Source organism: Lissotriton vulgaris, chromosome 3_1 (assembly GCF_964263255.1).
Source record: "Lissotriton vulgaris chromosome 3_1, aLisVul1.2, whole genome shotgun sequence".
Lineage (NCBI taxonomy): Eukaryota > Metazoa > Chordata > Amphibia > Caudata > Salamandridae > Lissotriton > Lissotriton vulgaris.
Window position 1 is genome coordinate 1,867,905,539 of NC_141689.1, and position 72,089 is coordinate 1,867,977,627.

Genomic DNA, 72,089 nt, shown 5'->3' on the forward strand with positions numbered 1-72,089 from the left:
AGGCATAATCTAATATGACTCTGTAGATATTTACAATCTGTTGAAAAGAAAAATATGACATATTATAGACAACTACCAACATAGCACATAGCAATTACATTAACTAAACAATATAACCACTAGTTCACATCTCTCTTTGTGTGTCTCATATCACTCTCTGCCTGCACCATCTCCGTCTTTCCATGCCTCATCTCACTCTCTCCTTCCACCATCTCTCTGTTTGTGTGTGTGTCTCATCTCACTTTCTGTGTCTAAAACAATTTACCATACTAAATGTTTTTTGTTGAAATGTCTGGCTTTAAGTTTTTTGACAAGGAACACACTGATTGTGTATGTGAATTAAGGAATTATATGTTCATCTTTTTCCATAATGTTAGCTGTGTGTGCTAACAATTTGTATCTTTTAGCTTACAGGGTAGACTTCTTTTTAAAGTGTTTATCATGCTTAAATTCAATGCTGGTACAGAGATAGTGCTAATAGTTTAATTTGGCTTGTAAATATGCTCCTTTTTTAGACGTGCCTTGTGCAATCTTTAACATGGGTGGAAGCAGTGAATGTATGGAGAGGGATAGGAATAGCAGATAGAAACCATATGAAATGGTGCGAGAGATGCGTAAAGGATTTTACTAATGGCATCAATTGAGATACAACATACAAAAAAGAGGGGCATATTTACAAGCCTCTTGCGCAATGTTTAACATGGATGCAAGCAGAAAACGCATGCAAAGTGATAAAACTGGCACACAGACAAGAATATACATTTCGCAAGGGGTTTGTAAATATGCCAATGAAACCATTTGTCTGGAACCTATGATCACAAGTGGCAGTAATCTCGCATGAGAAAGATTACAATCAAAAGCAAAAACTGAAAGATTGCTCATGGTCGAGGAGAGTGCGAGCATGGAACTCCAAAAGGGCCGTTAGGCTGGAGTCGAAGTTCGTGGTCTAGTGTTTCTGGCTGACATCATCAGCCGAGTTCAGGTGGAGCGCGCGCTGTTAGAATACTGCGCACTTCACCTGAGAGTTTACCGAGTTAGGAACGTGTTTAGTGTCACCCGTGTAAATTATAGTAAAAGGAAGCCTTGTTTAGTGTCAGCGTTCTCTTCGCTTGTCATGGAGTGAACGAAGTAAAGACTACAGATTACCAGACGTTTGTGAGTAATTCTCGCGCTCGTTATTTAGTCATTGTTTAGACGCCCGTGGTTAAACGTCAGCGGCTCGTCTTTAAGTCATAGATTCCTGCATAGTTGCCTGGAGGAATTAGAGCATCCTTAGTTAACGTTCAATGTTCAAGGAACTTCCCGAAATAAATTCCGAGTCAGTCTCACTCGGAGTTGGAAGACGACGAAAACGACACCCCAGCAATAGAAGTCAGAAGAGTTTACCGAGTAGTTGGAAAAGTCTGCAAACAAGAAGAAACGATAAGTACAAGTATTCAAAATGAGAGAGTAAAGTATGTCGATTAATACTTACTTTAAAAGACTGATGTGAATAAATAAGAATTGCCTGATGTTAGCTGGAGAGAAGTAAAATTCTGCACATCTGAAAAGAAAGAAAAGACAATGAGTAGTTAAAAAGAAAAGAGAAGATAATTACTGATACACAGTATTAAAATACAGTAAGTCAGAAATACCAAGAATATAATAGATAAAACCAAGCAAGAATTAGGACAGATTAATAATGACACTTTTGAAATAAATCTTTCAGATAAACAAGAAGGTTGCAAGGACAAGAAAGGTCTAGGATAAGAGAAGGAGGACAGAACTTAAGTGAGTAAAGAGTCTAGAGGAACTAGGTGACCAGAGTTATAGTTAATAACGCATTAACAAAGAAGAAACACATTTTGTATTCCAGGAAAAATAAAAAGAGATCTGTCAATCCTGCCTAGAAGAGAAGTTTAGAAGAGAGAGCAAGACTCTTGGGAATAAATGGTATGTGAGAGTACAGGAGGGGAACCTGGGGGTTAGGAAGAGTAGGTTTAGAGTTAGATTAATTGTGCTTCTATTTTCCAGGGTCCTAGTAAAAAGAGGTCTGCAGGTCGGACTGACGAGAGGAACCAGCCAAGAAAGTCTCTTCTCTTGTTGTTTATTATTTTATCCAATTCCCTCTTCCCTGTTGGGTAACAATTCAGAGGCTAGTACATAATTGGCTCTGGGTAGTTGCTCGAGAGGGATTCGGTAGCCGGCATCTCTGTTCCTGTGCAGCTCCAAAGAAGTATCCTTTTTTAGTGAATCTGACACCATTACACTATCTCTATACCAGCATTATTGTTAAACATTGGGCGAGGGGCTTGTAAATATGCCAATGAAACCATTACACTATCTCTATAACAGCATTAATGTTAAACATTGCGCAAAGGGCTCGTAAATATGCCAATGAAACCATTACACTATCTCTATACCAGCATTAATGTTAAACATTGCGCAAGGGGCTTGTAAATATTCCAATGAAACTATTACACTATCTCTATAGCAACATTAATGTAAAACATTGCGCAAGGGGCTTATAAATATGCCAATGAAACCATTACACTATCTCTATACCAGCATTAATGTCAAACATTGTGCAAGGGGCTTGTAAATATGCCAATGAAACCATTACACTATCTCAATACCAGCATCAATGTCAAACATTGCGCAAGGGCCTTGTAAATATGCCAATGAAACCATTACACTCTCTGTATACCAGCAATAATGTTAAACATTGCACAAGGGGCTTGTAAATATGCCAATGAAACCATTACACTATCTCTATACCAGCATTATTGTCAAACATTGTGCAAGGGAGGAGGAGCCAAGACGGCGGCCAAAATGGCCGCATAGAAGCCCGGCTCCGCAGCTCGCCCTCACCTCCGGAACCATCCTGGCAGTGATCCTGCACCCCAGCCACGGCCCAGGGCTGCGGAATCGTGGCGGAGCCCGACCGCGTTACTCTGATCTTCTTGCGGCCTCTGACGGCCGAATAAGACCACTTGCAAGTTTTTGGCCTTTCCTCCAGCGCGAGCCGGGACCTCACGTAGCGAAGCAGCCGCCCCTCACAGCGTCAACACCGGCCTCCATTGGTCATTGATACCCAGTGACCCGAGTGGTGAAACCGAAACCGCTCTCCTGCAATCCTGTAATTTTCGCCGCAATGCAGCACTGACTACCGCGGCGTTAACATTCTGCTGGCCCCGGCAACCTCGAGAAGATGATCGGACAGCAGATTGGCTTGCCTGACCGGACTCTGCTTGCACCGTGGTGAGAAGCGTGTAGCGCTGCGCATTTGAAGGAGCTTGCGTGTGCCTCATTTCTGTTTCTTCACACACCGTGATTTGCTGATGTTGCCGTGACACCGGTAAGACCGACTTTCTTTGGCGTGTGTGGCTTGAGGTCCTTGGGCGTTGGAGGTGCAAACATGGCGCCCAAGCTAGTGGATGTTTGGCTGACCCTCCGAGACTGGCGCACTGAGTTGCAAGATCTGCGGGCGGCTGCGCATATTTCGCACCTTACCATCTCTCCTGCAGTGGAAGACTTGGATACGGTACCGTGTACTGTGGACTGCGAGCCCGAATGCTCCCCGGTTATTATAGCTGAGGTCTCCCAGGCGTGCAGGAAGCGTGTTGGAGGGTCCGGGGAGCACAACAACAAGATCAGTGGCTTTGTTTATCCTTTTTCCTTCCTATTGCCAGCCCACCTGCCTGAATGCCAACACCCTGCCTTTGTGTGTAATGTGATTCTGACTCGGGGGGACCCTCCTGGACTATTCCTTTGGTTCTTGGCTCGAACTGAGATTGCCCCTCCGGGTACTGCGGATTTGCTGCTCCCACCTGTGTGTAACTGGGACTCGTTTTTGACCTTTTTCCGTACTGGCCAGGGCTGACTTTTGCTCACTCATGTCGACTATTTGTGAATTGGATGCTGAAGCGGATTATGGACTGCACTGGTGACCGTGGGTGGCTGGGGTGATTGTATAATGGCGCCCGCGTACTATTTAAGTGGGCCCTTGCTTCAGGGGTTGGGGGTGCACAAGGGGCTGGTGCTATGGCCCTCCTCCGTTTCTCCCTCTTTTGGGGTTTCTTGGGGTGACAGGCATGCCTAATGGGGGGGGGGGGGGGCCGTGGCCTTCCGCTGGTATGCAGGGTGGGGGATGGGATGTGTTGTTTGTAACTCTGTGTCTCCATGGCCTTCTATCTTCTTCTCCTTTTCTATTTTTCTTTCTTTTACTCTTCTTTTTCTTATATATCTTGGGTCGGACGGGGGGTCAGGGGGTGGTTCTTTCCGGGATGATTTTTGCGCCTTGCGTGTATGTCTTTATCGCATGGTTTATTGATTCTATGGCTAAGATATCGATTTTAATGCATAGTCACTGAATGATTACATATCCTGCTTTTCCTTCCTTTCTATACTTCTGTCGGAGGGCGCATATCCTATCACGAATTGTTTCACGTAATATGTGCTTTTTTGTAGGTCGTCTGATCCTTTCATTGTTGCTATAGAATGAACCCTCTTACATCCTATTATACCATAGACAAGCTAGATTGCAACTCCTGAGGAGATATATTGATTGGGCGGGCGGGCGCTAACTGGGGCGACATGCACTTCCACGCTTGTGTGTCTTGCTTGTAATGACTTACGCCAGTATTTTGATAACGCTGTTTCACTTGTGGATATCCTGCTATGTGGCTCGCCCTCTCAGCTACCCGGTCTGACTTTAGGACGATTCGCCAAAATTATAAAATGAAACCCTCTTTATCCTTTTCCTGTGGTTCCTTGCCAGTACATTGTAGTGTTTTTACTTCAGTCATCTATTGCAGAGCAAGGTCACTTGGAATGTTTTACAGTGTCATAGCGGCCGGCCCGCAGTGGTTGTAGGCAGACGCTGTGTACTATGTTTACGATAAATAAAGGTTTTTAAAAAATAAAAAAAAAAAACATTGTGCAAGGGGCTTGTAAATATGCCAATGAAACCATTACACTATCTCTATACCAGCATTAATGTCAAACATTGCGCAAGGGGCTTGTAAATATGCCAATGAAACCATTACACTATCTCTATACCAGCATTAATGTCAAACATTGCGCAAGGGGCTTGTAAATATGCCAATGAAACCATTACACTATCTCTATACCAGCATTAATGCCAAACATTGTGCAAGGGGCTTGTACATATGCCAATGAAACCATTACACTATCTCTATCCCAGCATTAATGTCAAACATTGCGCAAGGGGCTTGTAAATATGCCAATAAACCATTACACTATCTCTATACCAGCATTAATGTCAAACATTGCGCAAGAGGCTTGTAAATATGCCAATGAAACCATTACACTATCTGCATACCAGCATTAATGTCAAACATTGCGCAAGGGGCTTGTAAATATGCCAATGAAACCATTACACTATCTCTATACCAGCATTAATGTTAAACATTGCGCAAGGGGCTTGTAAATATGTCAATGAAACCATTACACTATCTCTATACCAGCATTAATGTCAAACATTGCACAAGGGCCTTGTAAATATGCCTCTCTTTTTTGTATATTCTATCTCAATTTATACCATTAGAAAAACCCTTTAAGCATCTCTCACGACATTTCACATTCTTGTCTGTGAGGCAATTTTATTTCTCTGCATGCATTTTCTGCTTGCACCCATGTCAAACATTGCGCAAGGGGCTTGTAATTATGCCCCTCTTTATCTTATATTCCATCTCAATTGATGCCATTAGTGAAATCTTTTATGCATCTTCCACACCATTTCATAAGGTTTTCTATCTGCCATTCCTATCCCTCTCCATACATTCACTGTTTCCACCCATGTTAAAGGTTGCGCAAGGCGCTTGTAATAAAGGAGCATATTTACAAGTCCAATGAAACCATTACACTATCTCTATACCAGCATTGAATCCAAGCATGAAAACAATTTAAAAATAAGTCTACCCTATAAACTAATAGATCAAACTGTAAGCACACACAGGAAAAAGATGAAAATATAATTCCTTAATTCACATACACACACAGTGTGACCCTTGTGAAAAATATTATAGCCACACATTTCAGCAAAAATCATTTGACATGGTAAATTGATTTAGACACAGAACACAGCCTGTTTCAATATACACTACATTACATAGCTGAAACCTAACTCATTTCAAAATGTCATTTCTGATATGCACCATTCAGTTAACATTATGGAAAAATGTGAAAATATAATACCTTAATTCACACAGACACTCACTGTGATCCTTGTCAAAAATCTTTAAGCCACACATTTTATCAAAAAACATTTAGCATGGTAAATCATTTTACACACAGAGCACAACCCATTTAAATGAGCACTGCACTACAATGCAGAAACCTGACTCATTTTCAAAATACAACAGTAATGAAGCCCAATATGCTTGTTATGCTTCCCAATACTTCAAACAGCTCTCTCTCTATATTACTCACCTTTAAAATCTCTTTTGAAAATGTAGAACAGTGTGAAACACACAACAAATTTTCTTAAGCACAATCCCTGAACTGCAGCTCAGACACTGGAAACAGAAATGGCAGTTTCCCACTCATCCTTCTCACCTATTTCTGCTCCTAACCAATGAAATGTCTTCCCACACTATTTCAAAACTAAACTAACATTTCAATTGGTTCTACATTTCCACACTTTCAAACTCACATAATATTCACCCATCCCCCTACTGCTCATTCAACCTGTTACCATGGTAACTCCCACCTAAGGAGGAACAGAGTTTAAAAGTTCATCATACTATGTTGCAAATGAATCCATCAAGGTTGTTAGAGATTTCAATATAACAGCTAATCATGTACAATGTTCCTTTCATTGACCTTTTCCGAACCATTAGAAGTGCTTCTTTTAAAAAACAAAACTATGCACCCTAATATGCTCTTTTGCATTTTCAGAAAGCACCAATCATTTCTTAAGCTTCAAGTGCAGTGAATGTCCTCCTCTTTTTTTTTATAAACTGCAAGCTTTCCAACCGCCATTTCATTTACAGGCCTCATCTGAGTACAATAAGATCTGCCTTGAACATGCTTTTAGTATGGTTTGTAGGACACAGCTTTGTATTCTGGTCTAAAAGTTATGCAACAAACAGAGGAATTTTAAACTTTGATTTACCAAATGTGGATATTTTATGGATTGGCCAGAGAGGATTGAGATGTCACCAATTGATACCATTGGTGAAATCCTTCATGCATCTCCCACATCCTGACCTCATAATTTTGCACTGTGGTGGAAATGACTTATGCACTTTGACTGGGGTTGGTCTGGAAATGCTATTGAAGGACATCTTTGGACAATTGATGTCACTTTTTCCTCAAACTGCCTTTGTCTATTCCAATATATGCCAAAGGCAAAAATGGAATTGGTCCAATCAATTTTGTCCGCAGAATGAGAAAGCAAGGAAACATGTAAATAAATCTGTCTCTGCATACATGAGATACTATGGAATGGGTTGTATATACCACAACAACTTGCGTTACAACATGCAAGGCATCTATAGGACAGATGGTGTACATTTCACCGATGAAGGGAACAAAGTCTTTCTCTGTAACATCAGACTCTGCATTAGTACTTACTTGTAGGTACCAAAAAAAACACAATGAACACAACGGCTCTTTTTAGAGCCAACTAACATTTAAACACTCAAATATGATTTTTAACTTAATTTTTTTTATACATTTTTACCGAGGTCCGCGCACCGAGCACTCACTGAGCACTCCCCGTGCGCGGACCTGTCGTGTTTTCTGGTATTTTTTAAAAACGAAATATTATTTTTAACCTTAGGAGTCCTTGAAGAACCCCCTGAGAAGACCTAAGGGGTCAGGGACACTCTATCCTACCCCTTTCCCACATTTTTAAGTTATATTTTTCACTCTCTTCTGAAACCACAAAATGGCGGCGAAAGGGTTCACGCACTGTGCATTCACTGAGCACTTAGGGTGAGCGGACCTATCGTGTTTTCTGGTATTTTTTTTAAAAAATAAACATTATTTTTAACCTTAGAAGTCCTTGAAGAACCCCCTGAGAAGACCTAAGTGGTCAGGGACACTCTACCCTACCCCCTTCCCACGTTTTTAAGTTATATTTTTCACTCTCTTCTGAAACCACAAAATGGCGGCGAAAGGGTTCGGCCACCGTGCATTCACCGAGCACTCACGGTGCGCAGACCTATTGGAATTTTTTTTTTTTAAAATAAAACTAAATGGAAATGGACATCATCTCCTCTGTAGATACCTTGAAGGTTGTAATGCAAGTTATTATGGTATATTGAATCCGTACTGTAGTCTTTCAGGAAAGCAGAAACAGATTTGTTCACATGATTCCTTCCTTTCTCAATATGTGGTCAGAATTGGCGTAGGAGGTCATGAGTTCCTACTCTGGTGAAACACACTTGCTATTCTATATACTTACTTATGTTGTAAACTAGTGAATCAGAGACAGTCAGTGAAAGAAAGGATGCAGGACATGAAGAACACAAAATTGTATCACTTTGCTACTACCTCATAAATTACATTTAAATAAGTATAAAAAATAAAACAAATGTTTCATTAATAAATTAAAATTTATTTATCAGAATTTTCAAAATCTAAAAGAACTTGTAGCATTTCTTCATCAGGAATTTCATCCGTCAAAGTGTGTGAAAATGATTTGTCTAACTCAACAATGTCTACACACTCCATTAATTCCATGTCTAGTGTTTCATCCAAAAAATCTGCCATGGTATCTCCTTCATGTTCTTCATGATTTGTTTCATCTATAGGATCAATATCCACCACAGAATAAGTTGCTGATATTTCAAAGAAGACGTTGGTAGGCTCCTCATTTTCAGTCATCATTTTATGTTAGTGTACTATTAAAAGAAAGAGAAACATCGCTTAGGAAGAGTGAGATAGGGCAGAGAAAAACTATTAAATTCTATTAGAAGAGTCACTACTGTGTAAATCTCACACCAGAAATTGAACACCAAAATTTCCTCACAAAACTACCTCAGACACTATAGTCACAAAATGGCCGTGCTTCCCTGGAAAGTGTATAGTATTGAGCAAGAATTAGAAATATAAAGCACTGCATCTGATATTGCCCTACTCAATCCATAAGGATAACAGAAAAACATTAAATAAATAACAGAAAACATGTTTCCTTTTAACTTAAAGTGAACAACAGAGTTCTCCTTACAAATTAACAACTCACCTTCTAGAAAACTGTTGAACAGTAAATTCTGCCTCAATTTCACACCTCAGAAGTATACCACAAACACTAAAATCTCAAAATGGGTGTGTTTCCCTCTCATTTCTCATACATATTCAGATACCCAGCCAATCAAATGTTATCACCCACAAAATCAAAACCAAAGTAACATTTTAATTGGTTCAAATTATCAACACATTCAAACTCACATAATCTTCAACCTACCCCCAATGCTCTCTACCAATTACCATACTAACTCTCCACAAAACCTAAACCCAAAGGTGAAAGAGTCATCACTCAATGTTGCACTCCACTACATCTAAACACTGAAACTTGTTATTTTAATGTATTTCTTTTTTGTCTTTTTGAGCCGCGGTCCGCGTACAGTGCGTGGACCCCGCGATTTGTAAAAAAATATATATATTTTTTCAACCTTCGGGGTCCTTTACAGACCCCATGACAAAACCTAGGGGGCTCAGGAATCTCTACTTTGCCTCCTTGTCAACTATTACACTTCTGTTTACAACCACTATCATCTGCCACAAAAACAAGATGGTGGACAACACTTCCTCATTTTGACTGACTGGAATGTTGACAGACGTCCAACAGCCAATCAGAATTCCGCGCGCGCGCACGCTGAGGTCCGCGCACGTGCGAGGACAGTGCAAGGACGGATCATGCCCGTGCGCACACCGTGTCCCGTCCATAGATATATAATTTGAAAAAAGTAGATTTTCTCAACAATTACTGGAGGGATTGTCACCAACTATACAGAAGGCACTTCTGCATACCAGGCTCTACCATTTTGCCAAGTTTGCAGTAATTCCATTCAGCTGTTCGGGCTGTAGCTGTGTCTAAAGGTCCTATGGAAAATTGCATTGGACTCAATTTCACATTCAATTTTCTCAAAAACTACTGGAGGGATTTACACCAAACATACAAAAGGCACTGCTCCATACCAGTTCCTACCATTTTGCCAAATCTGGTGTAATTCCGTTCAGCCGTTCGAGCTGTAGCCTTGTCAGAATGTCCCTATGGTAATTAACATGGGGAAAACACGTTTTGGGACCCCCCTGTTTTCTCGGCCCCCGCTTGACAAATCCCCCCAAAACTTTCAGGGAAGGAGCGGAGCGCAACAAGGCAAATTTAAAGAAAATTACAGGCAGATCCCTCAATCGGCGCCAAAGTTATTCCCAATGGTCCTAACTATATATACCTACTGGCTATCGCCAGTAGGTAATTCTAGATGTTGTATTGGATGTTTTCTTGTCGACCAGGGACACGTTAAGGAGCTCACGTTTCGCAAGTTGGCTGCCTGTCATCTGGTGTCTGTTTCTCGTCAAGGTATTGGCATCAGGCAGACCACCAACAGCGAAGCAGGATAAGCATGGGACGTTGCTTCACGGCAATCCGTGACTTCACGGATGGTGCCGGTACACTGTTACCAGCCCACAACCTGGCGGACCTGTCAGCTGCAGGTTGAAGCGGATTGCAGGGACTTGAGAGGCTCTTAAATTTTGTATGGACTGTTGTGAGTTGGTCCAGCCCTGCACACGCCACAAACACTAGGACTGAACCTTGGTTTCCCCTTGTCACACTAACCCTGGTTTGGAGTATGCTGGGAGTTGTAGTGTGAGTAGTTCTACGCTGCAACAGATGATCACATGGTTTGGGGAGGCGTGCACTCACCAATCAGGAGTGCTGCAGAGAATCATATTCAGCTGGGCGCACAAACTTTCAGCTGGGCAGAGGCGTCTGAGGAAGGCTCACGCCGAAATGCATCACGCTGTATCTGCTAAATAATAAAGAACCTCGACACAAGTCCCCGTTTGTGGCTCCTTCCTTTGGCAATTCTGGAGGTTGTATTGGATATATATATATATATATTCACTGAAAAAACCATAGGTTATAGACCATATATAGTTAGGGATTAGCATTTACAAAACCTTATTTTACTCGCACAAAACCATTGAAATTCGCATATATAGTTAGTTGCGCTAACTATATATCGCGCACCCGCAATCCACTGCTGATGATGTCACATATTACATCATTCATGACATGGTCAGTGACATCACTGATGACATCACTGATGACATTACTGATGACATCTCAAATGACATCACTGATGACATCACTGATGACATCTCATTTGACATTACTGATCACATCACTGATGACATCATTCATGTGATTATACGATGAACCTCTTCAGACTCTGATATAACCTTAGATACACTCAGTGTAAACAGACACTCACAGACTGTCACTCATCCATGGAGTTACTCACACACCTAGTCAGTCATGCAAAGAATCAATCACACCTCCATTTCCTCAACTATACAGTTATACACACCTTACTTATTCGAACATATACTAACACATATTTACTCTTTTATACAATCCCTGATACAAGTTCACAATGATCCATACAGCCACTCACACATTCACTGGCTCTTATGCACAGTAATTTATATATGTGAACTCTCACATGTACTGTGTTTTACATATGTACTTACTTTGACATGTAGCACTGAGATATCTATTCACTCACCAATACACTCGTACACAGTCAACCACCCATACAGCTGTTTCCACATGCAGTTTTGAACCCATAGATCTAGTGAATCAACTGTTCACACATGTATGCACAGAGTCACACACCTCCCAGCCACCCCCACACACACACTCACTCTCCCATACAAATACTTGGACAACCAATCAATAACCCATACAGTTACTCATATAGCTACTGATCAACACATGCAGCAGTTTATAGAACAACAGATATAATGATGCACAAATTAAGACAGTTTAGTCACTAACCCATGCACTCAGTGAGACACATTTAATCACTCTCTCATACAGTCAGTCATGCACCTACTAAATCCTTCATCCAGACACTCATTCTTCAATATGTAAGACATATTTTAACTTTACAGAAACAGACAGTCACTGGATGTTGTCATCAGTGATGTCATCAGTGATGTCATTTGAGATGTCATCAGTAATGTCATCAGTGATGTCATCAGTGATGTCACTGACCATGTCATGAATGATGTAATATGTGACATCATCAGCAGTGGATTGCGGGTGCGTGATATATAGTTAGCGCAACTAACTATATATACGAATTTCAATGGTTTTATGCGAGTAAAATAAGGTTTTGTAAATGCTAATCCCTAACTATATATGGTCTATAACCTATGGTTTTTTCAGTGAATTTTCAAGGTTTTGTAAATGCTAATTCCTAACTATATATGGTCTATAACCAATGGTTTTTTCAATGAATTTTCAAGGTTTTGTAAATGCAAATTCCTAACTATATATGGTCTATAACCTATGGTTTTTTCAGTGAATTTCATTGGTTTTTTAAAAGCTAATATCTATAGTTGTAAAATATATTCTTTATTACGTGACGTATCACGTAGCCACGTGAGACGCCTCATGACGCGTCGCATAAACGTGACGTATCGTCTCTGCAGCGCAAACAAAACCCATAACGTAAGCGCGCCAGAGCACGCTTACAGATATATATATTTTTTTTAACCTTAATTAGACAAAATCCACACGTGCACATATCTTGAGGCCTTGCAAAGGCACATCAAACAAACAGTCCCTACAATTTTGCCAAGTTTGGTGGAAATCTATTCCTTTAACTTTAATTTTAGTGTTTCTCTTGGTTTTTCCCTTGTTACGCTTACCGGAACGCTACCCGGTACGCGAACCGGACGCTCCAAAAACACAAGATGGCGGACTCCCGTTACGCTGCCAGTTAGCTGCCCGGTTCGCGTACCGGGAAGCGCCTCTACCGCGAAAAATCGCAATTTTTTTTTTTGCCCCGCGGGGCACTTTAATAGCCCCCTCATCAATCCTAGGGGGTCAGGAGGGGTCTACCTTACCCCCTTTCCTTCATTTACACCTTTTTTTTTCGACCTCTTGTCTCTCGATCCTACTGAGAGACAAGATGGCGGCTAGGATTTTTTCTCTATGGGAGTTTTGAAAATTCTATGTCTAATAACTTTGGCGCTTGTGGACGGAATTGGCTGAAATTTTCAGGAAAATGGCACATTTTGTTTCTGAGCAGCCCCTGAAAATTTGTGGGGGGTTCGTCAAGGGGGGGCCGAGAAAAAAGGGGGGTCCCAAAACACGTTTTTCCCATGTTAATTTCCATAGGGCGGTTGGCCTCACTTTTAGCTCGAACGGCTGAATGGATTTGCATGAAACTTGGTAAAATTGTAGGGACTGATAGCCTGCTGTGCCTTTGCTAGGTCTCAATATATGTGCTCCAGTGGATTTTTAGAAATTAACGTTTTAAAAAATATATATATCTGTGACAGCGTCCCGGTTAGCGCCCCGGTTCGCTTACCTGACGCGTAACGGAACTTCGCGAAGCGAAGCTGATTGGCTCTTTGGTGTCTGTCAACATTCTAAACAGTCCGGAGCGGCCGTCATCTTGTCTCTCGGTAGGATCGAGAGACAAGAGGAGGAGAAAAACGAAGGGGGAATTTAATGACAGGGGGCAAGGTAGACCCCTCTTGACCCCCTAGGAATGATGTTGGTGTTATTAAAGGGTCCCGTGGGGCGATTTTTCGCAGTAGAAGCGCTTCCCGGTACGCTCACCGGGTCGCTCACCGGTAGCGTAACGGGAGTTCGCCATTTTGTGTTTCGTTTTAATTAAATCACAAGATGGATGAAAAACAATGTGGGAAATGGGTATAAGGGGGCACGGGAGACGTATCCTGACCCCCTAGGTTTTCTGAGGGTGGCTGAGGCGGCTCATATATGTTGATACATGTCTTCCAGCGGCTGCGCGTGAGCGGAATTTTTTTTTTGCTGCGTGACGTCTGTTAACGTTCGATTCGAAGGAAATCAGGAAGTGTTGACCGCCATTTTGTCACTGCGAGTAAATATATTGTTCATTTCAAAGCGTTGGAACATAGAAAAGGGAGAAGGTAGAGATTGTCTTGCTGCGTAGTTTTTCTCAGGGTGTACAGTAAGGCCCCGGTTGTTGTTATACTCACGGTGGGGTCTTTGAACACTTTAGCAAATGATGATCCAAGCTGAGGCAAAGGAGGGTGTCAGTCGGGGGGGAGCAATGGTGATTCTCACTGTAAGATAGGTAGTGCGGACCCTTGTCCCCCCTTTTGTAATCTGTAATGCCTATCTTCTCCCCACTGATTGGTAATTGGTTCTACCCGGACCATTTATTAGAGGTAGCTCGTCCGGCCCCACCGGAGGGCACCCCTAATAAAGAGGACATATATATAAAATACAGATTAGCCACGGTACCTTCCTAGCAAATTATTGCAAAACGAAAGGAATCGAACAAAATCAGTAGGCCACTGATAGGATCCTTTCTGACCCTGCTAAAACAAGAAACACCAGGAAATAGCCCTCCGCAAAAGTATGAAACCAGGGGGAGGAGACAAGCTCGCGGTCGGGATGGCCACAAGGTAGTTCGGCTCCGCCGCCCTCGCTGCCTAAGCATGCCTGCCCTACCACCCACCCCGCCCAATAACCGACAAACCCTATACAAATGAAAGTCTACTGATACCCACTATCGGCGTCACCAGATTGGACTAGATCACGCACAATTGGACTATGTCTTTTTCTGGTTATACAGTAACATCTTTGTGCTTGTTGCTACATTACAAATATATAGCACTCCAACAAAGTAGTAGGATTATAACACTTTAATAACTTATAAATATATACAACGCTCCAACAAAGTAAACACGTTAAAAAAAAACATTTTAAACAACTATTTACATGGCAGCCTGCTGCAACATCCATCTCAAAGCATTCACCGTCCGCTTGACACTGTCCCTGCCCCCCCCCTCCCCGGAGTAGCAACAATGGGCTGCTTTGGGCTGTCTTTTAGTTGGCTTTTGGCTATAAAAAGCCTACAAAATCCGTCGGCCTGTGAGGCGGCGTCAGTAGCGGACCGTTGTGCGAATAGGCCGAAGGCAGCACAACGCGCCGAGATCCGGACGGCACCGAGGTGGTGTCCAGCAAGTTGCCGCACTGGTCTGGCCATCCTACAATGCTGCGCCGAAAGAGGGCGTGGGGCGCCCCGGGGGGGAGGCGGCGCGAACGGGCCTCCCCCGCCTCCCCAGGTGGAGGCTTCTCAGCTGCAGTGGGGTGCCCCTTGGCATCCAACTGAGTTGCGCCCGCTCTTGCGGCACAGTGCCTTATCCGCCATCCAGCTGAGTTGCGCCCGCTCTTGCGGCACAGTGCCTCACCCGCCATCCAGCTGAGTTGCGCCCGCTCTTGCGGCTACAGCGTCTCGCCCACCATCCAGCTGAATTGCGCCCACTCTTGCGGTGCAGCGATAGGCGGCTGCCAAAGGACTCTCAAAATGGCGGCCGGCATTTCGTATTTGGGCCTGGTCCACTAAAATGGCCCTGGGACACCTTGGAACTCGGACGCTTGCCTGCTAGGGCATGGGCCCCATTCCCGAAAGCGTCCCCTCAGCCTTGAAGATTCTACAAAAGTCACCGGGCTCCCGACTCCCGCAGGCTTCCGGTGGGGAGCGGCTGTCATGATTGCTTGCGGAATGGCCACGACGGAGCCACGAGATGGTGGTGCTCTCATGCTGATGCCAGCTTCAGTCTGAAACATCCAGAAACACTGTAGACTACCAATTCGATCAGTTCCGGTGGAGCCCCAACGTGACCCGATAGGGAAGAACTTGCCCTCCCCTCTTTTGACTGATGGTTCTTGTTGCCTATCTCTTCTGTTGTCATTTAACGGAACCATGTCATGAATGATGTAATATGTGACATGCTCAGCAGTGGATTGCGGGTGCGCGATATATAGTTAGTGCAACTAACTATATATGCGAATTTCAATGGTTTTGTGCGAGTAAAATAAGGTTTTGTAAATGCTAATCCCTAACTATATATGGTCTATAACCTATGGTTTTTTCAGTGAATTTTCAAGGTTTTGTAAATGCTAATCCCTAACTATATATGGTCTATAACCTATGGTTTTTTCAGTGAATATATATATATATATATATATATATATATATATATATATATATATATATATATATATATATATATATATATATATATATATATATATATATATACTGTGCTGAAAAATTCACTAATTTGCTGCTATTTTCCTTGATTTGGTTAGAGCCTAAAATCTCTACTTTCTTGCTAAACCCTGGAAGTTTTGGAACACTTCCTCAGTGCCCTTGGCTTTTTATCATGTTTACATTTAAACTGTGCTGCAAAGCGCACCATTTGGTAATCGTTTTAAAAAATGTTCAGAGTGCGAACCTCCTGCCCCCAAGTACCAAGGAGGAAGTCAGCCTCACTGCCTTAACTAGATTAGATCTCAACAAAATGAAAGACAGCAGCTGGCAGTGCTGGATTACCAAATAGGCAAAGAAGGCACCAGCCTATGGGCCCACTCCTTTTAGAGGCCCTGTGGCAACTGATAAAAATAATACTGATTTGTCTTGAAAGAAAATTACAATCCAGCTTTCTTAAATATTGTTTACAAAAGATAGAAACAAATGAATCAACTGAAAGAAACAAAAACTTTACGTTAAAAACGATAGTGAAAATACTGTATTAATGTAATGTACCCATTAAAAACGTACAGTACATAATTCAGAGACAACAGATTCACATAACAGTTTGCCTCTTAAAAGCTCTTCTTCTGACAGCTATCAGTTTTTGAAAAAAAAATCCAGTGCATTGGGTATTAGGAGATCATTTGCGAAGGGGCCCGAAATTTCGACTGCCTAGGGGCCTCTACAGAGCTCAATCCGGCAGTGGCAGCTGCTACTGATACAAGGTGCAATTAGTTGAAGATATTTTAACGTCATGAGCGGAGCCTCAGCAATCAAAATTCGTAGTATTGAAAATTAAATTAAATTATTCTTAAGCTAGCTGGATCAGACAAATCGCTTTCTCTACACATTTTGATAAAGCGAATAAATAATTAAAGAGAAAATATGCATTTAAGTCATATTGTTGACAATTACGTTGATCTGAATAAACTCATAAAACCAGGTAAGCTCGTGACAGTCACAGCTTATCCATACAAGCTATGCAAATGAGCTGTGCGATAAGTATAAATGAAATAACACTCAGCTGAGGAATTACTAAGCGATAAGGCAATCTATTTAATGAGATGTTGCCATGACATAAAAATAATGAAACTTTATAAGCAGAGACTGGATTCAATGTCAACATTATTTCAAGGCACACCGTCTTGTCTCCCTTTGTTTAATTAGCTAGATATGAAAATGGAGCAAGTGAGTCAGCATCAGACAAACAGAGGGTGGAAAGCTGGCCTCATTTATCAACACTACAGAAACAGAATCCGAGTGCGGACCCATTAATAAAGTTTAAAGGTACTAGTTTTTCAAACTGGTTCACACACAGAGCTCGTCTATATTAATCTGCTGCAGGTGTCTGGAAAGAGTTACGTTTCTTAAAAATGATATGTGTTTGCTCAGTCCAGCAGGCCTAACCCATAATTGGAAACAAATGCGGTCGAAAATATTCTATCATTTTCGTACAAATTGGGACCCTTTAAAGGCCATGTTTTCACAGGAGTTACACTAAAAATGAATTAAATATGGGATCTTCGTTTCTATGTGGATATTAACGACGTGTCTAGTGCAGGATAGGGATCACCGGATGGATGGCTTAGTGTGCTCTTTGGTAAAACAAAGGAGGGGCTCGTGATTTAGAGTAGGTGATAGAACTGCTTGCCCTCCGAGGAAGAGCTGCCCCTTCTACGTGTGCTGCATGAGAAGGCTCGAGGCAGAACACGGTTCTCTTGTGGTGCGCACATGGAGTGCCCAGTGCTGGTGAAAGGAAACCACAAGTGCACGTCTTTTCCCTCTGCACCCCTGGTGAACTAAAAAGTTGGTAGGGTCTGGTAAATTTACACATTGATTTCATGTTAACAAGAACTCAGTGCTCCAGTGGCAGATTTTATATAAACAACATAATTCACCTTAAGCGCTCTGTGAGTGGTAGTTCCGTCCAGCTTCAGTTGATCCGATTCAAGCACACCTAAATCAATGAATTATAGTGAGGGAAGTGGAGAACCAGTCCTATTCTGAGAAAGCCCCTTTCCCCAATCACCCTTTTGGTGCAGGGTATTGCCATCATACGGTCAATGGAGGGTAAACAGTAGCGGCCCGTGGTGGGAGTGCTGCCAGGCACTGACGTGGGGCGGGGGAGGGGCAGGATGGTGGTAGTAAACTACGGATTACGGCCGATAAGAGGTAAGTAAACATATAAATAAATAAAATTAATTTCGTTGTGCGCACTGCATCGATGCATTCCAACATAATAGAAACACTCTGAAATAAACTAGAACGGGGGAGGCCTTGCTAAGTTTGGAATTGCTCTCTCAAGGGAAACAAGGTAACTGTAAGGCTGTTTCTACAACAACAAATAAATACTTCTAGACAGGTATTATACCAAATACCATCAATGAATCCTAAGGCCAGATCTAGTAAGCCTCACCTTTAATTTTTCTGAGCAACAGCTGGATGGGCGCCAGCAGACTGTCCTTGAGATCTACCTATGCTCAAGTGTCAGTGAAATTCTAAGCTTGAAACAAGATGGCTTCACACGGGTCGTCGCTGTTCCCAAACAAAGGTGTTTGGACAAAAGATTGGATACAAATCATCATGAAACAAAAATATTGGGCCAAGAATATCACAATGGTAAAGATATCGTCAACAGGAATATCAAAGTTAAAAATATCATTTTGAGTGTTGTTTTTAATATCGTAAAAAAATTTAAATTTAGAAAATATCATTCTACATGATATCATTTGTAAATGTTAATTGTACGTACATTTGATTCTATATGTGTATTCATTTATTGTATTTGTGTGTTTTAGTACGATCACTTATTAGTTATGAAATTGTTGAAATTTGTGTTTTTAGTTGTACTAATGTATATACATAAATGGTGTATAGTTTTTTTTGAGAGGCGGATTTCGTATTCTAAAAAGTGGATATTTTAATGTAAATTTAATGTTTATCATTTTAATAATATGAACATTATTATTGTAATTTTATAAATGTACATTCATTATTTTTATAAATACTATTTTGTAATGGAAAATATGTTTATTTATTATAATACATTGAAAACATATTTTATTGCAAATATTACAATACATATATACAAATATATCCACATTAAATTCAATAAAGTAATTTAATATTTTACAAAAACATTTACATTTTATACATTTTCAGCAAAAACATGATATATAAATTAACATTTTTATGATGAAAATTATGTCATTGTAAAAATATGTTTTTATTTTTATTTTAAGAATTGGTTTTGTATATTCTTTTCCTTTTATGAATGTTAATTTTGGATTCTAATTTATTTTTTATTTTATAGTTCAAATCTAGGATCATAGCAAATCAATAAAAAATGGAATAATTACTAATAGTGAAAAAAATATTCTTTCATATGTCAATGTTCACATATGAATGTATAGGTTTGAAGTTTTGGATAGTGTGCATTTTAAGTACATCGGTCCCGATTCACAGAATGAACTTAAGACTCAATCCTAAACTTACTACTGTTTTGGTATTCACAGAATGAACTTACTACTTTTGGCATTCACAGAATGCACTTACTACTTTTGGTATTCACAGAATGAACTTACTCATTTCGGTATTCACAGAAGTTAGGACTACTAACTTTAGGACTCCTAAATGCCTTCTGTGAATTCCGAAAGTTTTAAAATTAGGATTTTTCTCAATTTAGTAGTAGTAAAGTTAGGACTATTAACTTTAGGACGCCTAAATGCCTTCTGTGAATACCGAAAATCTTAAAATTAGGATTTTTCTCAATTTACTAGTAGTAAAGTTAGGAGTCCTAACTTTACTACTACTAAATTGAGAAAAATCCAAATTTTAGGACTTTCGGTATTCACAGAAGGCATTTAGGAGTCCTAAAGTTAGGAGTCCTAACTTTACTACTACTAAATTGAGAAAAATCCTAATTTAAAGACTTTCGGTATTCACAGAAGGCATTTAGGAGTCCTAAAGTTAATAGTCCTAACTTTACTCCTACTAAATTGAGAAAAATCGTAATTTTAGGACTTTCGGTATTCACAGAAGGCATTTAGGAGTCCTAAAGTTAGGAGTCCTAACTTTTGCTACTACTAAATTGAAAAAAATCCTAATTTTAAGACTTTTGGTATTTACAGAAGGCATTTAGGAGTCCTAAAGTTAGGAGTCCTAACTTCTGTGAATACCGAAATGAGTAAGTTCATTCTGTGAATACCAAAAGTAGTAAGTGCATTCTGTGAATGCCAAAAGTAGTAAGTTCATTCTGTGAATAAAAAAAGTAGTAAATGCAATCTGTGAATAACAAAACAGTAGTAATTTTAGGATTGAGTCTTAAGTCCATTCTGTGAATCGGACCCAACGTAGCTTATTTTATAGATCAAAAGTTATGTGTGAGTATGGAGTAATAGTAAACGTCACATTTTTAGTGTCCGCCAGCTTCAGCCAATGGGTATAGGTTGGAGTGGGACTAGTAAATGTCACCCTGTTAGGTCCATTACCTTTCCCTAATTATGTTAGGTTGGAGTGGGAATACTACATGTAACCCCTTTAGTGTCCAACACCTTTGCAAGATTGGTATTGATTGGAGTGGAATTACTTTAAGTGTCCAACAACTTTGACAAATTGATGTAGATTAGAGTGGGACTAGTAAATGTCACTCTTTAAGTGTACAATGCCTTTCCCAAATTGTTTTAGATTGGAGTGGGGATAGTAAATGTAATCCCTTTATTGCCCATCACCTTCTCCAAATTGGTATAGATTGGAATGGGAATAGTAAGTGTCACTCTTTTAGTGTCCAAAGACCTTCCACAAATTTGTATAGCCTGGAGTGGAGAGAGTACATTTCAACCTTTTGGTGCCCAAAACCTCCACCAAATTGTTTTAGATTGGAGAGGAAATAGTAAATGTCACTCATTAGTGTCCAAAACTTTCTCCAACTTGGTATAGAATGGCGTGGAAATAGTGAATGTCACCCCTTTAGTTTCAAACACCTACCCTAAATTGGTTTAAGTTGAAGAGGGAACTGTAATTGTCACCACTTTAGTGTCCAACAGTTTGTTAAAAATGGTTTAAGTTGGCGTTTGACTACTTAATTTCATAATTTTATAATTTCAGTGTGAAATCCCTTGTATTTGTATGCCATATAAATAGGTTGTGTTATTTAATCAGTATTGTTGATGTTTTGAATTATAATAAAAAATTATTAACTGTATGTCTGTATGCCTGTAATAATAGTATTAATAACTACATATTTTCATAGAATAAAGACGTTACACATTTGTTTAATTTTATTTATGTTTTCAAAGCTTATTTAATCTAAATTTTTTAATTTTTTAACATAGTCAACTTGAAAATAAACATTTATATATAGATAAATAAATCAAAGATTTCTAAATACATTTGTATTATTCAATTAAAAATGTAAGTCATATTTAAATAATATTGAATGTTGTACATTTTAAGCTATTTTATTTAACCATTTCTTACATTTTATTATATACATATTTTTGACATCATTTTATCATACGTTTTTCCAGTATATATTATATAATTGTACATATTTCATACTATTACTTAACGTGTACTTTACAATTTGTTTACTTTTTTACAAAAAAATTCCAATGTTTTACGTGCTTAATATATTTTTTACATTTGTTAATATATTTATTAAATTTTTTATATTTTTTCCATTCATTCCTATAGTGAGATAGTCTTTTTTTTGTTTGGTTTAGTGGCCATTTTGTTTTTACCACATGTTAGACCCGTCGTTCATAAGTTGGTCTTCCCCCAAACCTTTTGCCTGCTTACCTCCTCTTTTTTTCTGCTGGCCTTAGGAATCTGAGCACTTTACCACTGCTGAGCTGTGCTAAAGTGCATGTGCTTCTCCCCTAAACTTGGTAAAATTGGTGTATACCCAATTGGCATATTTAGTTTACTTTTAACTCCCTTGTAAAGTGGTATACCATATACAGAGGGACTGTAACCTATATGCTACTAGTAGGTCTGCAGCACTGGTTGTGACATTCAAACAAGTAGCCTTTCAAACCTATCTCAGGCCTGCCATTGCAGGGCCTGTGTGTAAAGTTTACTACCATGCAGCCTCGGCATTTGAAACTACTTTCAAAGCCTTAAACCCCTTTTTATTACACATACGTCACCCCTAAGATAGGCCCTAGGTAGCCCATAGGGCAGGGTGCTGTTTAACCCCTTCCACGCTCATGACGAGCTGGGCTCGTCATGGTGTAGCCTCCTCGTACACTGATGACGAGCCCAGCTCGTCATAAGACAAGTAAAATAGCAATTCCCAGCACAGGAGGGAAATTGCCTTAGCAGCCATGGAGTTAATTAAAAAGTGGGTTGTTAGGTTGTGCATGTCCTAGTAGTGACAAACATCCAAATTCATTTTTACTACTGGGAGGCCTACTCCTATCATAGGTTAGCACTGGGAATTCCTTAATACACTTTTAAACTGTAATTCCTGGTTAGAATTTAATAGCTGCATCATGTTTTATATCTTTAGAATGGTAATGACAAATCCTCTTTACTGCTAAAGTTGGATTTAACAATATTGTTTTAGAAATTCCACTTTTAGAAAGTGGCCATTTCTCTGCTCTTACTGCTGTTTGTGCCTGCAGTCGGTCTCCAATACAGTTCTGGGGTTGGTGACAGCTATACTTTGTGCATTCTCTCTAGACAGCCCAAAACACAGAAAGGCTAGATGTGTTTGAGTACTCATCTGCATTCATCTGTATTCTGATAGCTCTTCCTGGGCAGGAAGGGTGGGGTTGCTGACACTTACACCTGAATAGGAAGTGTTCTGTTTCCCACACAAAGGGCTGATTTCTGCCTACTGATTGTCTGGAACCAGGGCTTTATGGTTTAAATGGTTTACATTTTTATGGTTAAAATTGTGTGCACTTTAAAGACTCTTCTTTAAAGATTCATTCCAAACTTGGGGTGATTAATGATTGTGTAACTTAATTTGACCTTCAACTCGAGCACCTGCTTTACTTTATCTATTAGTGCTTCCTGTTGAAACTCTTTGTAGCTATTTTAGAATGGCGCTGGCAGCTTGCAAGCGCCATTCTAAGTGGGGCTGAGGGCAGAAGGGCACAAAAGTGGGACAGAGGGCAGAAGGGGACAAAAAATGAGTGGGGCAGAGGGCAGAAGGGCACAGAAACGAGTGGTACATAGGGCAGAAGGGCATAAAAAACAAGAGGGTGGCAGTGAATAAACCAGGCGAAAAAAAAAAACCCTGCGAACACGCAAAGCGCCCCACGAACACCCGCGAACACGCAAAAATATAAAAATCCACGAATTCGCGAATTTTGCGGATTGGGAATTCGCAAATCTGCAAATTCGCGGATCGCGAATTTAGCAAAATTCACCCATGCTTATGAAGAACCCAGACAGGAACAACGACTATTACAAATCCTGCCACTCTACTGGCCTTCTGCTCTGGAAGAACTGATTTTCTGCTCTGAAGTGCTACTTGTTGCCAGCTGCTTGCTACCCTCTGCCATGCTGAGGAAAAGTACCGGACTTATCTCACTTGAACCCAGAGTGACACCAAGGGCTAGCTGGCTTGCAGTCTGTTTTGAAGTCTCAGGGTTAGCAAAAACTTCCTACAATGCTGCACCAGCACCTGGACTCTGCCAAGTAGTGTCGCTCCTGTCCTGGACCCTTGGACGTGCCTGTTTATGTGCTGATCCAGCAGAATCCACACATCAATGACTATGCATTGATCAGAACTGATGCATTGCACTTTCATGCCGACATAGGTGCTCTTGACGACACCGCCCAAACCCATTACGTTCTATTAGGGTTTTGTGTATAAACACTACAAGAGGGATCCCAAGTGTACAAATAGAACACCACTGCCCACCGGAAGAAAGTTTCCAGGGGTGGCTAGTGTAGTGCTGGGGGAGGAGTTTGTCCCACTTAATAGAGTGAGTTTAGTGGGGTTACCCTAGGGTCCCTGGGTAACAATGAGATGGTTCCTAAGACCATTGTACCCTCAAATGCTATAAAGTATAGGGAATGGCTCACCATCAGTGGACAAGGTGTTAAGGCACTGAGAGATAAAGGTGCCAGCATAACTATGGTAAGAAGCCATCTGGTGCCCCAGAGCAGGTCATTCCCCATGCATTCACCAGGATGTGGTGACCTATAACAGAGAGGGTCACTATCCAGTGGCCCTTGTTCCATTTGAGTGTGTGGGGGTCAGGTCTTCTGAAGGTTGCTCTGAGCATTGCCTTGCCATGCCTGTGGACTGTTTCCTTGGTAAAGACCTTGAGCACACTGCCTGGAAGGAAGTGGAGCTCAAGGCGCATGTGGAGATGTTGGGGTTACCTGAGTGAATCTGTGCTACCATATGGTGCATGGCTGCCCAGGATGGAATGGGATGTGGAAAAACAGCCACTGAGTGTATTCTTACTGAGGTGGATGGGTCACCTGTGATGGGAGCCTAGGAGCCCACTGAGGATTGCTCTGTTCCCCTTGGTGACCTGCCTGAGGTTGCTGGATGACATGCGGAAGGTGGATCCACCAAGATCTGGAGGGCACATATGGACAGTCCAACCCTTGTGAGACTGAGCCAACAGGCTGGAGCCCAAACAACAGGTGATGCCTCTGGGAGTTATCACATTTGCTGGGAGGGCAACCTCCTTTGCAGTGAGACTAAAGCTCCTGTGTATGGTACAACAAGGGCCCTGGTGGTCCCCCAATGCTTCAAGGCCTTCCTATTGGAGCTGGCTTACAACATTCCCTTGGCAGAATGCCTAGGCCAAGACAAGACCTTTGCAAGGCTTGTTTCCCATTTTTATTGGCCTAGGATCACTTCCTTGAATGCGTTCTGTAGGACTTGGTGACCTGCCAGGCCAGCTAAAAGATAGGAAAGAGGCTTAAAACCCCCTTAGTCCCTTGCCTGTCATGGGCACACCCTTTGAGCAGGTGGGCATCCACATTGTTAGGTCCAAAGATCCCCAGACGGCATCAGGCAACAGGCTTAATCTAGTTCTGGTGGATCATGCCACTAGGTACCGAGAGGCGAGCCCTCTGAGGACCATGACTATACCTGCAGTGAAAAAGGCACTAATGGAATTTCTACCCAAGTGGGTTTCCCAGAGGAAGTTGCGTCTGACAATCACCGTGGAAGGGGTGTGGAGTAACCTACAAGAACTCCTCCCCTTACCATCCACATACAAATAGGCTGTTGAGAGGTTCAACAAGACCCTGCTGGGCATGATTGGAGGTCCACCAGAGGCCCTGAGGAGTTCATGGGACATCCTATTACCATGCCTGTTGTTTGCCTACAGGGGGGTACCACAGAAGGGAGTGGACTTCAGACCATTTAAGTTTTTTTACAGCTAACCCGTTAGAGGACCTCTGAGTTTGCTGAAAGAAGGGTGCGAGCAAGTTCCCAGGAAATTCCACAGATATGGTGAGCTACATGCTGTCCTTCAGAAGCTAAATGGCTAAGTTGTGGTAGCAAGCTTCAGACACTTTTTAAGCCAGTAAATCTGTAATGAAAGAGTAGTATGACCACAATTGTACCACTGTGGAATTGTAGCCTGAACAGAAAGTGTGAGTTGTGGAACCTGTGGAACCCAGGGTCCTTCTCAGTTGCCTAGCTGGATGACACCTCTTTCGCCTTCAGGAAGTGCTTCAGGCTCTGCAACGGGCAATCCTGACTATCAAGGCCACTAAGTGCCAGATAGGGCAGGGGTCGGTGATATACTTGGGTAACTGGTAGGCAGGGGTAAGGTGCAGCTCCTCCTGGCCAAGATAGAGAGTATCATGCCTTGGAGCCCCAAAAGACCCAGAAGGAGGTCAGAGCCTGCTGACCTTACTGGGTACTACAGGATGTTTGTCAAGGGATATGGCATCATTGTTGATGCCTTGACAGAGCTGAGCTGAATCAGCCCTGAAATGTGATTTGGACAGAGGCATGCCAAAAAACATTTGGCTCCCTTAAGCAGGCCATGTGAACAACCCCTATGCTCAAGACCCATGACTTCTCCCAGGAGTGTTCTATGTTCAAACAGATGCCTCAGAACATAGCATAGCCGCAGTTTTTTCACAGCTGAATCAGGAGGCCTGACCCAACCTGTAGCCTTCGTATTTGAGATATTACTCCCCAGGGATCGAAGGTGGAGTTCTATAGAAGCTTTTGTTGTGGTCTGGGCACTGAAAAGTTGAGACTATACCTGTTTGGCACTCACTTGCTGATTCAGAGGAGAGCATATCATTCGTGAAAACAATAATGTGCACTTACTCCAGTTACCAGGATTGGAAACAAGATTACGCTTTGCAGAAATAGTGCCTTGCCTAACTAAAAGCATTACATTTTACCAAACATATTTGAGGCTAATGATACTTCAGATCACTCAGAAACAACAGCCATATTTGTTTATAAAGTACATCGCTATACACACCTATAACAATAATAAAGTAATACATGGGAGCGTATGTTTATGTTTTCACAATATGGTATTTTTATATAAGCAGTGAGACATCACTCACACCTACAGGATGTGACGTTTTGGGGTACATTAGAACCCAAATGAGGATGAGTGCGGCACAGACCCAAAGCTTACTCTATAAAAAGTAAATGCTAGTTTCCCAAATTATTCTTAGGTGATCATCACTCACCTTTTACACTGGTGTTGTCTCCTTCCATCACTGGTGCAGTCATCTGTCTGCATAGACAATGCCCAAAGTTGGATTACAATGAAAGAGCAAAGGAAGTTAGCCCTCCTTCCTCAAAAGAAGAAAAAGGGGGCTCTGTCTCCCATAAAATCTAGATAAAATGGGATCAAACAGTGCTTTTCAGACCTTATTTGTCTTTTAAAACATTTCTAAAACTCCATAGGCTCTGAAAGGGCATTCATGAAATATTTTAGAACATTCCATACATGTCTTGTGGAGTCAGCCTGAGTAGTATGAAATGATGCTTTGTAATTAAACAATTTGTAAATAAACAGAGAAACTCCAGCATTATCCTTAATAGAAAAGAATATATTTATTCAATTTGCTAGCAGTAGCTGAAATAATGTACATCTGAAAGTACTGGAATACACAATTCCCCATTTAAGTCATATATCTTTCGATACAACAGTGGCAATAGGGTAAAAAATAATTTTAACACTAGTTCAAAGCAACAAGAAGGTACATGTCACACTAGTTCATTGGTTCCATCAGATAGCCCAGCTGGAGTCTATGGTAGGTCTATTTCATAAGTTGTCAATACCAAGATGAGAGCCAGAACCTCGCTGGTCAAAAACCTGTCATCCAGCTACACTTATGAGAGGAAATTCTCTACAGGGGGCACGATGGCCAGTACTGTGGAATTCTCTGTTGCTGTAGTTTCAGCAATTATCTACTAACCCTGACATTTACTGTGCAGATGAGCAAGGATAGTACATTGGGCTGTCTAATGCGTGGTGCAATTATTCAACACTGACAAATAATGTGGTAGAGTATGGACATTGGGGACAAGAAGTTCAGCATTTGATTGTAGAAAGTTCCGATGAAAGACTACATCATGACATTAGAGTATCTAAATGTCTGATATGATCATTACAGAAAGTTCAACGGCACAGGGATTAGGTGGGGGAAATGCTTTGGCTATATAACACAAACTGTGCGAATGCGTTCCAATGGGTGCCTAGCTTGGGTGGGTTTGGAAAACAGTCAGCCTTAGTCAGACAGGCCTACAATATTTTATAGTGGGTACCTGCTCAGTGGAGTTAGGTATGCTGAAGTGAGTATCAGCAGGGCGTACCATCAGCCCTCAAGCAAAAATTAACAACTAGTAATACGGTAATACCATTTATAGATAGCACCTACTCCATTGAAAATGAGTCTTGGAGCAGCTAAAGCATGAGAAATAACAAATTAATCCCCATCCCTGTTTTGATTGTAGAAAAGTGTGTATTTCCAATCAATACACAACTTTTAATGGTAGTTTTTACAATCAGAGTTGGACATTCATGGAGTCTGAACACAAATTGACAATAGCATGCCAATGTATGATATGGCAAGCAAAGGTAAGTCTATCCTGATGGAGTCCTTGTTCACCAAATTTAGAAATGACCGGCAAACTTGCCGTCAGTACTAAAACATTGGCAGGAACCACCATTATGTTTTTTAAAGTTTAACATGAAAGAACCATCCATCTAAAGTTATCTCCCATGGCGATGGTGGCATTTTTAGTTTTTTACTGGCCCTTGCATCTAGCATTTTCCTGGTGGCGATGAGCATAAAATTCAGCTATATGTCTACCCATCTAATTTGGGCGGGCACATATATAGTCATTACTTTGACTGCCCTCACTCTGTCAGGCTGTCGGAGAAGTTCGGCCATGGCAGAAATGGAGTGGTCTCAGTCATTGCCAAACTATGTTCTATCTGCATAGAAATTTGTCAGGCTGACTGTTAAATTGGTTATAATGATTCTACATCGTGATGGAGTATGCTGACCATCAATATAAAATTCACGCCCTGTGTCTCAAGCCTGTCTAATAAAGTCCTGAGACCATAATCCCAAAACAGTATCCAGAGCATGCATAAACAATAGACATTTGGGACTTTAGTTCCCATTAATCCCTCACTGCGTGTGGAGACAGGCGTTAATGAGGGACTCCAATTTCTATGAGTCCCATCAGTCATGTGACGGTGTGCATCAGCATGCCTTCACATACAAGTGACTGCATGGACACATATGTTTATGCTAACCCTTTTTCTACCGTCGTCTCCCTACCCAACACATGCTGAGAGGAGATGGACACTGAAGTAGGAGGGAAAGCAGGATGTAACCTTCGACAACATGAATAATAAAATATTACTTATCAAAGGCTTTCCACCATTTTCAGTAAAATTCAAGGTACTTTGTCATTAGTTTGAAACTGGATGAAGACAGCACGGATGCGGTGGTCTCCTGACGCTGTAAAACACCTGCTGACAACTTTAAAGCTTTTTAGCTCCCAGAAGAGCATTGTTTGATTGATTTATGGTGTTCTCAAAGAGAATTTTCTTTTGATAAATGAATCATATTTGGAACTCTATCTCTTGGTATAGTGGGGTCCCTCTCTCTGATAGTTACTGGGACCACAATCCTAGTCAGGGTCACCTAGATAAACACACAAATTGCGCGCGTTGCAACACATTTGGCGTTGCAGCACTCACAATTTAATTAGTTTTATTTCTTTATTTCTTTACCTAACTCTGTTCAGCCATATAGCAGAGTTTACTACCCCCACCCTGTCCCATCCCCACCCGCCCCACCTCCCGCAGCACTCCCTCCAGGAGCCGCTCCTTGTATTATCGCTCCAAAGATGTCTCCCACAACCTCTCCTGCACTCAATTCACGTTTTTCCCTGCTTTCAATATTCCTTCAGGACTCTCCAAATCATCCATGTGGTATATTTTCAAAAACGCAACTGACAAATAACATGTACCATACCATTTGCTCGGCAACCGCACATACGCATTCTTTCTACACAAAAATATGCTCCCAGTACCATGTGAATTGACTCCTGCAAAAACGTCTTCCAAGGGCCATTGATCAAAAATATATGATAGCATACAGTCTGTTCTACAAACAGAGAATTGAAGTGACTCCCAGCATGTCGTATGCAAATCTTTCCTTGCTGTTGCCAATCCAGAGCTATCAAACCAGAACTCCCTTTAGGCTTATGATCCAATTATTCCTTGGCCCAATCAGAATCTTTATCTGTGTTATCAACGTTGTTATCTAATTTCCTAAGTCTATCTTTTACCTGATCTATAAATGTGTTTTCTATATCTGTTAGTATGCAAGATGAATTATGTCTGTGAGTGTAAGCAGTGTCTAAAGTTATAATTGGTGCAAAATAATTTTCCATTCTTTCTATTCTCCTTTGGGGATCATACTTATTCAGATGTTTGTATATAGGTATTTCTGAATGTACCACATCATAATTGGAGAAGCAGTACTCATATTGGCCTTTTCCATTGAACATACTTAGGAGTAAGCTACAACTAATGCCATAGGTCAAAGGTAAGTGATTCCCTCTTCAACTAGTGCGGGTAATTGCATGCACACATAAAAATCTCTAACTTCCGTGGTATGCACATACTCATACAGCAACTTAGCGTAAGCATTTAATGTATAATCTCCCTTAGACAGGTCTACAGGAAGGTAGTGACTAGTTTGCTCTATTAAGCCTTTATCAGATCCTAATGTACCCTCCTTTGAGACAGCAGTAGTAGGTGTCCCCTGTATATCACCCAATGTTCCCCGCTTTTGGTTGAGGTTAAAAATTACTCTATAATGACTCTAGCTATTACTACAATCACCCCAAAAATGAGTGCACCTACAATTAATTTGTGCCTATGATTCGAATTTCCAGACTCCGACTTAGAGAAGCTTGGCTCACTATTCAAAGAGTAGAATAGCACACAGAGTCTTTTTTCTCCTTCAATCTCCACATATGACAACGTTTTTTGAGCAACCTTTGATGGTTTGGAAAGTTCTTTTCAACAGTCCCTTCTTTAAGGTATTTACACAGTTAAGAAGATCTCCTTAGCCCTCTTTCTTCTTCTAGTTGGAATCCCTAAATGTATTCTTCTTCTATTTAGGTCTAGGTTATCTAATTCAAACAAATTATTTACAATTCACAGTTCGAATCCACATCCCTTATCTGGTAAGAGTCAATCTCCTCAATAACCCGTTGTAGCAGTTCAGCTCTCAATGTTGCAATCCCTTGAGGAGACTGTGGTGCTCTGAAACATGGGAATTTCACGTCTTCCAAAATCAAAGTCTGTAAGGCACTTAACCTTGTGGGAAAAGAACAATCAATAACAGAAGTGCATTTACTTCAAGCCCAGGAACTCTCAGAAATATCTCGACCACTAGGACCGAGTTCTCGGACCTCGCTCTCCCTGACATTTGCAACTAGATAAGTCCACTCAGAGAAGAATACCTTTGACAAAGCATTTGAGGTCTTGTAGACCTCCTCACCTCTTCTGCTTTCAGCTTGGTCTCACTCAGATCCGCCTCTGAAGTTTCACTTATTGGTGCAAGTTCTCTTTCAGATACGAGTCTCAGTTTCTTCCTCCTCTGTCTTACAGGCCAAGTTTCACCTGCAGCATCTTTCTTCCTGGACTGCACACAACTTCTTGTCACACCAATCTTTTCCATTGAGTCAGACGTTCTATCACTCTCAACGATACAGTCTCCCTCAGAGTCTATGCCAGGGTCTTGTGTGGCGTGATCCCCCCCCCTTAGATCGACCATGCGTACATCCAGCCTCTTCAGGTACCTCTACAGGTTGGCTTGTCCCCTCCCATGACCATTCAGTCACGGATGGAATCTCTTCTGGGAAAGGAGATGTTTCATCAGAGGGACCTAAAACTCACATGTGTGAGAGGAATGGACTAAATTTGGCACTCCACCACACTTCACAGCTGTCTTAGTCACCAATATCACTTGATATGGACCACGCCAACAAGGATCAAGACAGTTTTTCCTTGCGTGCTTTTTGATGAGACCCCAATCTCCTGGGTTCAGGTTGTAACAGAGATCCCTTGATGTCTTTGCAGTTCCTGCTTCAACATGAAGAGACACAGTTTGAACCACGTCAGCCAACATTTTACAGTAGTCGAGGATCAAATCATCTGAAATGTTCTCAAGTGCATTGGGAGGCACAGCAGGCAAATGCATTGCTCTCCTCATGAGCATTTTGTGGGAGACAATCCAGTTCTTCTGTCAGGGATGCTGCCAGACTCATTAGCACTAGTGGTAGAGCATTAGCCCACTTCAAAGATGTTAACGCACACACTTTAGCCAACCTCGATTTCGGGGTACCAATGATCTGTTCCACCATTCCAGATGCCTCTGGCCAATAGCTACAATGTAGTCTTAGGTCCACATTCTGAGCTGCACACAGTAAGTTCATGAATACATTATGGAAATGTTTGCCTCTCTCTGACTCCAATGTAGTTCGAAATACGAACCTAGGAATGAGCTCCCTTGGCAATAACTTCACTACAGTAAGGCTATAACATCTCCTAGTTGAGTTAGCCTTGACCCACCAGGAAAAGATGCACACAACAACCAGAATGTACCTAAAACCATTACACACAGCCATCTCATCAAAATCCACTTGGTTCCGATTAACATGACCCCCAACCTACCAACGTGGCTCAAGGCAACAACAGTCTATTTCCCTGCATTCATTAGTCGACACATGACACACCGATGACACTCAGCTTTCACAATCACTCGAAACCTTGATTGAACGAAGCCTGCCTGAACAATCTCGCTTTTGCATCACTCCCTATGTGAGCTGCTCCATGAATCTATCTCGCCATTGGGTGCAACAAACAATCCGGCAATACGGCCCTGCCATCAACTGACTATCATTCCCCTTGATGGGATTATCATTCACCTTCTCATAGCTTGCTCTGACCCAACCCGAATGTTCTTCCTCTGTAACCTCCATTTGCAAATGCCTCACTTCATCCAAAGTGTCTGCAGCTGCTAGCATCACATTGAGTTCAATCTTCTCTGTGCTCTCGCCAGCATATTCTCCTTTAAAGACAGATGCATTAAAGGCACAGTGGCATGTGACTTCGTCTGCATATCAATTTCCAGTTGTTACAAAATCATACCCTTTTCCATGGGCTGCGTACTTGACAACAGCCACTTTCCTTGGCAATTGTAACGCCTCAAATTATTGTCTCACATACTCTCCATTTCTTACAGGAGAACCAGATGATGTCAAGAACCCTCTCTGCGACCAAAGCAGTCCAAAATCATTTCCCACACTGAACGCATACTGGCTACCAGTTTAGATCGTGACTCAGATTAGTTAAGAGACTCGACATGCTTGTGTCAAGGCAATGATTTCAGCCACTTGTGCGGAATGCACTTCCTGTAACCAAGCAGCTTCCACTACTCCAGAGATGGTACAGACAGCAAACTCTGCTCTCAGACTTCCTTCAATGTGTCTTAAGCATGAGCCATGAACAAAAATGACTTGATAGGGATCAAACAATGAATGGCTCATTGATAATATTAGGCCTTGGTTTCGTACATAGTTCAGTGACATCCAGACAGTGACGGTATTCACATTCTTCACCATCAGCACTTGAAATGGGTTACAAGGTAGCAGGATTTAACACAGAACTTCAGGGTTACATTCTCAGCGTCAACAAGCACCTGCTCATACCTGGTCAATCTGTTATTTCTCAAATGCTGTATCTTGGTTCTCATCATCAGAAGCTTAACTGAGCCTGGTACACACTATAAAAGGATGAGCCATTACATGCTCTCGCATTGTTCAATACTAATACCTTTTGCAGCAATGGATTTGATAATCCGGGTAATGATGAAGCTAAAGGATCTAAAGTAGCTGAAAAATAGGCCACTGGTCTACAGGCACCTTCATGTGTCTGGATGAGTACAGATAGAGCAAAACCTTCCTTTTCATGGCAGAACACCGAAAACGCTTTGTTGTAATGAGACATTCCTAAAGCTGGAACGCGAAAGAGGCACTCTGCCAACTCTAGAAGGCAAGTAGGCCATTGTTATCCCAAGGCACCGGATCACACACATCCTTTTGAGTCAGCATTTCTAAAGGTTTTCCCATGAGTGAAAAGTTGGTAATCCACTGTTGATAGTAGCCAACCATTCCCAAGAACATCCTGACCTCTTTTTGGATACTAGACGGATTCACCTTCATGATCGCCTCCACTCTTTCCTGTGACACCTCCCGCTTGCCCTTTTCAAAGTGATGTCCCAAGTACTGTACTTCATTCAGACAGTACTGAAGCTTACTCAGGGATACCTAATGCCCATTCTTAGCCAGTTTATTCAGTAAGGCAATGGTATCATTCCTGCAAGCGTCACATGTCTGGGACACAATGAGAGGTCATCGATGTATTGGAGCAGTACTGAGTTTTGTGGCAGAATCAGAGTTTCAAGGTCCCTTTTCAAGATCTGCTTAAAAATGGATGGACATTCAGTCTAACCTTTAGGGATACAACACCATGTCAAGAAACTGTTTTCCAGCCACAAAGCGGACACAAATTGGCTTTCCTCATGCAATGGAACAGAGAAGAACGCCTGACAGAGGTCAATCACTGTAAACCATTTAGCTTCACAAGGAATGTGGAATAGGATCACAGATGGATTCGATACCATGGGACAACAAGGAATCACTGTTAATTTTCCTGAGGCCTTGGGCACTGCAATATTGCCCACTAGGTTACTGCATAACCATAATAGGAGAGTTGCATGGACTTCCCATGACTTCCGTTAGGATGCCCTGCGCAATCATGGACTCAACTCATAAAATCAGTCTGACCTCCTCTCCTGTAAAGTCTCATATCACGGCCGAAACAGTGTCTTTGAGATCTAATGGAATGTCCTCCACCGTCATTAAGGGAAACATAGTAGTACAAAAGTTCTGCTTGGTAAATTTGAAATCAATGTACTCATCATTGGTCTGCAACTCAATCCCCTTTGGTGTGCAGTAAATGGTACGATTCAGTTTACACAACAGATCATGCCCTAAAAAACACACTGGGCTAGAATCACACAACACAAACTGATGATAATCCAGGAAGGTTTTGATTTTCACCGGAACCTCTTCAAACAAAGGCTTTGTCTTTTTGTTAGCAACTTTTACAACTTGGATCGAATTTCCATAGAGGGGCTGGTTTGGGACTACTGCAGATCTCACAGTAGAATAGGTAGCACCAGTATCTACCAAGAATGTAATGGAATGACCATCTACATCTGTTTCTACACAGGGTCCATTCTGGTCTACCTCTAAGACTGCGCCAAGTGTCTAGTCTTCCTCTGCTCTCGGGCACTGTCCTAAAGACGGGTCCAGACCAAATCCTACCACGGACTCCAGCAAGGGCATCTGATGATATGTCTGATTGTCCTGTGGAATTCCCGGAGGCTGAGAAACTTGCATTAACTGGTTCTGATTCCCTCCCGCATTAAAAGTATCTTGGCCTGGTTACTGTTGGCAACTGATTCACCCCATCTGCCAACTGTATGAGTTTTTCTTCGTTTTCTTGGTTTGCTGGATTTCCAATGCCCGATCTTGTAGCAACATTGACATGCAGTGGACTTTTTCATGGTGGCTTTGCCTATCCCTGTCTTTGGATTTATAGGGATACCTCTCCCTCTTCTCTTTCCTGTGGTCCGTCCAACTTGTTGTACTTGTAAGTCTCCTGGGGCGTTCCCCTGACCCCGGGCTACAGTTCCCATCATTCCCTGTACCCGTACTCCCTTCTGAGCATTACACATTTGGACTAAGATCAATTTCTCCTTTATCCTGCTATGTTTGGACTCCCCCTCATCTCTGCAGCACCTGGCATACCATAGGATTTCGTACACTGACTTATTTTGCCACGGATCAGATGTTATTGGATCATGAGGCTGATCTCTAGCATCAGTCCAGTCACAAAATTGGACACAAATTGTACCATGTCTTTGGGGTCAATTGTATCTAACCCAGTGCATTAATGGAAGGCTTATAACAGCCTTTCATAGTTGGTGTGTATTGATTCTTCAGAATCCTGGGTCGTTCGATCTATCTAGACCCAATCAATGTCCTGTGGGGCTATTTTGGATGGCAACCATGTAATCACCTATTTGTACTTTTTCATGACCAACGGCGAAGAGCCATGATTTACTGAGTCCCTCTTTGACTCAGCACTAGGCCACTCAACAGCTATCAAACAAGCAGACCATAGATAACTAGGAACCACAATTTACAACAAGTTATTCCAACAGATCGACAGCAGTTTCAGATCTTAGCAAAGCAATCAACTTGCTTACACCACTCAGCAGGTTTCTCTATTAATCTTGGGAAGTAGTTCGTGAATGCAGAATGATCACCCCGACTCCAAGGGACATGCACATATCCTCAAATAGGCACCTCCTGCAATGGGTATGCCTCTATACCATGTGTAACCCCACCTGGAGGAGGCATTTCTCCTGTCATCTTTCATGTGCTCTTCTTCCTCATACTCCAATTCCTCATTCCTATTTCCAATTCCCGTATGTGCGTCTTCAAACCAGTGACTCTCTCTGTTTCTCTAACTCTTGATCACTGTAGGTAAGCCTGTGATTCCCCTGCAATGCCTCAATTTGAGATAAATCTACCAAATACCTCTGAGTCAAATCTGACAACTTCTCATGTGCTTGTCTTGCCCTCCTGGTAACATCCTTAGCCATAAACAACAAGTGATCTGGCTCATAAGTCTCTGCTATGTCTTGAGATAGACTCCCACCAATGATCTCCTCTAATTCCACCTTTATTCTCACCACATCCACTAGCTTCACCCTCATTGCGGCCTTGATGGTATCCTGACTAGGCTTACTATACTGACTCTCCTTGCTGTTATAATGGTCCCTTTACTGTTACTCTAAGTCTGCGATGTCTAAGAAATGTTGATTCTCAGATGTTCCCTGACTTGTACTTGCTTCTTGAGACATACCACTAGGTCCCATCACAGGGGTTTCTCATATTCGCAGATCTGAGTTGGTACTTAGCATAGGTACAGGTCTTATAGTACTCAAGCCAATCCGTAATCTGGAAGGAACGGCAGTAGCCACTAGAGGGGTACTGGATTCCATAGGCACTAAAGGACGGAAACTCCCATTTGTGGTCCCTGTTGTTCCCAAACGAGTCCCTTCTACGTACATGGACTGTCTCTGGCTAAGACTTCCTGTTGGGCCTCAGTCATAAACAGTAACAACAGCTCCTATGGTAACCAGTACTATAAAAGCTTCCGGCAACCGTAATGTAGCGCTGTCACCAGTCTGTTCTACACCTCCTAAGACACAGACACTGCTATCCCCATTGTTCCTGCTGATATCTTTCCCATGACCCCTGGATCAGGAGCCACTGGGGATGACACACCTCTCACAATATTGGCTTAATCCGGACTTCATCACACGTCTCCTGATTGCAAAACGTAAGCGTGGGGCGCTCAGCTAACAACCCATACAACAACTTGTATTGGTCATCACTACTGTCACTCCCATTTGCCCTTCTGAACTTGGAACTGATCTCTGAACACACTATATTTCTTTTTGATATAGGATATACAGAGCCAGCTTCCTACATTGTTGGCAGTGGTGGGATCTATGCCTTTGCATTACTGGACTACTTAGCCTACACCTGATCACATTACAAAAGTCTTAATTTGTCTTTAGATCCTGATTTTTGAATTGACAATTATTTATTTTTTAATCTACATTTTGAAATGTCCTGCTAGGTCCCTGGTTCAATCCCTTTATTGTGTTAAAACTTTAAAAGTAACTTTAGCTAGAGGTAAAGTATCTAGAGGAAGAATTCTTTTAGCTCTTTAAAAAAAAAACTATTAGTGAAATAATGAGGTAGGTGATTGTATCACCGAATGGTTCACAGCCTTTATGAGGGCATGTGGAATAAGAAAAGTGAAGAAGTTGCACTGGGGAGCATTGCTTTGGTAACTGTTCACTAGTAACTACAGGGACAAGCTCCTGATTCTTACTGGGGCAGATGCTGAGTCATATGACCTCATGAAGGGCACCCTGATTGAGGGGTTTGGACTCATCACTGAGGAGTATAGAAATAGATTACCAGGGGCTCACAAAACCCCAAATCAGTCCTGCGTTGACTTCATAGACCACTCAGTAAAAAAAATGGATATTTGGTTAACTCGAAGTGATGTGCACAGCCGCGGCCGGTAGTAGGAGTACCGACCGGGCGGTGACGTGGGGAGGTGGAGGGGCAGGGTGGGGGGTAGTAATGTATGGACTATGGACCTTAGCAGGTAAGTAAACATATAAATAAATAAAATGAATTTTGTTGCGCGCACTGCATCACCAAATGCGATGCAGTGCACGCAACGAAATAAATGTGTTTTATTTATTTACATGTCTACTTACCTGCTAAGGTCTATAATCCATACATTACTACCCTCCCCCACCCTGCCCCTCCCCCTCCCCCTCCCTACGTCACCGCCCGGCCTGTACTTCCACTACCGGCCGCGGCTGGATGTGCATGACTATATTGAGCATTACAAACTTTTTATGAAAGAACACATGTTAAGTAATTGCACTAATGAAAAGTTGCGTTAGTATCTGGTGAACTGAGGTCTAATTTCTCCCCAAGAATTGGGAAAGAAGGCAGAGCACTGGGTCTTCGTTCCTTCTCTCCAAAACACTGTGAAACTGTGAAACGGAGAGCTGGGAAACTAACCCGCCGTCCTCGAGCTTCGGGCGAACTTTGAAACGCAAAGATCCATCAAACTTTTTTCCCCCTGGCAGTGTAACTCAACCTGGTGGGAGGACACTGGCATACATCCTCTCTGAGGTTAGAGTGCAGACGCACTAAACCATCGGCGTTGCACCAGGGGACACGCCCGCCAATGGCGAATCGAATTGGTCATTGATTGGACACATTGGGAGAACGGACTAAGTTTTGGAAAGTGAGCCTGGTCCTGATGAGAACCTGAAGTCACAAGGTTCGAAACGCGTAGACCATGGAATACCAAACAAACAGTGTTTAACAAACAGACTTTGTAAAATATCCAATCATTTGTGATTTATTCAATATCAAATGTGTCAAAATGAAAATGTATATAGAATGTAATTAGAAATGTCATTGAGTGTGAATGCAGTTTGGTATGTGTTTGTGTTTGTGAATATGTGATGTCAATTTCTTCTATCCTCCCTCCTCTTGTTCTGTAGAATTGTAAATTGAGATAGTGTATGGCATGTGTAGTTGTATAAAATTGTATATAGGTTTGTGCATTGAGATACAAAATTGTATCATTTATTTGTTTAAAAGCATTTAATAATTTTTCAAAAATAATAACAAAATAATAAAAGCAACTAAGAAGCTTGAAATGGTTTGAAGGTACACCCGCACATTTTTTCCAGATTCATTTTTAATCAAACAGCAGTATTGGCAACTTCTTCTGGTTGTTCATGTTACTTATGGTGCCCAGCCTTACTGCTTAGGGCCACACCCTCTGTTGTTATACTTTTTCTAAAAGTGACATTTCTGAAATAGTAATGTTAAAGCCATCTTTACCACTAAAGAGGATTCCTTATTATTATTCCGAAGGTATGAAACATGATCCACCTACTCCCTTCTAATCAAGAATTCCAACTTAAAAGTGTATCAAGGAATTACCAATGCTATCATGTAAGAGGAGTAGGCCTCACATTAGTGAAAAATAAATGTGGCTGTTTGTCACTACCAGGACATGTAAAACTTAAAAGTCCATGTCCTACCTTTTACTTACACAGCACCCCACCCTTAGGGCTATCTAGGGCCTATCTTTTAGGTGACTTTTTGTGTAATAAAATGCAAGCTCAAAGCTTGGCAAGTAGTTATAAATGCCAAGTCGAAGTGGCCGTAAATTACACACAGAGACCTTGCAATGGCAGGCCTGAGAAAGGTTTGGAAGGCTACTTGTGTGGGTAGGACAAAAATTGCTGCAGGCCTACTAATAGCATCCAGGTTACAGTACCTGGGTATATGGTATACCACCCTACAAGGCACTTATAAGTAAACTAAATACTAAATATGCTAATCGTATACAACAATGTCACTGTGTTTAGGAGAGCAGCACAAGCACTTTTGCAGTGGTTCAGAGTTCTAAGGCCAACAGAAAGATACATCAGAAAGAGTAGGTAAGCAAGCAAAACGTTTGGGGAAAGACCACCATAATAATGACAAGTCTAACATGGGCTTTTCATTAATTTGCAATGAAATACAACTCAAAATATCTACATGTGCACAAAGAGCCTTTGCCTTCAGCTGGAATCCAAGTGACTTTTTGGGGCATGCTTTATCTTTTGTTTCTCTTTGTTTGTCGATTAAAAATAGCTTTTTGTCTTTTTGTTTAAATGTTTCCATAGGGCCTCCCAAAGACACGCTCACAAAGCGTTCCTTTCCTTTAGCAGGAAAAAAGGAAACATAAACCAGATGGTATTTAGTCAGTGTATGCCTGCTTTATGTGCGAATTCGTCAATGCTAGTATGCTAGGGAAAGAGGGATACCTGGGCCTGACGAATGTCACGGACCCTGTATAGGGCCAAAGGCTGAAACATGTTGACCCACAGATGCAGGAATAATCACAAATCCTAGACATTTCTGTAGCATTTACCATATTGTTTCCTCCAGGACAGAATAAAGGCAGTTCCTGACTGAAGGTCGCCAAGAGTTTTAGCTCTTTAATCTTGATTCCAACACCCATCTTTCATCCAAGAGTGCTCCCACCAGTCCTATACGAAAGCCGGCCTACCACTAGAAAAAATCTCTGGCGAGTGAACACAGCACCCAGGGCAGCAGCACTGTAGCTAGGTGTATCTTGTGTAACTTACATCAATAATTGATGGAGAATGTGCATGTCTGAGCGATACAGACCCACTATACCACTATCACAATATTGCTGTATCATTAGCAACTCCATTATCAACCTAACCACTCACTACCTCATATGTCTTTATATTGTCAACGATTGCATCTTCAAGGGTAAGTACAAAGTAAACAGGATTTAAAGTTAGATATACATTTATTATAAGGGGTACTAGACAAAAAATGAAATATCAATATATTTATGTAAAGATAAGATGTATATATATGATTGTGCATATAAAACACAGACAATAATTACATTTCGGGTCTAAATACACTTAAATTAACAGCAGCTTTATGTTGTGTTCACAACCTAATTCCGTCGCATAGGAAAAATAGCCGCAGTGAGGGCTTCCAAATAAAATACTAGTAGATATGTTTTGAAATTATATGGTGATAAATTGTTGAAAGTGAATCAAGTTGCCCCCAAGAAACAATAAAGGAGAAAACTCCGGTATGCCAATGTTGTGTTCCCTCTTGATGAAATGAAAACATATCATGGAGTATAAAGAAAATTGAATCACAAAAAGAATATTATTATTATTATTATTATTATTATTCCGAGTTTTGTATAGCGCCTGGTTACCAATAGGCATCCCCGCGCTTATCAGAACATAACACAGCTACAAGAATGCAAGGATTAAACAGAGAACAAAAAAGTTTTTAAAAGTTTACGAAACCTGAAGAGACTGGCTTCGGAGCGCAGTTGTAGGGGCAGTGAGTTCCACAAGGAGGCCACATTTATTGAAAACCTTCTGCCCCTAGTTCTTGACTTTTTCACCCTGCCAACCTGAAGGAGATGTTGGTGGTCAGAGCGGAGGGAACGAGAGGCCTTATAGGGCTGGACCATCTCCTCAAGAATAGATGGACCCACCCCGTGCAGGACTTTGTGGGCGATGCAGAGTGACTTGAATTTCACCCGGTCCTTCACAGGGAGCCAGTGCAGTGCCCTCAACGCCGGGCGGGCAGATTGCCGCCTAGGGAGACCCGTCAAAAGCCTGGCAGCCGCGTTCTGCACTTGCTGCAGTCTGTTCAGGGTAGATTCGGGTGCGCCCAGGAAAAGCGCATTGCTGAAATCCAGCCGCGAGATGATAAGTCCCTGGATGAGAAGCCTTCGAGTGGCCACTGGGAGCAAGGGCAGAATCTTCTGGGCTGAACGGAGCAGGCCAAAGCACACGCCAGCAGTCTTTATGGCATGGGTTTTAAATGATAGGTCCTGCTCCAGCCATACCCCCAAGCTCTTGATCTCCTGCTTGGGGGGGGGCATCGGTCCCAAACAGTCTGGCCAGCTGCTGGGGGGCAAAGATGGAGAGGAGTTCCCCAGCAGCATCAGTTCCGTTTTGGAGCCATTTAACTTTAGGGCTGAGCTGCACATCCACGTGTAGATCTTTTCAAGACACGTGTGCAGCCGGTCGGGATGGTACGCCGACTGGGAGAGGCCTACCACCAGCTGGGTATCATCAGCGTAACTGATGATTTTGATACCCAGCGGCCGTACCACATTCTCCAGAGGGGCCATGTAAACGTTGAATAGGGTAGGGCTCAATGAAGAGCCCTGTGGCACACCACACTGGAGAGGGGTAGAAGATGATTTTTCCTGGCCTTCCCACACCTCAAATGTACGACCTTCCAGGAAGGAGGCGAACCATTTGAGGGCCAAACCCGTGACCCCGACCCCTGACAGCCGTTGGAGAAGCACCTGATGGTCCACGGTGTCAAAAGCAGCGCTGAGGTCCAGGAGGATCACTGCCACTGATCCCCCCGAATCCAGCATGCTCCTCGCATTCTCCACGACCGCCAGCAGGGCGGTGTCGGTCCCCTGACCGGGCCGAAAACCCATTTGGGAGTCGCCCAGGAGGGAATTGGCTTCCAAGAAGTTGGAGAGGCGGCTATTCACCAGCTTCTCAGCCACCTTACTGATACCCGGCAGCAAAGAGATAGGCCGAAAGTTGGCGAGATCGGCGGGATCGAGGTTAGGCTTTTTCAAAAGAGCCTTAACCACCGCCCCTTTCCAACTGGGGGGGACCACCCCATGGGCGAAAGACAGGTTTATCAAGTCCGTAGCAGGGCCAACGATAGTAGATGACACCTGTTTAAGATATTTAATAGGTGCTGGGTCTTTCGGGGAGCCGCTCTTCATAGATCTCAGCACCGACAGGACTTCCTCCTTAGTAACTGGACCGAGGGAAGCCAACTCCGCCAATGGTAACTCAGGTTGGGAGCTGGGATTGTCCTCCAAAGAGGAGATCTCATCTAGCCGGGGAAGGGAAGCCAGTATGTTGTCGATTTTACTTTTAAAATACGAGGCCAGTTCTGTGCATTTTTTGCGAGGGTCCTCGTGGAAAACCTGAGGGTCGGGGGCATTGAGTAGCTCCTTAATGACCCTAAATGACTCTTTGGAAGAGTTGGCCGCAGAGCCAATGCGCTCTTCGAAGAATCCTGATTTTGCCACCCGAATAGCGGATTTGTACCTGCTCAGGGCCGCACGATATTCTTTACGATTCGCCTCACTCCAGTCTCTCCTCCAGGACCGCTCTAGCCTCTTACATCATTTCCTCAGAGTTCTTAATTCTGATGAATACCAAGGTGCCGAGCCCACTCTCTTCCCCCTCGTAAGTTGTTTCTTTTTGGGTAGGAGAGTGTCTAGAGAATCCACGAGCCAGGTGTGGAAGTTCGCGTCAGCGACTATCGGGTTGGCTCCCTGAGAGGGCTGCGTGTCCTCCAAGTGTGCCGCCCAGGTGTCAACTGGGAGCCTCGACCAGGCTCTCTCCAGGGTGTGAACCCGAGGGACCACCGCAGCTCGGCTGTCGAATTGCCATAACGCGGACACCAAATAATGGTCTGTCCAAGGTAGGGCAAGAGCCGGAGATGGAGTAAGATGGTCCAGGTTAGAAAATAAGGGATCAAGCAGGTGGCCCTTCTCATGGGTCGCGCCCGAATTGGCCAAATTGAGTCCAAAAGATCTGAGATCGTCGAGCAGATCGACTCCTGTGGCATTGGCTGGGTCCTCAAGATGGATATTAAAATCGCCGAGAACAACAAAGTTGGCAGTTGAAGAGGCAAGAAGTGCAGTAATTTCCAAGAGAGAGTTAGGGAAACTACCCAAAGGTCCGGGAGGGCGATAGATCAACAAGCCCACCAGAGACACTGTAGGTGACAACCGAAGGGAGAACTGTAAGCTCTCACAATCAGCCACCCCTCCATTCTGGATCTTATAGGAGAGCGTGTCTCTATAGAGAACTGCAGTTCCTCCTCCCCTCCCTTTAGGTCTATCAAGGTGGAGTATATGAAAGCCTGGGGGGAGTGAAAAAGAGGTTTCTGTGAAAAGTGTGTTGACTGATGGCTTATGATATTTGATCGAAATTGGATGATAACATGAGAAAGAAAATGACTGAACATTGATTGAATTTTGGACATTTGGACTGTAGAGACTGCGAGATCAAAATACGAAGGAAAAAAAGTGAAGTGTCTCATGAAAAATGTCTTTGCTTTGGGATTGTGTTTATGAAATACTGGGCGGATTTTGAATACAAAGGCTTTGTCAGCATAAAAAACAATATTGCATCTGAGATGCTTCACAAGTGTTAAAATGAGAATGTAATTCGTAACACTGGTGGGTAATAAATCAGTGAGGGTGAGCGCACCAAGTATTTAGCGCCAGACCAGTTCCTTTTTACCTAAATAGACTAGGGCATATTAACTCAGAAAATAATCTGCGAACTAATTGATCATAGAGATCACAGTGGGACAGGTGTAGGACATGAACGCAGGTTTTTTGTGAGATCTCAGAGATTTTGTTGATTTTGCCCTAAAAACATGCATGATACTGCAGATCTAACCGGGATTGTGTTTAAAGGATTGACCTGTAGTTTAAAATATGACTGTAGATTGATTATTGGGACTTGCATAAAGTAATATGGCATCTTTGAATTCCAAATTGAGGTTAAGCATTTTTCAGTACAGTTCATAATAAATAAAGAGCACCTGGATCATGAGCTCTCATTTGAAATCTTTGGAGTTAACTCGCTGTCTTTTGGGGCATCCATGCTGTGTGCTAACATAATTGAGAACAAGCACCTAGGAGTGCATCAGCACCACCATTCCTAGACGCAGAAGTGGCTAAATACAATAAGTATTATCAAATAATGCATTTGATAGATTGTGTTAAATTGATAACTTGCGATCATAAGTTGCTTAACTTACCATAAGTATTTTGGAAATATGTAATGTTTTTATCTGTCCAGTCATTGACAACTTCCTCTGAGCAGAATAAAATAAGCATATTCTACCTATCGTGCAGAAAGATTTCTACAAAATCATTTATACATTTGCAAAAGTATCCATGAGGATGATAAATCATGTTTAGATTGTATTGCACAGTGGTTGGCATATCCTTTGTAGCTTGAGGAGGAACAAAGACAAAGTTGTACATACTGTACTTCATGTTTTCAAATCACAATTATCAGTCACAGAAATCCTTGTTTTATGGCTACCAATGATATAATATAAATAATAAAGGGCATTTTAGCAAGGGCCAGCAATAATTATCACTCAGCGATTTTAGTGCGAGGATAAATATCGCAGGCTAACGTTGGATTCTCTCGCGGAGATAGCGTGCTATCAGCAACGCTTATCTCCCAAGCAATAGAAATCCATGCGTTAGCTGGAAAACAGTGTGATTATTGCTGGAAATCCAGCGATAATCACACTGCGACCAGCGATACCTTGCTGATCAGCGATACCTTGCTGATAGGGCAGAGTGGTCTTCGCCATGTAATCCACCTCCCAATGGATTACATGGCTAAATCAGATTACAAGCAGGCATATGGAAAGTAGCGATAACTGTGGTTAGCGCTACTTTTCTTATTGCTCTGTCTGTTAGCATGCAGCTTGATAATTGGAGAAATATTGGTTAGGCACATTTCTCCAGTTATTTGGCACGGAACGCCCACTTTGCATCTCATTAGAGATACAAAGCTGGGCGTGGTTGTAAGGGGCACTAAACCAGCTGATAAGGCGATGAAATTATCGCCTCTTTGCACACCGAAAACGGACGCAAAGCTGGTGATAACTTCATAGCGCCGCCTTGCTAATATGCCCCAAAGTCTTTAACAGAATGTGTTGGAGCATATAAGTGAAGCAGAAGAAATCCTCGCCCATGTCAAAATCACGCAGTTCATATGCACAGGTACATCGTTAATGCAGAAGTTCAGCATGAACAAATGTATATCTGAATTGTAGTTCTAGCTCTGTATGTAAAAGAGGGATTAGATTAATGTTTCAAGAGAGAAGCAGTGGTATAGAGTTGAAGAATTCTACAGTGAATGTTCGCATGATCCCATTAAAGAGGATATACAGTAGATTGAATTGCAGGTTCATAATTACAAGAAAGCAATATTCATCCAAAGACCATACCTTCCTAAACAATGAAAAACATGCACAGGATTGTCCTAAAATATTTGCCCTCTAATAGGAATCCTAGGTGAGCATCCCCTGTATTCAGTGTTTAAACACAAAGGCCTTACTATAGGTTCACGTGGTAGGTGGCTCACCCCTTCGACATCCTTTCAGGTAGCCAGAAAATGCACACAACTAGACCTAACAGTGAAACAGGGACAGTGGCAGGCAAAAAGAATCACATCAGACCCTGGAAAACCGCAGTCAAATTAAGAACTTGTGTTAATGATCAAACCCAAAGAACTCTTGTCATGTAGAGGTTCCAAAGGACCACTGAGAGTCTTTTTATTGTGTTATTACCATTTGTAAGAACGTTGCTGATTAGTTGCGAAGGACGTGACTCCTGAGGTAATAAGCTAACAGCCTTGCATCTACTTGGAACCCACTACCTTGTTGTAGTACTTGACTCACTCAGGGTATGTCATAATAAATTAATATAAAACCATTAAAATCACACAGGATGGTCCAATCTCACTAAGGCATGCATTAGGCCATGTAATACTTTACTTTTAATCTTGTGATTGTCGATAAATCATTTCAAATGAGCTTCATTAAAACATGTAATGATTCACTGTTAATTTTGTGACTGACAATAAAACATTCCCATGACCTCCATTACAACATATGATTTGCCCCACTCCTAGTAGCCCCATAATCAAGTCTAGTGTCATTAGTCATGCCTCTGCCTGCCCAGGACCACCACTGAAATACATGTATACAATTTTGACATCTATACAGTCAATTATGTGGTGCCCCTTCCTAGAGACATGCATATTTTCATAGGGGCCTCGCGCCACAACAATGGCTCTCCTCTTCCTTTTTTAAAGGTGCATGGGAAGCCCAAAGCTCCCACAGGCCCTGGGAGCTCCAAGCGCACATGCAACATTGCTTTGGTGTGCCTTCCATGAGCAACCTGTATCCTCTGTTCCCTGTTGGAACAAGTCCAGGTATTCCTCCCACTTATGCTGACCATAGTTAGGAGGCCTGATGCAGGACGCTATGCCTCCCCTTTGCCATGGAAGATTAGGGTGATAATTTGGCTTTTCCTTTCAGTTGGCTCCCATGTAGAAAGGGGAGCTGGGGAGGAGGCCCCATGCATGACCCCTCCTAGCCCCCATTTTTGTTCTTTCCTGGGCTGACCCCAAGGCAATTGGCCATCCACAGATGATGATGAACCACATGGAGTGAAGCACTATTCGTGCCTGGTCTCAGCCAATCCCGAAGGAGACAAAGCCTCTGTTTGGAGTATTCTCGGTTCATAGTGGGTAGTTTTAAATGTTTTTGGTTGTCTCTTCAGGCCTCCCGGCCTCTAAATTTTCTATCCTTTGGAACGCTGGTTTTCTATGCTCTCCCTCCTCTGGACCTTTCCTCCTTTCAGTGGCTGCACTCTTCAGGTCCCAGAGCCTCATGGGAATGTGAAGGTCACCTGTATAACAGCAGACACCAGGGTACAGCCCTCTGATGAGGGTTACCCCTGTATTTGTCCTGTGCTCAAATATACCTGGGAGACCCTTCTCCTCCAGAGTCCCCAGCAGGTCCATCCCTCTACTGTCACTAGGAAGGTGTAAAGGGCAAATGTTACTGGCCCTTAAGTGGTAAATCCACAGAGTTTAATCAAGGATAGATTAAGAGTGATCCAATAGCCAATAAAGCAGTCCACTCTTCTTCAGGGTTCTACAAAACCCATCTGCTCGCTCCCCTGTGCCCAGGTGTTTTAATTGGGGTGTAAAATCCTAGAGGGTAGATATCCCTTTCAAAACCTAGCGTGACACATAATCATTTCATCCTTTCCCCCAAGTGCCTGCTCATTCCAAAATGGCTACTTTTAACGCTTATGTTGAAAGTCCTCTCTGACTGCCTTAATCCAGTCTGCCTGGACCCTTCTCTCCAAAAATTCAAATGGAGCCCCTCCTGTGATCTGGTCCCATAGGTCTGGCCTTTCCTCTTTGTTCTTGCTGGAATTATCCTTCCCGGGGCTGGTGCAGTGTTAAAAGTAAATATCACATGCAAATCCCCCACATCCTTTCATTTTCTGGGAATAAACCCAATCATTTGAAAATGCCTCTATTCTGCAGGGACGGCTTTGATTCCCCACCTGGCCAGCAGAGTAATTAATTTTGCCCAGAATCCAGAGCTACGGTCTGGTATCTAATTAGAAACTGGATCAGAGACGCATGACAAAGCCTCAAATTCCAGAAGGAGTGCAGATGTGACAAAAGTGACATTGAATCTGCATTCAGGGTTGTCCATTTTTACCATTTTTACCAATGTTGAAACTGTACCGTGGTGTAGAGTTTGACCATAATGTATAATATAGTGATTTTCAGTAACAATTATTACAGATGTCCTTACTCACACTATTAATGTCAGCTGACATTATAAGGCCTCCACCAGGTAGGCAACAATCCCTGAAGGGTGTCTTGTGAAAGAGCTACCTGTGCACAGACACCAGGCTGTGCTAGATGGCAGTCCCACTCACTCAGTATGCACATATGTTCACTTGAAGTTATCCTAACGCTTCTTACCCTACCTCTTCAGCAGGAAATCTTGCTTGAAAATACAGGCACTCATGGCTAGCACCCTCAATCCTTTAACAGAGTTTACAGTGAGTGAGAAGCTAATAGTGAAACTCATTCAAATTAGAAGCCCAAGATCGGGTAGTCCAAACACAAAGAATCCTAAAGTTTACATGAGTTGGAAATCTTTTTCAACATCATCTCTCTAAAACTTTTCTATTAGTTCCATCGTTTCCCTTTCAGATATCCCTTCTCTACAAATTCATTACATAGCACTTTCTCCTTACTCAGTTGTCCTAGTTTGGCCAGTTTCTTATTAGCATTGTTTACCTTCCTCAGTGAGCCAATCTTACTCCTCAATGTTGGAGTAATACCTTTCCTTTATGCATGATGTTAAGTTTGAATTTTGGAAAAAACAACATTGGTTCCTTAAGGAATCATTCAATGATTACATTCAGTGTGTCTGTGATGGATCAATATAAACATGCAGACCCTAGCATGAAACTCAATTTTTGCATATTCCTAAGGGTAAAGAGTTAGTGTCTGACAGCGACAGAGACTACTCCATCTCTGCTGCTGACAGACACCTCTGATTGATGGTGTGACAGAGTAAGGGCAGTTGGAAGTTAGGCTATTTGACCGCCTGCCCAATTTAGAGTGGTCAGTTTTCACTGTCAGTCAGTGCCAGGCAAAACCTGGCTATACAGAGCAATGAAAACATGCAAATGAGCCTCATGCCATGGTGTCATGTTTATATCTAGGACACTAATTCGATATTCCCAATTCATGCCCTTATGAGGTTATAATCAATAATATCCTGATACAGGCATAAGAATCAGATCCATATTCAGTAATAGCCCATGCAGTCAAAAGCACAGCACGGCTACTCCCATCGACTCCTAGAAAGCACAACACGTTCTTTAAACAAACCAAGCCTCCAGCAGCCCAGGAAATCCCCCCTGCTTTTGTTTTGATTTGAACAAGAACTCCCAGAGTCCAGAAAGAACTGTTAGTTCTTAGTGACATCTTATGTCCAACCTTATGTCAAACCCGGCACCTTTCAGGTATAAATATACTAACGGTTGCCTTAAGCAAACACACGGTGGTTTGGAGCAGAGCGGCCATCTACATGCCCGAGAGCCCAGCTGATGCGAGAGCCCACGGAAGCCGCCCCTCCCATTTGACGCACTGAGAGAGACGCTGTCATTTTCTCCAGCCGAGAAAATCCAGCTCCGGTGTTTCCAGCCTACTCTTGTGGGTGGCTGGGATATTGAGTCCTGAGGAAAGAGATACCAGACCTCACACATTCTATTACCAAGGTACGGAGCAGCCTAAACCCTTAAGAGAATTCTTGATGCAGATTCTTGGCAAAACAATCTTAACCAACTTAACTTAAACTGCTACTTACTCATCCCTTCCCAAGTATTAGGCTTAGGTCAGGTACACCGGGGCAGGCTTAGTTAGAAGCACCAGTTGAGTACGTTAGTCAATGTATTTATGTATGTATATATTTTATCCATTTTAAAGTATCATATTGCTAAGAAACCATATTAATGCTTTTACAGTATTATTTCATAATACTACAGTTACTGTACGCACTTTACTTCATGATAAGTATTGAAATTGTGGCAATTCATTTATCTTGCATGAGAAAGAAGACACCTTTTTATTGAAAACGCCCGTCTCTCTATTTCTCCACACTCTGGTGAAACTAAGTATGCATGGTTGTCTGAGTGAAATAGCTGCCCATTGTTTTCACACGACTCTAGAGATACACTCTTATTCTGAGGGAGCAAAGTTGTCATGTTTATGCGGTTGTCAGAAACTGAATCCCTTCTTGTCTGAGTCAGGGAAGTTCACCCCTCCCTATTCATTCAAGAAAGGATCTAATGACCTCTGAGCTAACTGGTGCAAACCTAAATTAAGTTTAACATAGTCAGTAGAGACCTAGATGACCTCAGTCCTACGTCTACACTGCTGTTTATGTTATTCCAATGCGCAGAGCCTATTGGGAAAATAGGAACTACACTACATGGCGCCCAACGTTTGGTAAGGCGATAATCTAACGCAAGACAGTAGAGTAACTCAGTCGTGCTTTTTCACATGGAACCCTTTTTCCGTAAAAACTCCAATAGACGTCTGGAGTGGGTAAAAGGTTAATATCCGCCGGAACTTAGTAGGAAGAGATTCCTATGTATTAGTTTTTGGTTTCATCAACCTTGAAGGATACAGTGTTCCAAAATATTGTGCACCTAATCTTTGTTTTCTTGAAACTCGATCTACAACAAAAAACTTTCAGTCAGTAAAATGTCAGAAAGTGACGAAGAAAAAGAAAGAGAAGCCTTAGCAGCTCGACTCTTAGAGGAAGACACAGCCCTCCAAGAAAATGAACCGAGTGTTATAATCATTCCGGTCAATTTAAGAAGGACTATAACTTTTAAACTTATAGAAAATGGACTGACACCAAGAGGTGGTACAGTCGTATTCGTGGTAGGGGCACATGAATATTGGCAGACAGAGGTATTCTATTCATGGATAACTTTTCCAGCAGCACAAGCTGTGACAAAAGACTTCCACTATTACAAAATAGAGGAACCTCCGGGAGAATACACTCCTTTCGAGGAGATCAAAATCCCACTAAATTACCAAGAGCACCTGCTCTGGTTTAATGGTGCCCTAAATCATAATAATCACATCACCAGGCTCGGTCCACTAGGTAGACCAGGAGCAACGGGGCAGGTCCTATGCAGCTACGCAACACACCCAGACATCGAAACAATGTCAAGCGAAGAACTCCTAGCTAAACTAAAAGAATTAACAAAGGCATATAGTGAATTAGTTCAATTGGCAAGGGACAATATAAAGTACCTCCAGAAATGAAAGGAAACAGATATAGCAGGCCAACCATTTGAACTCGCCAGAATCATAGAAAAATCCTATGAAGAGCTAGGAAGAGATAGTTTGGGTAGGAAACCGGTAAAATCCCAACTAACTGAAAATCCTGAAAAAACATTTATTAAAAATGATTTAAAAACTCCAAAAAAGAGTTGGGATGGTAATAGACAATCCACTCCCAGGGAAAAACACTTCCAGTCCAGAGGAAGGTCTCCTCAGCGGAGAGAGAGCTCTCTAGGCAGAGAAGACAAGTCTCCCCAAAGGGAACCCTCTGAAAAAAGATATAACCTTAGAGATAGGGATAAAATAAGAAAACCTGACAGATATCAAGATGTTGATACACGTCCCTCTCGATCCTTCTCACTCAATCTTTCTCGATCTTCCTCACAGAAATCGGAAAGAAGTGGACGGTCAGAACACAGAGAAGAGCACGTTAAGTCCAAAGACAAGGAACCTGCTCTTCAAAGTAAAAAATTACAATTTCCCAGAAAGAAGGTAGCAAGTATTAAAATTAAACATGCCGAGAATTCTGAGGACACAACTGAAAAATGGAGAGTGGGCACAGACAATGCTAGACAGCGCAGCAGAAGTGACAACAGATCACAAGATCCTGATGAATCTTCTGGAGATAGTGGACAGGAATGAATACATTCAGGTGGAAACTGCAGACACACGAGTTTGTGTGCCCCATAAACGATATGAAATAACATAACGTATAGAGGGAGATAGAACTAGGAAAATAAAAGGTCTGTTTTGGGAAAAACTTTCTAAAGGCTATGACATCCTGTTAGCTGAGAAAGACTGTCCACCAGAGTTTGCCAGGGAGTGCCCTCATGGCGAAGAAATGATTATGCCTGCCTTCTCAAATCATATTCCGATTCATAAAAAATACACATTGGCATGAAAATGGGCAGGGGCTCAAGGTCCAGCTTTATACAAAAATCATGTAGGATGGGATGAGGATTCGCCTCACCACAAAATCCAGTTAAAAAATCAGCCCACTGAACAAAGGCAGTACCCATTAAACAAGAAGCTAAAAAGCAAGTCAGGGAGATCTTAGATCAACTTGAATATCAAGGGGTGATCGAAACATGCACCTCTCAAATGAACAATCCTTTGTTTCCTGTCTTCAAGCCAGATGATTCATATCGTCTAGTTTTGGACTACAGACACCTTAACTCCTGTTGGAAAACATTTGCAGTACAAAACTCACATAGTGCAGCACTAATGAATAACATTGTGCGCAAAAAATATAAAACGACATTAGATATCTCTAATGGATTCTTCTGTCAAAACATTGCAACTGAAAGCAGGTATTTGACCGCTTTCTCAATAATGGGATCGCAAAAAAATTTTGCTGACTCCCACAGGGATTCAAGAATAGCCCAGGATTATTCTCTGCAAGGGTAACAGAATTACTACAAATATATGATGATGAGGCATTATCCTATGTCGATGACATCTATCACACAGATGATGACCTGGAGACTCACTTAAAAAGAGTGAACACCATAATACTTGGGTTCACATCAGAGGTTTACAAATTCAGCTTTAAAAAGTCACGAATTGCCCATCTAACTGTCCTGTTTTTAGGATATGAATTATCAAGTGAAGGCAAAAGCCTGGCAGACAATTTCTTAGAGAAATGTGCTGTACATCAAGCACCAAAAACGCTGAAGAATTTACAAACAATACTAGGTTTCCTGAATTTTGGAAGAACATACATTCTAAATTATGCAGAGAGGGTTAAACATCTCTATGAATTAATAAAACCTGATTTCAAACAAATCAATTGGACTCAGACACACACAGAAATGTTTAGATCATTGCAAACAGACATGTTGACTAAAACAAAATTACAAACTCGCGAAAACATACGCAATCTTGTAATCCGAGTCATCCCAGGAAGATGCGGATTCACATACCTGACCTCTAAAGAGGGAGAATAGGTACCTATAGCTTACAAATCACATTTGTACACCCAAGCTGAAATGAAATTCAGGTCTACAGAAAAAATTCTGACAGCGGTTAAAACTGCTGTAGCAAAAGAAAGCGCCTTAGCCCAAGGCAGAAGAATAGCTGTTTTCTCAGCAGAATCAGCCCTTGAGGCATTAACAAGTCCACGTAATCTGATTACAGTGGCCTTAGATCCAAAATGGATAGATTTGCTACAGAAGACGTGAAATACTATTTTGACCCGAAACTGAAAAAACTAGATGATCTAGAATATGAACGAGAATATCCTCTGCCAGCTGAAATTCTGCCTCTGGAACAATACACCTGCGTAATCTATATGGACAGATTCGCACAACACTACGATATAGAGAAAAAATCCTAAAATGCTGCGTGCGCGATTGTTAAAGGTCGCTGGCACTCTGGTAAATTCAAACCAATAATTACCAAAACTGAATCTCTCAGAAACTGTTCAGCTCAGCGAGCTGAAATTAGATCTTTAAAGATGGCGCTTGAAAATGTCGATCGCGAATTCCCCACACTAATAGTGTGTGATTCGTATTTCTGCATCAAATCTTACAACAGTGACATGCAGACATGGAGTAAAAATTGTTACAAAGATGACACAGGTGCCACAATAAAGCATAAAACGCTTTGGGAACAAGTAGTTCTTTTAAAGAAAGAACTACGAAAGACTCACGTGATACACGCACTGAGTCATCAACGTGATGGGGTTCACGTTGCAGGGAATTCATTGGCTGACACAGCCACAGCGGAAGCGGTTCAACCGGCTTCCGTAGCCACTTAAAAGCGTTCAGAAAAACAAATAGATGGAGAAACCATGCTGACGGTAAAAGCCTCATTAAAAGGCGATAATGCAGCATTACCTCTCAACTATGCACTCTATAATACATACATAATTGATGCAAACTCTGTTCCGTTTGCTCAACTCCCTGGAGTGGGGGATAGAGTAATTCCAAACACGAACCGGAGAATCTTCTTGCCACAAGAAGCACATATGGGATTGGGTCTGAGGCACCAAGAGATCCTGAAATCTCTGATGGAACTACAATGAGAGTACTGGTGGCCGGGAATGAGCGTAGATATCTACAAATTTGCAAAAAATGGTGATGACTGCAACAGAGATCGCAGTTGTGAACCGGACCCGCCAATAGCCCAGATACCACTATTAGATAGCATCAGGCTATCTATAGCGCAGAAATCCAGCAGGAAAAATGTGTCCCATAATTAATAAAGACTTAATTCACATAAAAATGTAGACCCCAGCACTCGGCTGACGCCAGAACTGTTATAAAAGATTTGTGAGTCTTTATCGGCACATACGCAATTGGCATGCTACATTCTGATCAGGGTCCTGCGTTTAGCTCTCGAGCTTACAAAGAGGCCATGAACAGCATGGGCATTGCCTTGCGGTACTCTTCTTCCTTCCATCCTGAGGGAAATGCAGTTGTGGAAAGAAAAAACGGGACATAAAGCAACCTATAACGGCGAGGGTATTAGATTCGGGTGATGGGTGGGTCAAACATTTAACAAGTGTCCAACGTAGTCTTAATAATCTGCCAAGAAATTCTCTAAAAGGTCTGACTCCATACGAACTATTGTTCGGAACTAGAATGCTCATTCAGGATCTTGATAGTCATACTTCAGTGGTAGAAGAAAAATCCTTTGATATCAAAGATCGTTTGGCTGTTTTACAGGATTTAAATGAAACAAGAAAAAACCTGATTAACATAAAGTTGAAACAACAGCCGACAGCCACAGAAGAAAAAACACCTGTCCCAGCAAGACCTGTCTGGATTCCAAAGATTGGGGATCTGGTCAGAGAGAAGATCGCAGTAAAGAAGGAATTTGGGCCTTCTTACAGAAAAGTGGTACCTGTCTTAGCTATCAGCGGAACAAGATCAGTTGTACTACCGCCCCTTGCTGGTAAAAAGGAGAACAAAGTTGTATCCATCGACCTGGTAAAACCACAATCATGTGGCCAATAATAAGTAGTAGGCCAAGTGGACTCCCAGGAAATAGCAGAATACCAAAATGTGCTACAATCCAAGAGGGTCATACTGAGTGACTAATCACAGTTGATAAATCTACAGTAAGTAACAAAGGACTATGCAATAATGCCATGGAACTAGTGCCTCTTGAAACCCAAATTGCAACAGTTCGTCAAGAAACACCAGTCTACAATGATGTAGCCCCTGACTATGCTAATGAAACAAAGAAAAATGCAAAAGCAAATGAAAATCCGGAAATAATTCCAACAATTGACAGAACTGCATCTGGCTACTTCATCAATTTCGACGACTTCTCTGGAGATCCAAGCGAGTATGAAGAAACTCCTCTAACAAAAACTTTCAAAGACAAAGCAATTGAACTTTTTCACCAACTAAAAGAAACATATCTGATTTCACCATGGATTGAATTTTGGATTGTGTTAGGTGTACTTACTCTCCTGCTTTGGCTCATCATGGTTCTATGTTTGGGAAAATTCATTGATGGAAAATATAGTACAATAGACACAGCAAGTCAGAACATCAACTTGGTCCTAAAGCCTCACACATCCTCCCACATCGAGAAAAGAGAACTGACATCAGTAAACATCTCAGCCAATCCAATACCCGGTGGGGTAGCATGGGACAGAACTGATTATGACATTTTTGGCCCGGTTGAGCTCTTGAAATATCCACACCAGTTCAAGGTTTCATTAAGTGACTTTGTGACACCAAGTACATTCTTAGATGATTGGGACTTTGAAAACATTAATAATATGATGTCAGATTTAGTAATGTCAGCAAAATTTACAGAACATGATTACTTACAGGGTTCATCGAATTATGAAGAGTTATACTATTATGATCATTATGGTGAACACTATTTGCATAAACCTGCTCAGCCTAGAAATGCTTTATCTTATAACCAATGGGAACACTGTCCAACTCCGCCAAAAGGCAGTTCAAAAATATTTTATGAGAAATTCCACTACTTCTCAGGGTTTAATAACAGTGATCCAGAAACGTTATATTTTAAAATGTTAACTAGGACAGGAATGAAAACAATGTTGACAAATACTAAATTGATTTATTCTGAAACATTTTATGACAAAATGTCTACATTTGGTTTCAAATTTTGGAAAAACACCATTAAAACAAAAACGATCTGAGGTTCCAAAGATTGGCAAGTACAAGGCCTAGACGCAATATTTAGGGCCTATATGATCCCAGAACAAATGATATTCTTGAATGACACAATTCAACCAACAAACTACTTGTCTTGGCCTAGCTAAGATAAAAGACTTAAATACACCGTCTATTCCGAAACCCATGACTGATAGTGACAGCACTACAGATGTGGAGTTAGACGTATCCCATATTTTTCACCAAAACAGAACATATCCTGATTGGAAAAAGTGGTTGATCTGGCCAACAGACACCAATAACTGTCAAGATAGATTCCTGAACAAAACACAGGGGTTCAAAATAACCAGACCAGACCCAAGATACTCCCAGAGACAACATCCAGGGATAGTTACAACATACAGTGTAGGGAAACTATGCCTAGAGTGGCTAGAGAAATCCACACTGGCTGAAATTAAGCAACCCTTTACTTTACTTTAAGACGGTGCTGACTTGCGTGATTTCATATTGGGACAATGCAAACAGGGTCAAAAACGTTTCATAGCGGCCGGTATATACGCTGCGTACAACGAAGCTTGGAAAGTAATACAAATTGAAACAGCAGAATAAATACGAGAAATTGATTGTATAAATTTGGAAAAATCACTTTCTGTAGTGGACAATGGGTTAACGACTCTGTCCTCCAGAATATATTCACTGGACAGCATTGCATCATCAGCTTTTGATATAATAGAGCAGGACTTACTAATGTTACAATTATGTTCTATTGTACAGCTTGGTTGGACGTTACAAAATCTGCGTTCAGGCTATGTATCATGGCGTTTAATCAACACAACGTCATTATTCAGTATCTTTAACCTTACTGATAAACAAATCAGTTTGGCACAAAAAGGAGCAGACTATACGATTCTGAGCATTGAAAAAGTTGAGAGATTAACATTGACAATGTCAGAGAGACCTGTCATTGAAGGATAATACATGGAACGATTACAATTCCAATAACAACTTTCCAGTTTAAATACTGCCAAGAGTATATACCTGCAGGCCAGTATGAAAGGTTGGGTAAAGAATACATCAAATCAACCTGGGATTTACCTTATACACAAGATGTTATAGTGAAGGGAACAAGGAGGTATTCCTTAGTGGTAGAAATTGTAAAAAATCACTAAGCGGTACACTTCTGTGTCAGGGTATTAATTTGCATGGAGCCTGCGAAGGGTCTTCAAATAACCTTTCATGTCACCTGACATTTTTTAGACCACTTTCTAACGTCAGTTACGTTTTAATAAGTGACCACAGCTGTTGTGGCATGCTGCCAGGAAAAGCCTATCTGACAACTGTAACTTCCAGGGCCGTTTGCTATATGCAAGTATTGTATCCACACAGCAATCCAGATATGGGGGCTGCGTTATGGCCTCGGTTGAATATCTCTTCTATTCAAATTGATACTCATGGGAACAGGGCAGACCAAACTACCAAGCCAATTCTTCACCGGAAAGGAGACAAGCTTCCGGGGACCGGTTTCTGGCATTTCAGCCGTCGTCGGAAACCGGTCCCCGGAAGCTTGTTTCCTTCCCAGTATAAGAATTGGCTTGGTAGTTTGGTCTGCCCTGTTCCCATGATGCACTGGGCCAGGGTCAGACTAATTTGCATGTAGCCAGGTTCTGAGCTGGGATGGTGCAGTGGCTAAAAAACGGTGATGGATCAAGCCCTGATCTTTGGACTGGGTGAGAGTGGTCTGCTTAATTCAGACACTCTGTTCATCACCACCCCCTTTTCTGAATCGTTTTTGTCCACCATAAGCGTGGAAGGGTATACTCAGATTTGAGTCCCTTGCTCATTGCACCATCAGGATTCAAGCCGGGCCAAAGACGGCTGAAATGCCAGAAACCGGTCCCCGGAAGCTTGTTTCCTTCCCAGTATAAGAATTGGCTTGGTAGTTTGGTCTGCCCTGTTCCCATGATGCACTGGGCCAGGGTCAGACTAATTTGCATATAGCCAGGTTCTGAACTGGGGTGATGCAGTGAGCTAAATAACGGTGATGGATCAAGCACTAATCTCTTGACAGGGTAAGAGTGGGCTGCTTAATTCAGACACTCTGTTCATCACCACCCCCTTTTTGAATCGTTTTTGGCCACCACAAGTGTGGCAGAGTATACTCAGACATGAGTCCCTTGCTCACTGCACCACCAGGATTCAAGCAAGCCGGGCTAACGACGGCTGAAATGCCAGAAACCGGTCCCCGGAAGCTTGTCTCCTTTCCGGTGAAGAATTGGTTTGGTAGTTTGATCTGCCCTGTTCCCATGAGGCACTGGGTCAGACTAATTTGCATGTAGCCAGGTTCTGAACTGGGGTGATGCAGTGACCTACATAACAGTGATGGATCAAGCCCTGATCTCTTGACTGGGTAAGAGTGGTCTGCTTAATTCAGACACTCTGTTCATCACACCCCCTTTTTGAATCGTTTTTAGCCACCACAAGTGTGGCAGGCTATACTCAGACATGAGTCCCTTGCTCACTGCACCACCAGGTCTCAAGCAAGCTGGGCCGACGATGGCTGAAATGCCAGAAACCGGTCCCTGGAAGCTTGTCTCCTTTCCGGTGAAGAATTGGCTTGGTAGTTTGGTCTGCCCTGTTCCCATGAGGCACTGGGTCAGACTAATTTGCATATAGCCAGGTTCTGAACTGGGGTGATGCAGTGAGCTAAATAACGGTGATGGATCAAGCCCTGATCTCTTGACTGGGTAAGAGTGGTCTGCTTAATTCAGACACTCTGTTCATCACCACCCCCTTTTTGAATCGTTTATCTGAATGATGACACTGCTTGAAAAGCGTACTGTACCAACACTCATTTTTCGTGTATTTACCATATACCATTTCAAATGCTAAATATGTATTTTGGGGTGGGTTGGAAAACACACATGCATCGTTGAATGTTTACTATTGCTTAGTTTTTTAGTAATGATGGACATCAATCCGTGGAGTGGGTGTAGTGTTTATATCTAGGACCCTAATTCGGTATTCCCGATTCATGCCCTTATGAGGTTATAATCAATATTATCCTGATAAAGGCATAAGAATGAGATCCATATTCAGTAATAGCCCATGCAGTCAAAAGCACAGCACGGCTACTCCCATCGACTCCTAGAAAGCACAACGCGTTCTTTAAACAAACCAAGCCTCCAGCAGCCTGGGAAATCCCCCCTGCTTTTGTTTTGATTTGATCAAAAACTCCTGGAGATCAGAAAGAACTGTTAGTTCTTAGTGACGTCTTATGTCCAACCTTACATCAAACCCGGCACCTTTCAGGTATAAATATACTAACAGTTGCCTTAAGCAAACACACGGTGGTTTGGAGCACAGCGGCCATCTACTTGCCCGAGAGCCCAGCTGATGCGAGAGCCCACGGAAGCCGCCCCTCCCATTTGACGCACTGAGAGAGACGTTGTCTTTTTCTCCAGCCGTGAAAATCCATCTCCGGTGTTTCCAGCCTACTCTTGCGGGTGGCTGGGATATCGAGTCCTGAGGAAAATGATACCAGACCTCCCACATTCCATTACCAAGGTACAGAGCTGACTAAACCCTTAAGAGAATTCTTGATGCAGATTCTTGGCAAAACAATCTTAACCAACTTAACTTAAACTGCTACTTACTCATCCCTTCCCAAGTATTAGGCTTAGGTCAGGTACAACGGGGTAGGCTTAGTTAGAAGCACCAGTTGAGTACGTTAGTCAATGTATTTATGTATGTATATATTTTATCTATTTTAAAGTATCATATGACTAAGAAACTATATCAATGCTTTTACAGTATTATTTCATAATTCTACTATTACTGTACGCACTTTACTTCATTATAAGTATTGCAATTGTGGCAATTCATTTCTCTTGCATGAGAACGAAGACTGCTCAATAAATAACACCTTTTTATTGAAAACGCCTGTCTCTCTATTTCTCTGCACTCTGGTGAAACTAAGTATGCACGGTTGACTGAGTGAAATAGCTGCCTATTGTTTTCACACGACTCTAGAGATACACTCTTATTCTGAGGGAGCAAAGTTGTCATGTTTATGCGGTTGTCAGAAACTGAATCCCTTCTTGTCTGAGTCAGGGAAGTTCACCCCTCCCTATTCATTCAAGAAAGTTTCTAGTGACCTCTGAGCTAGCTGGCGCAAACCTAAATTAAGTTTAATATAGTCAGTAGAGACCTAGATGACCTCAGTCCTACGCCTACACTGCTGTTTATGTTATTCCAATGCTCAGAGCCTATTCAGAAAATAGGAACTACACTACAATGGGAGATATCTCGCATGGTGAAGGGGTAATTTGTCTTTTTCAAAAGGAAGATCACACTATTGAATTTCTTTGGAGGGAATAGCCATATATTGAAGGTTTGCTGTATGCTTCTGTCATGTTGACAGAGCTGCTGATCACACTTTAAATGATACAGGAACCACCATAGCAGCAGTTCCAGTCAATACCAGGACCCCGCTCAAAATTCAGTGAAGACATCACGGACTTCATCACTCCACACGCGCTCCCCTCCAAAGATTACATCCTTCTGGGAGACCTCAACTTTCACCTTGAAAAGAACAACGACCGCAACACCACCACCCTCTTGGACAACCTCGCCAACCTCGGACTTAAACAACTGGTCACTTCCCCCACCCACATCGCAGGTCACACACTCAACCCCATCTTCACCTCCAGCAATCATGTCTCCTTCAGCCACACTACGGATCTCCTCTGGACTGACCACAGCTGCGTTCACTTCACCTACAACAAGCCGAAACCCACCAACCACCTCCAACCAACTCTGCAAAGAAACTGGAACAAAATCACCATCGACCAGATCTCCTCATCGCTCCTTCTAAACACCCCAGCCCACTCTTCTAACCCAGACCAAGCCGCCGCCAACTTCACCCTATGGTTATCCAACACCGCCGACATCCTAGCACCACTGAAAAAACGTCAACGCAAACTTGGCAGCAAGAAGGCCTCATGGTTCAACGATGATCTTAAGAAGTCCAAGAAACTCTGCCGCTCCCTTGAAAAGGCCTGGAAAAAAGACCCATCCACTAGCACCAAGGACGCCTTCAAAAACGCCACCCGCACACACCACCAACTAATCCGAAAGGCCAAGAAAACTGCATTCAAGGATCGACTAGACAAAAACGCCCACAACAGCAAGGAACTTTTCAACATCGTCAAGGAATTTACCAACCCCTCGGCCAACTCCAACGACATCACCCCTTCTCAAGCCCTCTGCGACTCCCTGGCTTTATTCTTCCACAACAAAATTGCAGACATCCACAACAGCTTCGACAACCAACCCGGAGACCAACCCACCCAACCATATGCTGAACATCCTCCAGCCTTGAACACTCTTAACGACTGGAACCCAATCTCCACTGAGGACACCATCCGCCTGATGAACTCTATCCACTCAGGATCCCCCACAGACCCATGTCCCCACCACATCTTCAACAAAGCAGACTCCGTCATAGCACCGCACCTCCGAGACGTCATCAACTGCTCCTTCAACTCCGCCACCTTCCCGGAAAGCTGGAAATACGCTGAACTCACCGCCTTTCTGAAAAAACCCACAGCGGACCCCACCAAACTCAAAAATTACCGCCCCATATCGCTCCTTCCTTTCCCAGCCAAAGTCATCGAGAAAGCTGTCAACAACCAACTCTCCGCTTTCCTCGAAGCCAACAAATCCCTCGACTCCTCACAATCTGGCTTCCGAGCAAAACACAGCACTGAGACCGCCCTCATCGCAGCAACAGACGACATTCGAACTCTACTGGACAATGGAGACACAGTCGCCCTCATCCTCCTCGACCTCTCTGCAGCCTTCGACACAGTCTGCCACAGCACCCTTTTACAACGCCTCAGAAACATCGGAGTACAAGGAAAAGCACTGGAATGGATCACCTCATTCCTCACCGGAAGAACCCAGAGAGTCCGCCTTCCACCATTCAAGTCCGAGGCCACTGAAGTCATCTGTGGCGTACCACAAGGATCCTCACTCAGTCCCACCCTCTTCAACGTATACATGAGCCCCCTTGCGGCCATCGCCCGCCAACACAACCTCAACATCATCTCCTACGCGGATGACACTCAACTGATCCTTTCTCTCACCAATGACCCCAGCACCGCCAAAACCAACCTACACGAAGGAATGAAAGAAGTTGCCGAATGGATGAAACAAAGCCGTCTGAAACTGAACTCAGATAAAACAGAAGTCCTCATCTTAGGTACTTCCCCCTCTGCATGGGACGACTCTTGGTGGCCGGAAGCCCTTGGAAAAGCACCCATCCCGACAGACCACGCACGGAACCTAGGCGTTATCCTGGATTCTTCACTCTCAATGAACAGACAAGTCAACGCCGTATCCTCATCCTGCTTCAACATTCTTCGCATGCTCAAAAAAACATTTCGCTGGATCCCCACCGAAACCAGAAAAACAGTCACCCATGCTCTGGTCACGAGCCGACTGGACTACGGAAACACCCTCTACGCAGGTACTACCGCTAAACTCCAGAAGAAACTCCAACGAATCCAAAACGCCTCAGCCAGGATCATATTAGACATCCCGCGTAACGAACACATCTCTGGCCACCTGAAAGACCTCCACTGGCTACCCGTCAATAAGAGGATCACTTTCCGACTGCTAACCCACGCACACAAATCACTCTACGACATCGGACCAGAATGCCTCAACTCACGACTGTCCTTCTACACCCCCTCCCGCCAACTACGTTCTTCCAGCCAAGCCCTCGCCGCTGTACCCCGCATCAACAAGACCACCATGGGAGGCAGATCCTTCTCATACCGGGCAGCTAAAACATGGAACTCACTCCCCACCTACCTTCGCCTTACCCAGAATCACCTAGCATTTAGAAGGCAACTTAAAACGTGGATATTTGACAAGTAATCCTCCTCCCCTCCCTTAGCGCCTTGAGACCCTCTGGGTATGTAGTTCGCTATATAAATTCTCTGACTTGACTTGACATATTTGCTGGGCCAGTGGACATTTCTAAATTTGGCATGTGGGGTATGCTCAGCATGGCAGTAATAAAGAATTCCACCATGCCGATGGGAAATACTCCATCTACCAAACTCTAAACGAGGTGCATAATCCCAAAGGTTCAAGTGGAATGCACCTAAGAACACAAAAGCCCTCATTACAATTTAGGTGGAATAGGAAGAACTGTTTACCACTGGTAGGGAATACATTAAGCTGGGGTGAGGTATTTATGACATGTTTTAAATACCTCCTCTTCTGAGCTTGTATCTTGAAAATGAGACATAGTATTCAACACAATAAATTCTATATGATTTTCCTTTTTAACATGTCATTTCCACTAATAAATTTCAGCATGTTTGACCTGCCAGAATGTATCATAGAAAAACTGTGAGCGTGTGACAATTATCACACAACTCTTAATTCCAATTCCTGCACAAACACAGGTTTGCACAGGCATCAGAATGTATCCCTGAATTCGTAAACAGACCCCTAGTAGTCATATTCTAGTTATATTATTCCTCAATCTATGTCATACAGTCCTAAAACATGTTGTGGAAATTGGGTGACTAGTTTAGAGGGTACTCGAGCAGCAACTTTCTAAAAGTGCCATTTTCAAAATTGTAGCTTATATAATCCGACTTTACCATTAAAGATAATTTTTAATTAGAATTTCTCATACACCGAACATGACATTCCTATCTGCTCCAATTGAAATGTATGACTTATTAAATATTATATGTTAACCCAATATTATCCAATAAGAGAGATAGGCCTTGCAGTAGTGAAAAACAACTATAAGAGTTTTTCACTTCCAGGACATGTAAAAGACCCAGACATCTCTCTTCTGCTTCAGTGTAACCTTGACCTTACCTTGACCTTCAGACTTGTGTTATGGTTGATCAGAACAGAGCTGAATCCCAGTGTTTGTGCTCATACACTGTCTAAAATGCATTGGTTAATTTGAGACAGTGGTTACAGGTGGGGCCCACCGCAACTCATATTTGGAGGCCTGCACTTACCTTTTCTCATCAGTCTTTTGCCCAGAGCACTAGAGAGAAAAATATAAAAGGAGGAAAGAAGGAGGGAGAGAAAGATGGAGAAATAGTTAAAAATGCGAGAAAGGATGGATGAAAAAAAGGAAAAGGAACACTGTTGTCCCTAAAGCCACAGCTCCATTTTTCCTGTGCCCCTTCTGTACTCCAGTACCACAGATATTGAATGTGCCAGGAGTTGATACAGAAAAACAACCAGATACTCCAGGTAAGGTTCAGATGTTATACACACAAAACCATAGAAATTCAACAGTTATAGTTTAACTTCTCGCAAATACTATAACTTGTGCCCTAAGGTAACTATAACTTACACCCCTGCCATGTACAATTTTGCAATCAATAACTTGATTGCAAAAGTTGTAATGAAATTGTCAATGATGTCATACAAGATGTCATGACTGATGCAATATGTAGGGTTATTAGCACTGCAAGGCGAGGGAGCAAATTATAGATATCTTAGGGTACAAGTTATAGTTTGTTGAGATTAATATAGGTATGTTTTTCTAGTGAATTTCTATATATTTTTTTATTTAAAATAATTAATTAGCTTAAGATAAGCAAACTGCCGGGCCCTGCAGCCGACCTCAGTGTGCACCCAACCCAGGGAAGGGACCCATCCCCGGGGCATATGTAATTAATACCTGGGGAACAGGGCTGCTTAGCTCCCCTACCCTAGCTCATTCTGACCCCAGGTACCCCATATCCAAGGCCCCAGCTACATTGTCAATGGAGAGAGGGCACACAGCACCCCTTCCTGGGTCAATATTGGACCCGGGGATCGCAACACCCTGGCTTAAGAGGAAAAGGGTGGGTGCCCTAGAACCCACCCAAGGCATCCACTTCTTCTTTTTAGGAGGCTGGAAGGGGAGTCCTAATGCTCTGTTGCCTACAGATGGCTCCCCATATCCGGCAGAAGCCATAATTTCTTCCACATTTTTTCATCTGTTTCCATGCCTGCTTCACAGTGGACAGGGAAACAGTTCAAAAGTCCACTCCCCGAGGGTGGGAGCATTTTTCCTGCCGTCACCCGCAAGGAGAGGTCTTATTGTTTGCTGTCGCTTGGTGGGAGCTTTAAAATTGCTCCCACTAAGTGAGAGCAAACACAGGTTTCAATGCCCTCATCACTGTGGGCAGGGAACTGCAATGTTCTGGGGGAGGGCAATCTGGGACAAAGCTGGAGCCGGCTTGGGGGATGGGGTCCCCAGGCCATTAATGGCTACTGGAGGGGGGTATCACCCTTTTGTGTGCATGGCTGGGCCCAGGGACAAGGCCCCTTACCCTTTTATGTCACAGCCAGAACCTGGGGAGTTGCAAATTCTTGGGCTGAAATCAGCCTGGGAGTTGGGCCACGTGGACCCCTCCCCTTGTGGTAATTGATCAGGGGACGCAGTTCCCTGGTCCTAAAAAAGCCTGGGGATGGGGGTCATCTGACCCCCTCCCCTTTTAGTAACAGTCCAAGAGAAGGGACGTGCAGCCCCACTAATTGGCTGGGCATAGGGGATTGGGTCCCCCGGGGTGAAAGTGACCTAGGGAGTAGTGCTGTGTGTCTCCTTCCCCTGGAAGTAATTGTCCAGGTCCAGCCGAATGGGGTGCCTGGGGCTGTAATAGGCCTGGAAAGGGGGCTGCATGCCCTCTCCCAGGCTGCCTACATACAGGGAGTTGGCCACATGGCCTGGCTGCTGGCTAGCCTGCAGCCAACCCCTGCCATGCACACTTGAACACTAGGCATGGCGCTGGATTGGGTGCCTACAGGGGTTGGATTAACGTAAGGCAATTAAATATTACATATCATTAAAAAAACTAGAAATTAACTGAAAAAAACAAAAGGCTACAGGGATGTTATTGTTAGGAAATAGAATTTTAAAAAACTTAGAAATTCACTAAAAAAACAAAGGTTAGAGGGAACGTTATTGTTAGGTACAGATTTTATATGCACAAAACCATAGAAATTCAACAGTTATAGTTATACTTATTTCAAGAAACTATAACTCGTGCCCTAAGGTAACAATAACTCACACCCTTGACAAGCACTGCTACTTACCCACAAATTGTATCAGAAATAACATATTCTATGACATCATTCATAATGTAACTGCAACATTTGCAATAAAACTATTGATTAAAAAACTGCACGGTAAGGCCACAAGTTATAGTTACCTTAGGGTGTTTTTAGAGAATTTCCAAGGTTTTTGAAATTCTATTTCCTATCTATAATGTCACTGTAACCTTTGTTTTTTTCAGTGAATATAGATATAGATATATAATCACCAGGACTCCCGGAAAGTTCTTTGGCTGTTTGGAAGAGCTAACAAAACTTGCAGCAATGAGGAGTGCTAGAAAGCTTTATTTACCAATAAGGACGAGCATGTGAGTTAATATATATATTACCTACTGTTGGTCGCCAGTAGTTAGTTCTAGTTAGGACCTAGTTTCCATTGGAAAACCGTTATTTGATTTGCCAATATCTTTGGAGCCCTTTGACAAATCTTTGCAAAATTTTCAAAACTAATGGGGTGCTCACGTCAGCTCCTATTTTCAAAGTTTCGGGATGATTCATCAAGCAGGGGTAGAGAAAAAAGGGGGGTCCCAAAGGTGTTTTCTACATGCAAATTTCCATTTAGAAAAGGCTACAGCCAGACCTGCTGAATGGAATTGGCAAAAAAGTAGCTCTTGGTTCAGAAAATGTTCTTTTTATTTAACAGTGTAATACCATTTAATAGTTCCTGAGAAATTCAAATATTTACAAATATTAATATCCGGTGGCCATGAAGGATCCTCAAACCCTCCCGATCTCAAGCCTGATTTCTAATTGGCTGCCAACACTTCAAACCAGAAAGTGTTGTTGGAAGCCATCTTGTGACTGAGTTTAACCGAGTCACCGGAGGCAATGCTTAATTATGATGCTGGTACCCGCACAGCCCCGGGAACAGCCAACTCCCGGGGTGATACTCATTCAAATGGGAGGCATGCGTTCCCCCCAGAGCCCTGAGGACAGCCACCTCCCCAAGGCTTATTTTCTTAAAATCGAGGGACCATGCCCACCAGCCTTGGGGACCACCACTTCCCCATGGCTATACTCAATAAAAGTATGGTGCCCTCCCATGGGCTACATACATGTTGGTGGGGGCAGCAAGGTCCCCATGGTGGAGCCCCCCATGGCCCTAGGGAATGCCACCCTCCAGGGCCGGCTCCAGCAATGTCCTGGGGTGCCCCCCTGGGACATTGCAGTTTGCTATGGCATTACGGGAGCACTGCTCCCCCCATGCCATAGCAAACACTGCTTTGCTTCATGCAAGCGAGAGCAGGAAAGATGCTCTTGCTTCCATGAAGTGAAGCAGAATTGCTTTCAGGCACAGGGAATTGCATGTCAGCAGATCCTTTTGTCCAAAAGCAATGACAGCTCTTGCAGGAGGCGGGGAGCTGGAAGGGACTGTGGGGATCAGAACCACAGGGCCATAAATGGCCTGGGAGGGGAGCCAAGCTGCCCTCCTCCCTTTTTGTAATTATATGAAAATGGCCGACTCCAGGGGGATAGAGTCCCTGGGGACGAAATGGGCCCATGGAACTGGGAGGCAATAATTATTCTTTTCTCTCGTGATAGGAGTCACAAACCTATTGCAGCTCTCAGCGTGTCCCCCCAGTGTAACGTTGCAGTGGATATGCAGATTCTTCTCAAATAAATAATTAAATAGTATATAATTTATAAGGTACTGTTGCAATTGTGAAGTGTTTTGTAGAACTATTGAGATTGAAGTTCAAAATAACATTAAAATTGAGAGAGTTAGAAATATTATTAAAAAATAATAATTAAAAGTTGCAATTGAAAAGTGAAATGTGTTGTAGTACTTTGAATTTGTGCTTTAGTTTTGTGGATTCTCCATGGATTCTCCAATCCAGGAAATATTGTGAAAGAGTACACCTGCGTAAAAATATATATCTTTCACTGTTGGGTTATAGGTTGGCTCTAAGAAGAGCTGTTGCGTTCATTATGACTCTGTTCCAACTACATGTAAGTGTGGATGCACAGCTTAAGGTTGTTCAGAAACACTCTGTTTCCTTCATCTGTGAAGTGAACTCCATCATATGCATATGAAAATGTAGGTTGTAGTTATAAATAGAGCCCGCCCATGATATAGTCTCTGAGGTAAGCAGAAACTGTTTTATTGACATTCTTCCTAGCTTTCTCAATCTGTGGACAGAATTAATTTGACCACTTCCATTTCTGTCTTTGGCATATATTAGATCACGCAAAGACAGTGTGAGGAAAAAGTGACATCAGTTGTGAAAAGGTATCCTTCATTAGGATTTGCAATCCTACCCCAGTCAATGTGCAGAGGTCATTGCCACCAAAGTGCACAATTATCAGGACAGGGGGTTGAAAATGCAACATTGTTTTAACCAAAGGCATCAATTAGTGCCACTTTAATCCTCTCTGTGCAAACCATTTAATATTCACATTTTGCAAACCTAGGTCTTTGTCAATACCTCTGTGTTCAGCATACCTTTTGCACCAGAAAACCTGGCTGTGCCCTACAATCCATACAGTAAGCATTTTAAAGGGATGTCAGGAAAGAATCAAAAGATGTCTGTAGCTCAGGTAGTCAGTTGGTAGAATGAGAGGTATCTAAAATGGTGGAAAAGATGCTGTTTTTGAGAAAACCGATAACTGATTGGCTGCTCATCAACATTGTGCAGTCAAAAATAGGATTTATGTTACTTCGCTGAACAAGTATGTTTCTGATTGGTTATGGGAAAAAGTTTGAAAGGTATAGTAGAGTGGATAAGCTCATATTTTGCACAAGTCAACCACACCTGTCATTTGCATTTGTAAGCTGGTGTGCTGCATTTCCAAATATCGTGATCTTGTGACCTGCTGGTACAGTTGAATGTTGCAGAAAGTGTTACTGTATTAAACAGAATGGGGGAAGGTTGAAACTTAACTGTGGTTGTAGAATATGACATTCTTAGTTATATATAAGTGACATGCTACTGAAGTAAGATTTCTTAAATCAGTACTATGTTTAGAAAAGGTGTGTTCTTAAAAAATAATAGTAGTATTATTGGATATAGGTTTTTGAACTCTCATAAACGTTCGCAACTTCTTTGTGATGCTACACTACAGCACACCAGTGGAGTCGTGACTCCAAAAATTACGGAAGCATTTTGGGTATGTTTAGAAGAGAGTAATAAAGGGTTAATATGTGTAACCAATAAAAATAGGTTTTAGAATTTGAAATACTGTAGGAAGAATTTTTGATTTGTTACTTACATTCATTTGTGTGAAAAATGAGAAGGAAAGTTTGCCATTACTGCTTTTACCTTGTTGAGAGTGGTGCAGTACATTAAATGTATTGGAAAGAAAATCATTTAGGAGTTTCTGACATTTTCACAATCTGTATTAGTGTTTTAGAGGTGAGTTACATATGTGTAAGGTATGTTATGTATTGTGTAGGAGTGGTTCGGGTTTTTGTAATGATATTTTTAACTTCATGATGCATTACTTATAAAGCTTGCAAAGCATTAGAGAAATGTGATGTTTGAATTTGTTACCAAATGTACAAATGTGTATTGTAGTTTGTTTTATTGTACTGAAACAAAGATCGAAATAGGTGGAGAAAACTGATGTTCACAGATGTATTAACCTGTAACCCAGGCACTACGCATGCTGTCATCCAATCACTCAGGCACTACTTATGCACTCATCCATTCATTGAGGCACTACCCATGCACTCATCCAATGCTTAAAAACACTTCAAACACTATCCTTCCACACATTCATTCACACAGGTACTATGCATACACCCATCCAATCACTCAGATTTTACTCATGTACTCATTCAATCATGTAGACATTACTCTTGCACTGTTCCAATCACGCAGGGGATACCAATAGACTCCTCCATTCACCCAGGCACTACCCATCCACTAATGGAATTATTCAGGGACAGCCCATGCAGTCATTCAACCTAACAGACACTATGAATGCACTCATCCAATCACAAAGGGATTACCCATACATTCATCCAATGACCAATGCACTACCCTTGTTCTAATCCATTTACTCATGCAATACCCACACACTCATCCAATCACCCAGGCATTATCCTTGCACTCATCCATTCACTGAGGAACTATCCATGTACTCTCCATTCACTCAGGCGCTACCTATGCACTCATCTGCTAACCTGTCACTACCCTTGCACACATGCTTTCTCTCAGGCACTACACATGCAGACATCCAATCACCCAGGCACACCCATGCACTCATCCAAAGACGCAGCCGGTATCCATGCACTCACTATTCACTGAGGCACTACCCATGCACTCATTCAATCACTCTGGCACCAGTCTTGCACTCATCCCTTCATAGAGGAACTACACATGTGCTCATCCATTCACTCAGGTAGCGCCCATGCACTTATCCAATGACTGAGGCACTACTCTGGCACTCAAGCATTCAATGAGGAATGGCCCATGTACTCTTCCATTCACTCAGGCACTACCCATGAACTCATCTGTTCACCCAGGCACCACCCTTGCACTCATCCATTCATTCAGATACTACACATGCACTCATCCAATCACCCAGGCACTACCTACGGACTCATCCAAAGACTCACTACTACTCTTGCACTCATCCATTCACTGAGGAACTACCCATGCACACCTCCATTCACTCAGGCACTTAACATGCAATCCTCTGTTCACCCAGGCACTACCCTTTCATTCAGGTAGTACACATGCACTCATCCAATCACTCCTCTTTCTATACCTCTATTTCCTCTTTCTGTACCTCTTATCTATTTCTGCATCTCTCTTGCAACTTTCTCTACCTCTCTTGCCTCATTCTGCACTTCTCTTGCTTCTTTATGAGCCTTTCGTCCTCTTTCTGCACCTTTCTTCCTCTTTCTGCATCTCTTTTACTTTGTCTGCACTTCTATTGTCTCTTTCAGCACCTCTGTTGGTTCTTTCTGCACTTATCTACCTTCTTTCTGCACATTTTTATGCTTCTTTCTGTACTTCTCTAGCTTCTTTCTGCATCCCTCTTGCCTGTTTATGCACTCCTCTTTCCTCTTTCTGTACCTCTCTTGCCTCTCTTTATACTTCGCTTGCTTCTTTCGGCACTCCTTTGCCTCTTACTGCACCTCTGTTGCTTCTTTCTGAAGTTCTCTTGCCTTTTTGTACACCTTGCTCTCTTCTTTCAGCACCTCTCTTATATCTTTCTGTACTTCTCTTCCCTCTTTTTCTACTTCTCTTGTGTCTTTCTGTAACTCTATTCCCTCTTTATGCACCTCACTTGCCTCTTTCTGCATCTCTCTTCTCTTTTTCCT